This window comes from Nicotiana sylvestris, chromosome 1 (genome assembly GCF_000393655.2).
Source record: "Nicotiana sylvestris chromosome 1, ASM39365v2, whole genome shotgun sequence".
NCBI lineage: Eukaryota > Viridiplantae > Streptophyta > Magnoliopsida > Solanales > Solanaceae > Nicotiana > Nicotiana sylvestris.
Window position 1 is genome coordinate 96,590,633 of NC_091057.1, and position 71,936 is coordinate 96,662,568.

The 71,936-nt window shown below is 38.3% G+C and overlaps 5 protein-coding genes across 5 annotated transcripts; 4 read left to right on the forward strand and 1 right to left on the reverse strand.

Moving 5' to 3' along the window:
- Window positions 1-3,656: 3,656 nt before the first annotated feature.
- LOC138872521 (uncharacterized) lies at window positions 3,657-4,973 on the reverse strand. Its single transcript, XM_070150689.1, has 2 exons — window positions 4,499-4,973; window positions 3,657-4,063 (listed from the first exon to the last, which is right to left on the reverse strand). The coding sequence occupies exons 1-2, from the start codon at window positions 4,971-4,973 to the stop codon at window positions 3,657-3,659; spliced, it is 882 nt and encodes a 293-aa protein (XP_070006790.1).
- A 19,184-nt stretch (window positions 4,974-24,157) lies between these two features.
- Window positions 24,158-29,752, forward strand: LOC104246191 (protoheme IX farnesyltransferase, mitochondrial). The gene is made up of 7 exons (XM_009801956.2): window positions 24,158-24,542; window positions 26,666-26,795; window positions 27,049-27,186; window positions 27,322-27,455; window positions 28,070-28,195; window positions 28,556-28,659; window positions 29,130-29,752. Exons 1-7 carry the CDS (start codon window positions 24,232-24,234, stop codon window positions 29,498-29,500), a joined length of 1,314 nt encoding a protein of 437 aa, XP_009800258.1. The 5' UTR covers window positions 24,158-24,231; the 3' UTR covers window positions 29,501-29,752.
- A 2,530-nt stretch (window positions 29,753-32,282) lies between these two features.
- LOC104246189 (uncharacterized) lies at window positions 32,283-41,338 on the forward strand. The gene is made up of 5 exons (XM_009801954.2): window positions 32,283-32,608; window positions 34,858-34,974; window positions 38,185-38,219; window positions 40,200-40,300; window positions 41,054-41,338. The coding sequence occupies exons 1-5, from the start codon at window positions 32,424-32,426 to the stop codon at window positions 41,138-41,140; spliced, it is 525 nt and encodes a 174-aa protein (XP_009800256.1). The 5' UTR covers window positions 32,283-32,423; the 3' UTR covers window positions 41,141-41,338.
- Window positions 41,339-58,797: 17,459 nt separating this feature from the next.
- Window positions 58,798-60,592, forward strand: LOC138872523 (uncharacterized). Its single transcript, XM_070150691.1, has 2 exons — window positions 58,798-59,947; window positions 60,282-60,592. The coding sequence occupies exons 1-2, from the start codon at window positions 58,798-58,800 to the stop codon at window positions 60,590-60,592; spliced, it is 1,461 nt and encodes a 486-aa protein (XP_070006792.1).
- A 146-nt stretch (window positions 60,593-60,738) lies between these two features.
- On the forward strand, window positions 60,739-61,838 carry LOC138872526 (uncharacterized). The gene is made up of 2 exons (XM_070150694.1): window positions 60,739-61,113; window positions 61,200-61,838. Exons 1-2 carry the CDS (start codon window positions 60,739-60,741, stop codon window positions 61,836-61,838), a joined length of 1,014 nt encoding a protein of 337 aa, XP_070006795.1.
- Window positions 61,839-71,936: the final 10,098 nt, after the last annotated feature.

A 71,936-nucleotide genomic window follows, 5' to 3' on the forward strand; every position in this document is an offset into this window, starting at 1 on the left:
GGTTGGAGACCCTATGTTGGCAAAAGGCGACTAGGGGATGGAGACCCTATATCAAAAATCTAAACTAGGGATTAGAGACCCTATGTTGGCAAAAGGCGACAAGGGGATGAAGACCCTATGTCTAAAAATCTCCACTAGGGGTTGGAGACCCTATGTTGGCAAAAGACGACTAGGGGATGGAGACCTATGTCTAAAATCTCAACTAGGGGTTGGAGACCCTATGTTGGCAAAAGGTGACTAGGGGATGTAGACCCTATGTCTAAAATCTCAACTAGGGGTTGTAGACCCTATGTTGGCAAAAGGCGACTAGGGGATGGATACCCTATGTCTAAAAAATCTCAGCTAGGGGTTGAAGACCCTATGTTGGCAAAAGACGACTAGGGGATGGAGACCCTATGTCTAAAATTCTCAACTAGGGGTTGTAGACCCTATGTTGGCAAAAGGCGACTAGGGGATGGAGACCCTATGCCTAAAAAATCTCAACTAGGGATTGGAGATCCTATGTTGGAAAAAGGCGACTAAGGGATGGAGACCCTATGTCTAAAATCTCAGCTAGGGGTTGGAGACCCTATGTTGGCAAAAGGCGACTATGGGATGGATACCCTATGTCTAAAAAATCTCAGCTAGGGGTTGGAGACACTATGTTGGCAAAAGGCGACTAGGGGATGGAGACCCTATGTCTAAAAAACTCAACTAGGGGTTGGAGACCCTATGTTGGCAAAAGGCAACTAGGGGATGGAAAACCTGTCTAAAAAATCTCAACTAGGGGTTGGAGACCCTATGTTGGCAAAAGGCAACTAGGGGATGGAGACCCTATGTCTAAAAAATCTAAACTAGGGGTTGTAGACCCTATGTTGGCAAAAGGCGACTAGAGGATGGAGACCCTGTGTCTAAAAATCTCAACTAGGGGTTGGAGACCCTATGTTGGCAAAAGGCGATTAGGGGATGGAGACCCTATGTCTAAAAAATCTAAACTAGGGGTTGTAGACCCTATGTCTAAAAAATCTCAACTAGGGGTTGGAGACCCTATGTTGGCAAAAGGCAACTAGGAGATGGAGACCCAATGTCTAAAATTCTGAACTAGGGGTTGGAGACCCTTTGTTGGCAAAAGGGCGACTAGGGGATGGAGACCCTGTGTCAAAAAAATCTCAACTAGGGGTTGGAGACCCTATGTTGGCAAAAGGGCGACAAGGGGGTGGAGACCCTATGTCTAAAAAAATCTCAACTAGGGGTTGGAGACCCTATGTTGGAAAAAGGTGACTAGGGAATGGAGACCCTATGTCTAAAAATCTCAACTAGGGGTGGGAGATCCTATGTTGGCAAAAGGGCGACTAAGGGATGGAGACCCTATGTCTAACAAAATCTCAACTAGGGGTTGGAGACCCTATGTTGGCAAAAGGCGACTAGGGGATGGATACTCTATGTCTAAAAAATTTCAACTAGGGGTTGGAGACCCTATGTTGGCAAAAGGCAACTAGGGGATGGAGACCCTATGTCTACAAATCTCAACTAGGGGTTGGAGACCCTATGTTGGCAAAAGGGAGACTAGGGGATGGAAACCCTATGTCAAAAAAATCTCAACTAGGGGTTGGAGACCCTATGTTCGCTAAAGGACGACTAGGGGATAGAGACCCTATATATCTAAAAGAATCTCAACTAGGGGTGTGAGACCCTATGTTGGCAAAAGGTGACTAAGGGATGGAGGCCCTATGTCTAAAAATCTCAACTAGGGGTTGGAGACCCTATGTTGGCAAAAGGGCGACTAGGGAATGGAGACCCTATGTCTAAACAAATCTCAACTAGGGGTTGGAGACCATATGTTGGCAAAAGGGTAAAATTTGAGATTGGGGATTCTAAGCTACCATTTTTCTTCTTATCTTCTTTTTTTTCTTCATTTTATTTTCCTTTCTCTTTTTTTTTTATTTCAAAGAATGAGTAAATGCAGGAAAGACAAATTGGAGGGGACTTTCCTTTTTATGGATTGTTGCTACAAAGCTGCTTCTAGCACTTGCGCATTTTTTTTGGTTGCACCTGCTTCTTGTACGGTTGCTTTGGATTGCACCTGTTTCAAATTTTCAAACAAAAATAATTGTTAGTTTGAAACGGTGGTTAGTTTTGTGGCCTTGATTGTTTTTGATCACTTGATCTCGGCCCAACTTTTTTGGTGAGAACCTTTTCTGCTTGCTGGCTTTTCTGAGGATTAGTCTCTCTCCTCAAACCGAGGAACTCAACTTTCCAAACTTTCCAGATGACGGTCCACCCGTGTGGGGCTTTGGTCCTTTCACCTTATTCTGCTTCTAGGGGCTTTTGACTTTGGATTTCTTTTCATTTTCAATAACTTTAATTTCAGAGCATCGGCCATCATGGCCAGTCGAGATCGACTTGATGCACCCACTAAGGCTGGGTACTTTTCTTTGGATTTGACTTTTATTAAAGCAGAACCCTTTAAAACCAATCTTGCCACCTTTTTTTGTATTAGTTTTGGAACAGAGTTAGACCGAAAGGGATTCAAAGAAAAGTAAACGAAGAATAAGAAAGTGAATTTAAGGAGAAGCTTTCGGTAAGGAAAGAAGGACTCATCTGGATTGCATGCAAACTTCAATATACATGACATGCTTCTTGGACTAGATACCCGATCTGCACAACTATCCAACTTCTCATAAATCCATTGCGACCCATGTTTTTAAAATCGAGAAACCTTGCTAGGACTCTTTTAGTGCCAATGGTGGTGAGGGGTTTCTTCTTTACGATCAACGGCACCCTTTGCGGGTTTTTGCCAATCGAGCTCTCTTATTTCTCTTCTCATCGTCGCCTTATAGTGCTCTTTACGAGTTTTCACTAACAAGACTCTCTCGTTTTTCAGTTTCTCTGCTCACCATCACCTTACGGTGCCCTTAGGTTTTCACCAATAAGACTCTCTCATTTTATTTCTCTTATCTTGATTGCATCGGATCCAAACAACTGCGTTCTCTGATTTGAAAACCTTTCCCCGATTAATCGGAAGGACTTGAAAAAGGTTTGGGTAAAAAGAATTTGGATCAAATTACAACTTTGAAACCGTTCAGGCAAGATCATCGCCGAACCATTATAACATCTGCCCCAGTTTCACTTTTTGGGGGAAATTGGATTTTTGTTTTGGTGTGACTAAACCCCAGAGAGAGGCTGCCTACGTATCCTTTCGGAATTAAGTCGAACATAGTTCAGGGAAACATTTGTTTTTGTTTTTTTTGTTTTTGTTTTTCTTTTGTTTTGATGCTTTATTTTTACAAACGTCTTCAAGTTCCAAAGAGAGTAATGAAAGAAAGGTAACCGGCTCAAAGGGTTAGCAAAAGATTGGAGTGTTTGGGGAGTGAGAATGAAAGCCTTCATCATCCCAATTGGATAATGTTATTGCTACAGAAGGATTAAACATAGTACCTTTTGACTGCGTTTGCATTTATAACTATTTCGGGGTCATTCCCTTCGATGTCTCCCAGGTATAACGCCCCTTTTGACAACAATTTTCTGATAATGTATGGCCCTTTCCAGTTAGGAGCAAACTTTCCTTTTGCTTCCTAATGATGGGGGAGAATACGCCTTAAAACGAGTTGCCCCACTTCAAAGTTTCTAGGCCACACTTTCTTGTTGTAGGCACAGGTCATTCTTTGTTGATACAACTACCCGTGGCAGACTGCAGCCATTCGCTTTTCATCGATCAGGGTTAACTGTTCCAGACGGATTTTGACCAACTCACTGTCTTCAATTCCAGCTTCAACAATGATCCGAAGAGAAGGGATTTCAACTTTCGTGGGTATTACGGTTTCAGTGCCATAAACTAAAAGATACGGGGTTGCTCCAACTAATGTGCGCACAGTTGTGCAATATCCCAATAATGCAAATGGCAACTTTTCATGCCACTGCCTGGAACTTTGGATCATCTTCCTCAGAATCTTCTTGATGTTTTTGTTTGCTGCTTCGACAGTACCATTGGCTTTGGGCCGATAAGGGGTAAAGTTCCGATGTGTGATCTTAAACTGCTCACATATCTCCCTCATCAAGTTACTATTCAAGTTTGCAGCATTATCTGTAATGATAGTTGCAGGAATACCAAAACGGCAAATGAGATTGGAGTGCACGAAGTCTACCATAGCTTTCTTGGCGACAGATTTGAGAGTAATTGCTTCAACCCACTTTGTGAAGTAGTCGATAGCGACCAATATGAATCTATGCCCATTTGAAGCTTTTGGCTCGATTGGCCCAATGACGTCCATTCCCCAGGCAACAAATGGCCAAGGTGCTAACATGGGATGCAGTTCTGTAGGTGGCGCATGAATCAGATCACCATGCACCTAACACTAATGACATTTCCGGACAAAACTGAAGCAATATTTTTCCATAGTCATCCAATAATAGCCTGATCGAAGAATCTTCTTTTCCAAAACATATCCGTTCATGTGGGGTCCGCACACTCCTGCGTGCATTCCATACATAATTCTTCCGGCCTCTTCGGTGTTTATACATCTTAACAAGTTGATATTTGGAGTCCTTTTGTACAAGACATCACCGCTCAAGAAGAAACCACTTGCGAGCCGTCTAATGGTCCTTTTTTGGTTTCCACTGGCTTGCTTGGGATATTCTTTAGTTTTCAGAAATCTCTTGATATCCTGATACCATGGCTGAATATTTGGTTCTGCCTCAACCGTATTGCAGTAACCGTGCTTTTCCCAGATTTGAATTTCCACTGGGTCAATGTGGGCATTGCTTGGGTATGGCAGCATCGAGGCCAAAGTAGCGAGTGCATCAGCTAACTCATTGTGAAAATGAGGAATGTACCTGAACTCCACTGACTTGAACCGCCTGCTAAGATCTTCCACATGTTGCCTATAAGGAAAAAGTTTGACATCTCGAGTTTCCCATTCTCCTTGGGCTTGTCGGATAATCAAATCTGAATCTCCCATGATCAATAATTCTTCAACATCTTGGTCGATTGCCATGTTCATACCTATAATGCAGGCTTCGTATTCGGCAATGTTATTTGTGCAAAAGAACCCGAAGCCGAGCTGTGGCTGGATAATGCTGACTAGTGGGTGAGATCATGATTGCCCCAATTCCAACACCTTTTGCGTTCACAACCCCATCAAAGAACATTTTCCAAGCATTGGTGTCTTCTGATGTTATCTCAACTGAATTTACCTCTTCAACTGGGAAGTAGGTTCTCAAAGGCTGGTATTTATTGTCAACAGGATTTTCAGCTAGGTGATCTGCTAAAGCCTGGGCTTTCATTGTCATGCGGGTGATGTAGACTATGTCAAATTTAGTGAGCAGGATCTTCCATTTGTTAACCTCCCTGTGGGCATTGGCTTCTGGAATATGTACTTTAAAGGATCCAACCTGGTGATGAGGTAAGTGGTATAGGCCAGTAGGTAATGTCTAAGCTTCTGAGTGACCCAAGTTAGGGCGCAGCAAGTCCTTTCCAGCAGGGTGTATTTGGCTTCATAACTTGTGAACTTTTTACTCAAATAGTAGATCGCCTGCTCTCTTTTATCGGTCATGTCATGTTGTCCGAGGACACATCCAAAAGAATTCTCCAAGACTGTCAAATACAGAAACAATGGCCTCCCAGGTTCAGGTGGGATCAGGACTGGCGGGTTTGATAGATATTCTTTGATTTAGTCAAAGGCTTCTTGGCACTCGTCTATCCATTTAATTGTTGCATCTTTCTTTAAAAGTTTGAAGATGGGTTCACATGTAGAAGTCAACTGAGCAATGAATCGGCTAATGTAGTTCAACCTTCCCAGCAGGCTCATAACCTCTTTCTTGGTTATTGGAGGAGGCAAATCTCGAATCGACTTTATCTTTGTTGGGTCTAACTCGATGCCCCTCTGACTGACTATGAATCCCAAGAGTTTGCCAGACGGAACCCCAAATGCACATTTGGCTGGGTTTAGCTTCAGATCATATTTATGCAGTCGCTTAAAGACTTTCCTTAGGTCTCGAACATGGTCGTCCTAGGTCCTGGATTTTATGATCACGTCGTCCACATACACCTCTATCTCTTGGTGCATCATGTCATGAAAAATGGCAGTCATGGCCCTCATATAGGTTGCCCTAGCGTTCTTCAGACCAAAAGGCATAACCCTGTAACAGTAGGTGCCCCAGGGTGTAGTGAAAGCTGTCTTTTCCGCATCCTCTTCATCCATCAACACCTAGTGATATCCTGCAAAACAATCCACGAAAGACTGAATCTCATGTTTGGTGCAGTTATCAACAAGGATGTGGATGTTTGGCAAAGGGAAATTATCCTTGGGACTTGCTTTGTTTAGATCTCTATAGTCCACACACACTCGAGTTTTCCCGTCTTTCTTTGGCACTGGAACTATATTGGCTAACCATCTGGTGTATCGAACCACCCGGATCACCCCCGCTTTTAACTGTTTTGTGACCTCCTCTTTAATTTTGTCATTGATATCAGTTTTGAACTTTCATTGCTTTTGCTGGACAGGGGGGTAATCGGTGGTAGGTTGGCAACTTGTAAACCACCAAATCGACACTTAGTCCTGGCATGTCATCGTATGACCAAGCAAACACATCTTTGAATTCAAACAAAAGTTGGATCAATACGTCCCAAGTTTTTTCATCTGTGTGAATGCTTATCTTGGTTTCTTTGACTTCTTCAAAACTACCCAAATTAACCGGCTCGGTATCATTTAAGTTTGGCTTAGGTTTATTCTCAAATTGTTCCAATTCTCGATTTATTTCCCTAAAAGCCTCTTCTTCATCATATTCCAGTTCTTGGTTCATTATTTCGCAATTAGACAGCGTGTTTGGATCTGGGCATGAAGTCTGCAAGCATGTCATGTTATTTAAAACTATATTATTAGAACTGAAAAGAAAAAATAAGAGAGAAAAAATAACGAAAATCAGAAAGAATAAAAGGAGATGAACGATGAAATATTGATTTCATTTCAGTGAATTTTGAAGATAACAGGGTTTACATTGGAAATTACAGATAGGAAACAAAAGAAAACATTCGAGTTACACCCTGAATTAACTCATGATGCAGAAAAAGTGGCAGGACTGGACTATCGAGATTCCCGCCTGATTGGGAATGGAGTAGCCTTCCAATTTTGCAATTTGTCATTGGGCCCTATATACAGCACCTCAGCGGTGCTCGAGCCTTCTCCCAGTTGGACCATGGGTTTCATACAACATCTGCCTTATAAGCCCACAGATTTCTTCAATTTCCTCGGTCGTGAAGGCCTCATCTTCCTCTTCCTGATTGTACTTGGGCCTGACAAACGTTCTATAAAGATGCGGAATCGACTAAGGCAAGACCCAACCATTGTTCTTTCGTTTATCTTCCCATTTTTCATCAACTGGCGTGGCTTGGAAACCTACCCCAAAGAACTTTTTGCTAGCAGCCAGAGTGATAGGTTCGGTGATTCCTTGCAATGACGTCCCGAGCCCCTTCCCATGTTTGTAACCATGCCTGATCATTTCCTTGGCTACCATAATTGATGCATTTGAAAGAAAGGGTTGAGGGCAAGGGTTTCCTTCTTCACATTGGTCCGCGACCACAACCTCAAAGGCTTGATAGACTATATGTTCACTTCCTTCCCTTGCCTCGAGACATGGGACTGACGGGTCCCGGTAAATCGACTGCTCATCCTCTCCATGGACTACAATCTCCTGATCTTCATGTTCAAATTTTACCATCTGGTGGAGAGTAGAAGGTACAACCCCTGTTGAATGAATCTAAGGTCTTCCCAAGAGGAAATTATAGGAAGTATCCATGTCTAAGACCTGAAAAGTCACCTCGAAATCCACTGGGCCAATAGTCAGAATCAAATCAATATTGCCTATGGTATCTCTCTTGATGCCATCAAAGGCACGCACACAGTCGTTATTGGGCCTAATTCTCTTAGTACCGATCTCCATTCATTGCATAGTTGAGAGAGGGAAAATATCTACTCCAGAACCACCATCCAGCATGACCCTTTTCACATAATATCCCTCGCATTTAATTGTCAGATGAAGGGCTTTGTTGTCGACGGCCCCTTCCGGAGGCAAATCATTCTTGCTGAAAGAGATTTGATTGACTGCAAAAAACCTTTCTGCCATCCTCTCCAACTGTTCCACAGTGGTTTCAATGGGTACATATGCTTCATTAAGAGTTTTGATCAACACTTTTTGATGTTTAGTTGAATTCATTAGTAGAGACAACAAAGAGACTTGAGCAGGAGACTTCCGGAGTTGGTCAATTATCTCGTAGTCCACCATTTTCATTTTTCGGAAGAACTCTTCTGCTTCTTCAGCACTCATTGGCTTCTTAAGTGGGAAACGCTTCTTCGTGGCATTATTCACTTCCTCTAGATTGAGGTATTTCTCAGCCGGGTTATTTTCCTTAACTTCTCCCAAGATCTTTTCACCCTTGTAGGTTACTACCACCTTGTTGTAATTCCATGGAATGGCAGTGGGATCTATCATAGGCCTCTGCGGTGTGCGGCCAATAACCACGGGCTCATTCAGCCTTGGTGAAATTACTAGTCCCCGCACCACGTAGGTCCCTTTAGGCACATACATTTTAGACCCCTTGTTTATCTCAAACCTTCTTGGAGGGCTCAATAACATTTGTTCTTTCTTGTGGCCCCGGGGAATATAGAGAACGACATCTTTTGAGGGTGCTGCCCCAGTTTCGGTTTCCACTTTCTTTTATGTTTTCTGAGGGGTGGGTTTACTCTTCTTCTCCCCCTTGTCTTGTTTTGCGATAGCCTTTGGCTTCTTTTCCACATAGGCTATGGCAATGATGGCTTTTAGGGCTGGGTCAAACTCTCTATCTTCACAAATCCTTCCAATAACCGGCATGTTAATGTGAGCCGGTAATGGATTGTTGGTTACATTAGGAACATTTTCGTCCTTCAGCACTATCCGCTTTTGTTCTATAAGGTTTTCCATAGCCCTTTTCAGGGTCCAATAGTCATCTGTATCATGCCCTTCTGCCCCCGAGTGGTAAGCACATCGAGTACCAGCTCTTTAAGCGGGCGACGCTGGGTTCTGCCTGGTTTGAGGTACAAGCTGCAGCAAACCCATCTGGACAAGTTTGGGGAAAAGGCTGGAATATGACTCGCCAATGGGTGTGAAGTTTACCATCTTGGGTGGTTCCCGGGCATGGGCATTGTAGGGGAAGTTGTTCTGTTGAGCTCGGGGATTATACTGAGCTTGATGAGGAGGTTGATTTCTTGGAATGGAGCTCGGTTTTGATTGAATTGTTGTTGTGGCCTAACGTAGGGTTGGGTATTCATCACTGCGTATGGCTGAGGAACTATAGCATATGCCACATCCTGATGGGGATAGTAATGTTGTCTGGTTCTTTCAGGGTAATAAGGTCTGGGTGGACGGGTTTTTCTTACACTTGAAGTTTCCATTGCCGCTTTTTCCTTCTTCTTTCGGTTTGCTACACCTCCAGACCCGCCTTGAATTGCTTGAGAGGTAGCCCTTATAGCAGATTGACTCAAGATGCGCCCTGTTTTTAAACCATTCTCGACTATTTCACCAATTTTGATAGCCTCGAAAAACGGCTTCCCCATCACAGACATCATATTCTGATAATAATCATCCTCTTGGGCTTGAAGAAAAATGCTAACCATCTATGTTTCATTCATTGGAGGTTTGACTCTGGTCACTTGTTCGCGCCATTTGACAACATACTCTCGGAAGCTTTCCGAGGACTTCTTTTTTAGGTTCGACAATGAATTCATGTCAGGGGATGTTGTATTGAAACTGCCTGACAAAATCCTGAGCCAGGTCGTCCCAAATATGCCACCGAGATATATCCTGATCCATGTACTATTCAGAAGCAATACTGACCAGGCTCTCTCCAAAATATGCCATGAGAAACTCCTCTTTTCTGCTTGCTCCCCGCAATTGGTTGCAGTACCTTTTGAGGTAGGCTATGGGATTCCCATGCCCGTCATACTTTTCAAACTTTGGGGTTTTGAAACCCAAGGGTAAATTTATGTATGGGAACATACACAGGTCAGTGTAGGATACGCTCTTTTGCCCGCTCAAACCCTATATATTTTTGAGACTTTACTCCATAATCCTTATCTTTCTGATAATCTCCTCTTGTTCAGGGTTTTTTGTGGTTTTCTCCTACCCCATAGTAAACTCGTACCGGGGCGGCTAAGGGTAAGCAATGGTAGTAAACTGGGTTGGTTCCATTGGGAAAGATGGTGCTTGAAAGGTGAAGGAAGACAGATCAAAGCTAGGCCTGAGTAGAGTGGGTTGTGCCGTAGCTGAACAAGGTGGTGCGGTGAATATGTTCGAGGCCGCACCTGAAGTTAACACCTGGAGGTGGGCCTCAGAAGGTGTTCCAGCAAAGTGGGCTGAGATGGTAGGATATCCCAGTGGGGTGTTTGGATAACTTATGGGGATGTTGGAAGTCCCACTTGTCCTGGGAAATAGCTCAGGGAATCCAGGTATCGCACTTGGTGGTTCTCTTCCGTTGGCCCAAGCGTCCCACATTTCCATCATGCGAAGACGCAGAATCCTATTTTCCTCAGCAGTTGCTGACTCAGAAGTAGGGATGGCCAAGATCGGGCTATCCTCCGGGATAGGGATTGTTGGCAGCTGACTTTCTGAAGACATTTCAACACTTCCTTTGACCTTGTGAAGTACGGATGTGAAGCCAGACTATCACAAAACCAACCACCTTAATACAGAACCTGTACTTAATAGTAGACAACAAACCAGTCAGTTTGAAGCAATTAACACATAGGTAATTGCACATTGGGGTGTGATGCACCTATACAGTTAAATGTGTTTTTACATGTTTCTCCACGGTTGCATGTTTCATCTCGGATTTTCTTATTTACCCAATTTTCTTTTCTTTCCACGTTGGCTCTTTGATGCCTCTCCTCTCATTCCCATTTTCCTTTCTTTTCTTTCCTTGCTTTTTTTTTCGTTTTTCTTTTGGTTTTTCCTTGGCTCTCTTTTTCTTTCTTTTTGGTTTTTCTTTCGGTTTTTTCCTTCCACATACCTTTTTTATTTGAATTATTTACAAAAATCATGACTGGATCTGATGAGGATTGCCTACGTATCACGATGCCGCGTGAATTAGATCATCACATAGTTCAAGAAATAAGTACGAAATAAGGAAACAATTTTTGGGAGCTTTCAATTTTCATTAATAAAACTCCTAAACTTTTCTATTACAAAAGACTCCAACATACTCAATTGTTGGAATTTTAAAAACTACAAACAAACTCAAAAGAAAATTTTAAACTAAAAACTAAAATACAGACTTGATAAATGAAAAAAGCAAGAGTACATATGGGCTTCGACTCCTGGGGGCCGTGGGACATCATTCGGTCTTGCCACAGGCCTATGTGCAAGATTCCCTTGAAAACGCTCCGGATCACTCATTTTTGGCAGACAAACGTCATTACTACAGCAAAGAAAGTGGTTCGAGTCATGTCCTCACATTCGTGGCATTTCATGACGATGTAGTCGGTAATTTCTCTAAACCTCTCCCGGATTATACCCTTTTCTTGGAGCAAACACCCGATTTGCTGGTTCCGAGCTTCTAACACTTGGGTGTCATGATGGTTTTGATTCTGCAACTATTGCATACCTTCCTCTATCTGGGCCATCAAAGCATAGCAATGTTCCCTTTCGGCTTTAAAGTTCCTAGCCTATTTGGCCACCTCATTTTCAAGGGTAGTTAGCTTTATCTTCAAGTCTATGACCGTTCCCTCATATTTTCTTTTCATCTGCCGCACAAACTCTGCCCGCCCTTCTGCATTCTTTGCCAGTTGTGCTTGGACTCTTGCTAGACTAGCCTCAGATTTTTCTAAATCATCTTGACACTTGATTACTTTCTTTCTGAGACCACTTATAAGCCTTTCATCTGCTCGGCTTCTTTCCTGGTTCTTAGCCGCTATTCTCATTTTCTGGATCTGAGCTTTGAGGGCTTCGTTTTCCTAAGCCAGCTTCTTCTTTTCCCCTTCATCGGCGGCAGCTTGGACACTATTGTCAAACTTGAGGTTCCTGATTTGCCCTCCAATTTACTTATCTTGGCCCTATAGCTTGCTTCTTTCGTCAACCAGTCCCATTGCTCCCGCGAGTCGTCAGTGAATTGCTGGATGTTAGGTCTTTTAGTAGGCCTTTCGGGCTCTCGAGGGATTTGAAACCTTTTACCGAACCAATTCATGTAATTAGGGTCTAACTCGCCTTTAGCTAAATTCCGCACCAGAGTCTTTGGTTCTATAAATCTACACTCATTCCAAATCTGACAAATTTTCCCTTCTGGGAATACAGCCTTTGGGCCCAACTCTATGACTTGTTGGCTCAGATCTTCATCATGGGAATAGTTTGAAACCTGCCCAGTTGGCGCAATACCCGGTGAGGAGCGTATGGTTGGACACTCCGGAGACCCATTAGGAGAAGATATCACACCTCAGCTGACATGTATATGACTTCGGTGACAGGGAGCCATCCGAAAGTCCACTCAATTTTGTCCGAAGTTAAAGAACTTAAGTGTGCAAACCAAGCCTCTGTACATTTTGGAAATTCAACACCCGCCACTCGATTTTCAAACTCTTTGATGCAATTCAAAACAGTCATGTCATAGTTCATATACCCGACACTGTGACAGAGATGTTCTTGTATCCACTGTTGTAGTAGTAGGTTACAACCCTGGAAGAATCTTCCCCATTCTCGGCATATGGTTAAAGCTCGGTAAATCTCGACTAGGATCATTGGAACCAGGGTGCCATTAGCTTTCTTGATCATGACATCAACCATTCCCACGAGATCCAATTCTATGTTACCGTCTTTTCTTGGACAGATTATGACACCCAAGAATGCTACTATAAAGGCCAAGCCCCGTCGTGCCTCCCATTTATCTTTGTTTCCTACATGGGTCAGACCAGTATTCGGCGCTTCAAAACCTTGGGGATTTCCATAGTGCTGGTACAAGAATTAGAAAGTGCAAAACCCATCGAATAAATTCCCATCCTAGACCTCCCGGCTAATACTCAACATATCTAGAAACTTGTGAGGAACCACTGTTCTTGGTGACACCGGGTACCGACTTCTAAGATTTCCACTAAGGCCATCATAGCCTGCAATTTCCTCTAGCGTGGGGGTGAGCTCAAAATCAGAAAAGTGAAACATATTGTGAGCCGGGTCCCAGAAAGGTATCAAGGCTTCAATCACATCCAATCTCGGCTTGATTTTTAGAAAGTCCCACGAGACTACCCAAAACTTTTACCACAGTCCCTCTGTTGCCTTTTCCTAAATCGTTCCACCACATATGGACTTGTAAGGGGATTTCATCAAGAGCTGTGAAGGGTTCATTTCATTTGTGCTCATCCTGCACATTTATTAGGGTGATTTAGTTAAAGGATCATGATTCGTTTTGACTCAAGAAAAAGTTATCACCATCTTTTCAAAAGTTTTCATTTCAAAAAAAACAAAAAAAAAACTCGACTTTGCAAATACGGCCCTTCAGCACTTCGGGGAAGAAGCTTTTAGGGTTGTGTTTGCTAACCGGCCAAAAATTTGAAAAAAAAGACCATAGGTGGCTGTCCTTGCAAAAATAGCCTTCCGACGCCCTTTTGGGGACATTCGGCTATTTTAGACAAGAATGGCATCACCTTACTTATTTATGACAAAACAATTAAAAAAATTCTATTTTTGCAAAAATGAAGTTGGACCCGATGGGGGTTGCCTACGTATCCCACATCCGGTGAGAATCAAACTGGCGTAGTTCGGACAGATTTTCCATAATAAAAACAACACTAACTTTATTTTTTTTAAAAAAATCTCCCTTTTTTTTCAATAATTTCGGCAGAGTTTCGGTACCTTTTGGTCATTGGTTTTTTCAAAAACAGGTAATTATCTCTCTCAGCCCTCACATTGTTTTTTCTTTTTCCCAACTTTTCTCCTATTATTCATAAGCCGGTCAACATGCAAATCCGAAGCAAATAAATGCACAAGTAGCAAGTAGAATACATCAGGATGGTCTTTTCATTTCAGGTATACCTGTCCTAGACAGACTCAACCCCTGTGTTGAGTCTCCAAAGTCAAATGCAGGTGATGCAAACAAACATTCCTACTAGGGATCCGACATGAGGCTTTGTTATACTAGGTTTAAAATCTGGGTGTATTGTTCTAGACCTGACTTACCCGAGTGGACAGCTCGAGCCGACAGGGAGCAGCGTACCGGGAATACAGAAGCTTCACCGACTTTGCAACTTGTCCGAACAACATTCTAAAATTAGGATAAGACTCTAACAGAAAAGAAGTCACACGAAGTGCACACTTCCTAGATGATTTAGAAGACTCAGAGAGAAGAGGGTTTCGTAACAATTTATATATATAATTCAATCAATATCAAAGCGGTAAAAAGTAGCATTTAGCACATTTGGCTCAGACATGTAAAAATCAGATAATGAATAAAGCCAAATATAACAGCTATTCTAAGCTCGAGTTCTTGAACCCTGAACTGGAAGTTCTGGGTTATGATCCCCAGCAGAGTCGCCAAAGCTGTCACACCTCCTTTTTACACACCCGAGGGGGTATAAGGGAGTTTTTCCAATTTAAGCGACATTATTCGAAATGGGATTATTTATTATTTAATCAGAATTATCACTTGGAATATTTTACGGTGTCGCAAGTCACCGATTTATTTTAAATCCCAAATCGAGGAAAATCAACTTTCTTTTTGAAGTCTGCGAACCAAAAATTCTGAATAAGGAATTTTGTTAACCCGGAAGAAGGTGTTAGGCATTCTCGGGTTCCGTGGTTCTAGCACGGTCGCTTAAACTATTATAATTGGCCTATTATCTGATTTATTACATGTTTTAGCCTATGGTGCATTTTTAACTTATTAACCATTTTTAATTATTTTTTTAGGAAAATTCAACATTATTTAAAGCACGTCTTGAACCACGCCACATGAAATGCACCCGCGATCCACGATATATTTTATTTAACGTTGTTGAGAATTAGAGTTGGGTCACATGAAATGCACACCCGAGTTTAAGAAAATTAATTTAAACTACGTGCCAAAAGCAACTATGCCCTTTCAAGTTAATGACAAGGTTTGCGAGGGCCATGAAAAATTCAACTAATGGCACCCCTCAATTTCTAAAGGGTTAAAATTAATTATTCGACGGCCATGGGTTATCTATTTTTGCAATATGGCACACCTCGATTCTCATTTTAAAGGATGTTCGAACTAAGTTTTTGAGGGCCATAAATTATATCTTACTTAATATGGCACGCCTCAAATCTAATTGTTCAAATAATTTCTTATTTTTAAATTATGAGGGCCATAAACTATTGGAGTTACTTAATATGGCACACCTCAACTTAGGTAAAAGAATTATTTTAAACAAAAAAAACATAATTTAAAACTAATGTTTGCACACATACTAAAATCACATTGGTTTCAGGCACTTGGGTCGCGCCTGCCATAGACGAAACTGACTGTAGCATTCAAATTAACCACTGGGCTCGAAATGCAGGCCCAAGCACCATAAGACAATGTTATTCTCACTCACAAATAAATTCGAAATCCAAGCACAAAATGAATCCAAACTCTCGCGAACCAAAGAAATGAAAACTGTCGTTTATGGCAACACTTAAAACTTTTGAAAGAGAAAAAGGCAACATGTTTGAACTTCTAAAATTTAAACTTTCATGCGTTCTAGGCTAAGCTTGCTGTGGAAAAATCCAGCAGTGGCAAATAATGAGCTACTGGGCTTCGAGAAACAGGCCCAAGCAGCAGTCGGCATACCATTCTCATTTGCAAACGCCTTCAAAGTCCAAAGCCCAAGAGGAAAACAAATCTCTTAAAATGGGGCTGGGGAAACGCAGGACTCAAGATCGAGTCCCTGCAGCGTATAAAAGGCACTTGACAATCGAGCCTAACAACAAGGGCCTGATGGCTTTCAATAGTACACATCTGTATAGTGACCATATTTAAATTAACCCCCAGCTAACTCATAGACAATTGTGAGATTTAAACCCCAATTAAAACCCCTCTTCAACACATACGATAGCAAATCAACCTCATGAGACTGTCATGCAAACAATTCTGAACTTAAACATTAAACCCAACTTAAACAAGCTCACAAACAAACCAAGAGTAATTCAGTGTAGGGCTCGACCCTTAAGGTAATAACCTAGAACATTTCCTTTATCTAAGATGACTGTATACTGACTATTAGCTTGGAAACAAATCAGCTGACAATTTCATGAAATAAAGTACTACATGACTTCAAATAGTAGACTACACTTACTGGTATATATTCCAATTGAAAGTTTTTATCCCCGGCCTATACTTGTCATTTTAGCAAGTTCAATCAGAAATCAACACCAAAACAAACACTGATTTTAGCAAAACTAAAGCAGATCTAAAACACATGTAAATCGACTGAACCTTCTACTGCAGTAATCTTAACAGTCCATCCATACAAACACAAGCTCAACTCATTTAAACTAAGTGACTAGAGCCAATGATTTATCCAATATTACAAATAGAGCTTAAAACTAAAATAGAAAAGAGTAAACATAACGAAGAAAATTAAACTAATTATAGAATCTAATGATTTCAGGAATGTAAAAAACAACAGTTAACAAACTGATATGCCATAGAATTTCAGCTCAATCAAACAGCTTCATGTTCTTCCATTTTACATGTCAAGGAAGTGTAGTGAATACCTGGTTACAACAAAATAACAAGGGAAAATAAGCTGGGAGTTTAAAAAGAAACAACAGTAACATATTCGATTCAGTAAACCAGCAACAAACGGACTTGAAAACCAATTTTAGACTTGGAAAAAAATGACCCAGAAATTCTTGTAACTTTCAGATACTAGAACAAACAGGAAGCTGAACCAATTTTCACCAGAAATTGCAATGGATTTCAATATTTGAAGACTCGGTTGTTTTTCTAAATTTCAGTATTTTTTTAATCTCTCCCAAAATCTTACTTGAGAGTGAAGTAACTAGCCTTTTATAGAGAAGTTTTAGGGCAGTAGAAATGATTTCAGTTTTTGCCCTTTACTCCTTTTTTAATTTTCGTTTTTGCTTTTCAGTCCTTAATTTCAAAATTTATTTTTCAAACAAGTCCCAAACCCACCTTGCAGGCAGCTTCCTAGACTAGTTATACAAACCTTTAAACCTCTGCTATTTACCCTCGACCAAAATATGGGCCAATTTTGACCCAAGACTAAACAGACATGGGCTTGCCAAACCCAGGCTAATCCCTCTCTTTGGGCTTCTGATTTTCAGAACCTCAATTCAATCAAAATCAAAACCCACAAGATATTAACTTACAGAGTCGTAAGGACTCATGAGGTCCTGAGCCCAAAGAAAATAGAAACAAACAAGCATTTGAACAAAATCGAACAAAAACAAAAAACGTGCTAATTAAAAATAGACCTAAAACTAGCATGCATACCAAAATGATTTGAAGAAATAGAAAAATAAGAAAGAAAAGAAAGAAGCAGAAGAAGATGAGATGAGAAATAAAAATGAAAAGTGAAGAAAAGAAAAACAAACAGAACAAAAAGAACAAGTACCTAAGAGACGATTGGACATTAGAAAATGAAAAATTCTTTAACACCTTTGATTTTAGCCGATATTGACATTAATCGTGTGTTCTCGTTGAGAACACACGAATAAAATCAAACTCAACTCCAATCCTTTAACGAAACTTGCTGATTCAGGAGATTTGGGATTTTAGAGTTCGGGATCGGGTCGTCTCAATTGAAGATTCGAAGGATTCTGAAAGGATTTGGGGGAAACTAGTTAGGGATTGGGAGAGGGAAAGTCATGGGGGTGTTGTGGTGTAAATTTGGGGCAGATTAGAGGTGGCGCCGCCGGCTGGATATGGTGGAGAATTTATGGCGGCACTAGGGTTTATGGAGATTAGGGAGATGAAGTGAAGTAGTTCATAGTACTAGGTTAATGAAAGGGGGGTTCAGACACTTTTAAAGGGGATGGGGGAAATGATTTGGGGTCGTTGGATATGACAAAATAGAAGGCTCAGATTGTTTTAACTCAAAGAACTCCAAACGACGTCGTTTGGTTAAGCTGTAAATGTTGGACCGGGTTGAGGCATGACTGGGCTGGTTTGAACGAGTTTCAGGAGAAAAATCGTTTGGGTTTGGGGGGAAATTAATTGAAATGGCCCAAAATTCGGACTTCTTTTATTTCTTCTCTTTTCTTTCTTTTTCTTTTCAATTTAAAATCCTTTTCTTTTCAAATTTAAAATAAAAACCTAAATTAACTCTTAAAAACTAAATTAACCTACCAAATTATATTAAGTACTCAACATAATATTTACAAAAATTAATTAAGTCCTAAATTAAAAGAAAAAGCTATGAAATTCAAAATTAAAGAGTTAAAATGCCAAAATGAGTTATCTTTTTTTTTTGATTTTTCATATTTTATAAAACAAACTAATTTACTAATTAATCTAAAAATGTAAAATTAAATCCTAAATGCAAATGCAATGTATCTTTGTATTTTTCATGAATTAAATAAAATTAAACATGCACATAAAAATGCAGATAATCAGAAAAATTCTACAATAATTCCTAAAATAACAAATAATTAAAAGAAAAATCTAATTCTTTGGAATTCTGTAGGAATAATTCATGTGAGGCAAAAATCACGTGCTCACATCGTTCATCTTTCCTATGAAGACACAACAGTTCTGAAGGGTTTGAAGCAACTCTTGCTTTAACTCAAAATTGTTAGCTGCAATTGGAGGTGATCAAACACTTGATAATCCTTGGTTGTAAACCGGTCTAACATAATTGCTAAGTGATCTCCTAGACCCGGGAGCTATATTTCCAAACTGATCTGCAGCCAAGGGTTGATTCTAAGCAATTCTCCGAGCCCTCTCTTCTTCATAGATAATATGTGCATCTCTAATAGCTGTTTCTTCAGCATCCCGTGCAGCTCTTTCTTGTTGTTGGGCTACCTCTCGTGCAGTCAAATCTACATTATCATCATCTTCTCCAGCTATAGTTTCTTTGGTTGAGGATTGCCTAACATTTTCTAACGTCTCGGTGGGACTTCTTTCCTTCCTCAGCTGTCGTAGTTGTTTTTCAATTTATGTCTCGTATGGTAACACTTCCTTCCTAGAAACTCGAGTCATGCACCACTCTTAACCTGTGGCCAGCGCACAATTAAAGAACTCCAAACGTAAAAAGAGAAAAGTAAAAAAAGTAAAATTCTTGAATTAGCACTACAAGCTATTTCAAACACTATTGATTGTCAATCCCCGGTAACGACGCTAAAATTTGACGAGTCCAGAACACCACTAATAATTATTTTCGCTAATCAAATATAGTATAGTATAATATCGTATTCATAGTGATTGGATTTAAACAGTATTCTTGTAGTTTCTAGCTTGATTGCTATCTAAGATGATCAACAATTGAGATTTATGTGATTAATACTAAAATTAACTAAGAATCTAAGCTATTGACTAATGACAATCAAAGCAAGGAATAATCAAAGAAAGATATCAATGGGAGAAGATAGGGTTTTGATAGGATAGGTGCAAGATAATTGTCTGGGATTTAACACTAGTTAATTCACTTCTAATGTTCAAGTGAGTCTCCCGAATTCACTTAATTATCAGTTCAATTGTTTAGTAGAAACTCCTCTCTCGATTAAGCCCCAACCTCACGAGATGAACCAATTTAATCTCTATGAAGATATGCAAGAATGCGTAGTGGATTGATCTTTAGGAGAACCTCTCTCGATTATCCTCCTAACTATGTTTAATTAATGATTCAACTAGACTTATTTGATTACTAAGAAGAATTAGTGAACTCAACCAACAATATAATGCAGATATATCATAAGTTATGCCTCTCTCGATTATATGCACAAGTGACAACAAAATGCAATGATTAAATCATCCAAAAACACTTCAATACATAAAACTAGAGTTATAATCATCAAACAAATATCAATACACCAAATCCATCAAACCCCAAAGAGTACTACTCTATAGACATGGAGTAATTTGTCACAAATATAATAAAAGTATAGGAAAATATAAATTCAATCCAAACTCGGGTCTTGAGTGAGGAAGGAGTGATGAAATCCTTGAGCTTTGGCTCCTCCAACTCCTCTTTAGCTTTCTTACGTCTAAAGTATGTCAAAAGTCTAGAAAATAACGTGTTTCCATGCATTTATACCAAGTAGGGTCGGTCCCAGATGAAACCACATTCTCCTAGCCGAAATAGGACAATGGCTCTGTAAAATTTGCACAGGCGCGCCGCATGGGATGACGCGCCATGCGAGGCATGAATGGGGAAATACAGAGAGCTCAACTTCTGTCAGGCAACAGAGTTTGTACAACCGCGGCGCCTCACGCACCGCGGCTGTGGGATTTTCTCAGAGTATGGTTCAAACTTTGATTTTTGATGTCCAGGCTTGGTCCTCGACCTCCTAACACGATCCCGGCTTAATCCCTTGGGCTTTTACTTAGACTTCAAAGCTCGAATTAGCTCCATAACATCTACATCACTCGGAATCACTCATACAAGGCATAAAACACATAATAAGTACAAAACACTAGTGATTAAAGCTCAAATACAATTAAAGTGCAGTGAATTAGGGCGTAATAAACGACTAAAATACGAGATTATAGCCTACCATCACAATTTGAATATGGATTTTGGTTTTGCTCTGTGTTATCTATTTTCAACATTTCCTTTTAAAACTTTTTTGACAAAACAATGTATTTACTCAGCTAAAATTTTGTCATCCAATTCTGCTGATTCAACCTTGGAGGCCAATTCACCATGCTGACTTTGGAACTTGTCTCTAGATTCCTCATGTCCTTTAATTCTTGTTATATAGCATTAGTGTGCTTTCTTTTGCATGCAACAAAGTGAACATACATAATGTTTAAAGTCTGCATACCGAGCAAAAGATAGCAATAAGTTGCTTGTTTTATCTAATCGACCTAAGCTCAACTACCAAAAAAAGGGGACGTGAATGTGCTTATGTATGTGTTTCTTCTTCCACTGTTGATACATTCATTAGATAACATTGCCTTGCACAACGCAATATTATCTGCATGAGATCTTAATGTAACTCATTGCATACATAGCTAAGAACCGTTTAAGCTTTGAGTTCTAAAGAATTTCTCTCACCCTGTTGCCATAAGGACATATATCCAAGCATTGAGCAAGAAATTACAGATGAATACTAGTTGAGCCCCTACATAAGGAGCCCTATAGGCTTGCAAGTGAGTATCATAATACATAAAAAATTTATGCAGTAGGAGTTTTAGAACTTTTCATAATTCTTCGATCACCATATTTTATTCTATTTATCATCAGCTAGCAAAATATTCTGGTGGGACTTGAACTTTCTCTTAGTATGTTAAAAATTATGCAGATTGTCTTGTAGTAATAAAAAAAAGTCTTCTGAAACCTAGAGAAATTGACTATGAAATTTATTCAATTAAGCTGAATAATGAAATTTGGGATTATTGTTCCATGATCTATTAAAATCAAAAGGCAAACTCGTACCACAGTACAAAATTTTCTTTTGTGACACCTAAAGACTTAGTATATATATATATATATATATTAGAAAATTTTAACTCTCTTTATATGAATATATAGCTACTTTATATGACCAAAAGCAACTGTAGAGAAATATGGAGCCACTTGATGAAAGAGTTGGTGAAGTGTACAAACATAGTTGGTCTTACCAAAACCAAAAGAAATAAAAACAATAACATTTTCAGCATAATCTTGAAAATAAACGTGTCACTATTTTTTGTTTTTCCCACCTAATATTGGTGACACTATGGCCATAGACAAGACGCAATTTGCTGGATGATTTATGTGCTTTGAGAGTTTACGTTGACTTAATCCAATCAACTATTTCTAATTTACCCCTGCAAATCAACATTTTGGTATATACCTTTGACTGAAAGAAAAAAAATGGGGTGTGAATTTAGCATTATCCACGATGGCAACAAAGTTTCTTTTCCAATTTAGATGGGGAGCTTTGTGAATATCGTAATTTTGTGATCCAAATCTCTAGCACTCATTTGAATCTTGGTTATATCCCAATTATCTTGCGCATATTTGTTTCTAAAGAGAATTTTGTACTCGATGATCGATCTAATTTTATCTTTTTTTAATACAATAATTGTAATGCCGACAACTATAAGTAAATGCCGGAAAATATATATATAGTTTGTATAGTTTTTAGAATTTCAAAATAAAAATAGTGTTGGTGAACTATTTTAAAATATAAGTGTCACTTAACTCCACAAATATACTAAAAAAAATAAGTGGTGTAAATTTATACAAAATACTCCAAACATGACATGGTTTGAACATTTGTGATGCTCAAAGAGAAATCCACACATACAATTGAATGATTGATGCGAGAGAATTTCCAAAAGCTCAGTATAAAATTGACAATATATCCCATCATAAAATTTTGATACAATCCCTTCTTCTTCTTTTTTTTTTTTTTTTTTTTTTTACTTTTCTCATAATTATCATCTGCCGGTTTCATAAACTTTTGGCATATCAATTACACAATATATATATATATCATATTTGTCTATTTTTTCAGATTTTTGAGTTTTTTCCTACTTTTTCTGCTTATATTCCCATTTATTATTATGTGCTATGATTAAGAATTCAAAAGCCACGTCCCCCAATCTCTTAATTACACCTCCAACCAAAAGTCACCTCCCACAATGGACATATTCATCATGAGGTTATAATAGAATTCAATAGAAATAAACTTTTACCCACATGTATAAAAAACACATACCAACATAAAGACAGTAATACTTGTAGCAGTTACCTGATCATTATTTACCCATTAATGAACAAACAATTGAGAGAATAACTATTGCAATCTTTCATATTCCTTATTTATGGTGGAAAAAGAATCCCTAGAGTCTCCGACACCACACTTATAAATATACCAACAATGGAGATATGCTACCATTCATATATTTCCTCCTTGTTATTCAGAACCATAAAGTTGCTCGAATAAAAATACAAAAAATAATTACTTCATCTTGGATCGAGCAAAAAAAAAGGTTGAAAGAGTTTATAAAATCGGGAGGGATTATATATCTCCCATATTTTAAAGGTAAAATTATATATGATGATGATTTTTTCTAATCCATCCATGAGGACACGAGTTCTTTTGTTACTTGGGACCAAATGACACATATATGGGTACGCGGGAAGAAAACTTATGGTGCTATTTGTGTTCTGCCTCCCTATAATGTAATATAATTCTGGTTAGAGGTTTTGCTCATTAATAGATATACTGGTGAGATTCCTGTAATTCTTGGATTATGAGTACATTGGAGTACAATTTTTAAAACTACTTTTATAGGGATACATGACCTTCATAATCTAAAAATATTTTGATTTGAGAATTTGATGGTACATGTTCTTGGATGATCAAGAGGATGATCGATGCATGGACCTGCAGAATGTGCTGCTACACAATGTTGCCTTGAAGCATCAAGTAGGACAAGAGAAATTCTATAAAAGTATATCCCTTAATTAAGGGATGGGGAATTGAGAAGGATATTAAGGAATAGCAAAAGAAAGAAAAAGAATAGTAAAAGGAAGAAAAAAAATTGAATCGTAAAATAGATAGCGGAAATGAATTTAATGGACAGACTTGCCTCGTATTTCTTTTTCTTTTTTCGCTTTGTTTTTAGTTTCTTAATTTTCATTTCATGTTAATTTCTGTAATTAGAATGGAAAAAACTTTCTCAAATACATATATACATGTATGCTGTATCTAATATATAATTAGACTAACAGATTCATGTATTAAACTATACACACATAAGAGAAAATTTTCCTTAAATTTTTTTGTTTTAAAGAAATATGATAATGAAAATGCATTTTATCTAGCTCTAATTCTTATAAAATATCAGAGTTGTGATTTCATTAATAGATTATAGTCATTTTTATACACATATACATGACAATATTTCTATATCTTTTCTAATTCGACTAATTTTATCTAATTTTCTTTTAAATTCATTCGTTTCTTCCACCGCCCAAAGCGCGGTTAAATCTACTAGTTTTCTAAAATTTCAGGGACTAAAATAGAAACACATAACACGGCATTAACAATATCGTCCAAAATCCCACAGATCAAATTTGAAACATTCTCTCAACTCGCCCTAACTCAGACTCGGCCATGTGGAGAAACACGGTGGGTTTCTCTTCGAAGCTCCTAGCCGCCTCCAAATCCTCCTCCTCTCTTCGTCTTCCTTTAGTTCATCATGGCGTTGTTACCCGATCCACTTCTACAGCCGCCGGCTCCGGTCCGGAGTCAACTGAAGCTGCCGGTTCAGTAAAGTTGGGGTTTTCGTCCGGATCTCCGGGTCCTTCAGCTGTGGATCTTTCATCTTTTGCGGCTGCAGCATCAGTTTTGAAATCTAGGGATGTTGTGGATTTTGCTAAGCACTATGGGCGCTGTTATTGGGAGCTTTCTAAAGCTCGCTTAAGGTTTGCCCCTTTTTGCTGTGTGAATCCTTATTCAAAGTACTGTTGGATTTATTTGGACCGGATGATGTAGTTGATTGTTCCTGTAATGATACTGCAACTGCTGTTTAGTATTTGCCTAATAACTTGCTGAATCCAATTATTGGAGTATGTGAATTAACTTATGTATCAACTGGCTTCGTAGAGTTATTGGGACGTTAGGGCCTGTGTAGTTGTGCTTACAGGAATGGACTTTAGGTCATCTTGTAGATATCACGAAGGATATTGATCTGATATTGATCCTGCTACAATGCTCTCAGTGTGAGCCCATTTGCCCCAGTTTTGGTAGGTTGTGGGTTATAGTAGGTCGCCCAGTGGATTGGTCGACATGCACGCGATTAATGAAAATTGGTTTTCCTTTTCATGTTAGATTTTGTGTTGGAAACTCTAGGTGAAATGATAATAAAAAAGTAGGCGAAGAAAAAAAAGTAGGTGATAGTGGGTCAAAGAGTGAGGCTGGACTCTGGAGTGTAGTGGACATACCAATTTACTCTTCGATTGTTGATGCTAGTTTTGATAACACAAAAGAAATCATTTTTTTCATTAAACCAAGTTTGTTACTTCAAGGATTAGTGTTTAGAAGTAGTGCAAATTACAATTTTAAGGCGGATTAAGATCCAATTGAGAAGCAGAAAAAGAAGACTAATTACTATTTTCTGGTGCTTTCGGCTCCATTCCTCATTTTTCAATGTTCTGATATGAAATTCTTTTAGCAGGAGAAAAGTGCGTGCTGTCAACCATTCCAACTTTTATATCTTACTATCCTTGGCTTATTTTTTTTAGAGAGAGGGGTGGAAGGAGGGGGGATATTTGGTTGATGTATTGTGTGTTTTTCTGCCTTTTATTTCTTTCTCTTGTGGTGGTTGTGAGGCAAGGGTACCAATGTGTAGAATAAATTCCCATGATAGCTGGCTGCTGCAGATAATCAAAATTTTGCGGGGTGAAGATCCAAGACTCTGGCAACTTAGCTGAGTAATTAGTGAATGATATACATGAACTATAGCAATATAATAATGAAGGACAAACGGTTTTAGAAGGTAAGGCAGTCTTGTCAAAATGTGACTAAATGGGAGTAGCACGTGTTCGAGGTTGACTGTGTATGTTGTACTGTATCTGACTGATACACTTGGACAGTTGGATGTTGTCCATAAAGTACTCTAAGCCTCTATTGTTTCCCTAAAGGGTTAACTTTCAATAGAACACTTTGGTTTTTATGGCCGTTTTAATGATTTTCCTGGTGATGGTAGGTCCATTTACTCATTTAGAGCAATAAAAGTTAAAACATATTATAGGGGTCCGAAAGTGAGAAGCAAAAGAAGAGGCTAGCAGCTATTATTATACTACAAAAAATCATTAAAGACTCAATTCGTATCCAATTTTAATGGATTTTCCTGTTCATTTTAGATTTACATTGCAAATGTTTTAGGTGAAATGATGTAATTCTGCATCTTATTGATGCCTTTTCTAATGCAATTTACTTCATAAAAAAAATTAGGTGAAATGATAAAAATAGATAGGCTATGAAAAGCACACCAATAAAAAAAAAAGTTCCCTTTCAAGATACAAGCTTCTTATCTTCTGTAAAAAACACACAATAAAAAAAAATAGAAGTAGGAGATTGTGGGCCAAAAAGTTAGCTTGAGATTAGTCTTAGCTTGTCAAGGCTAGTTTTAAAGGACATGAGAATCAACTTTTTCATCAAATGAAGTTAGTTACGTTAGTGTTTTAGTATTATAAATTAGAAGCTTAAGCAAATTAAGATCCAGACCAAGAAGCAGCAAAAAAAGACAAGACACTGGTTTTTCTTGTTCTCCAGCTCCATTCCTCATTTTTCAGTGGTCTAATATGGATTTCCTTTAGTGGGAGAAAAAAGAGTGCTATCAACCATTCCAAATTTCTGATCTTAGTATTCCTTGGCTCTTCACTCAGTTGAAGAGCTTCTATATTCTTTATTGACTACAGCTTGGATCTATTGCTTGTTCTGATTGTTCCAGTCTTTTCTTTCCAGAATGTTGGTAAATGAGCTACTCAATATGTTACCACTATGTATTTTTGCTACTTCATTTTTCTCTAAACACTTATTTCAGTATGCTAGTTGTTGCAACCTCCGGCGCTGGGTATGTCCTTGGGAGTGGTAGTGCCATTGACTACATGGGACTTTGCTGCACATGTGCTGGCACAATGATGGTGGCGGCATCGGCTAACACGTTAAATCAGGTATAATGCTGCAATCTTGCTGACAACTGAATGGCCACCTAAATGAGAATTGAAGCCCTCCCACGATAAAGTGGGTAAATCCCCGGGTGGGCCGTCAAGAAATTTGTGCCTTTTCCCTTAATGTTTTTCTTTGAGAAACAATTGAAGGATATAAGCTTGTATCCATCAGTGTCAGTTGATGCAGCATATGCTTTTCATGCATTTTTTTAAGCAGTGAAACTCAGTGATTAATTGTTGTAGTTTTTGCTCTTAGGTGTTTGAGGTAAAAAATGATGCTAAGATGAACAGAACTAAGAGAAGACCATTGCCATCAGGACGGATTAGTATACCTCATGCAGTAACATGGGCAGCATCTTCTGGGATAGTGGGCACTGCTCTACTGGCTAGCAAGGTGGCCGGATATCCTCTGCAACTAGTCTGACAATATATATATATATTGCAATTAGATAGACTGTCTTTCTTTCCGTTGATATAAATTATTGATTGAGGGATTGATGTTGCAATTTCTATGACAAGGCTTCTACAGGCTAATCTGTTGGCAGCTGGCCTTGGAGCTTCTAATCTTGTGCTGTATGCGTTTGTATACACACCGCTAAAGCAGATACATCCAATAAATACATGGGTCGGTGCAATTGTTGGTGCTATCCCACCGCTGCTTGGGTAATTGTCTTGTTATACACTCTTTAGGCTTTCTGCCTTACCAATATCGGTCCCACCTAAATTTTGTGTCTATGTACCTGCGCATAAAGGAGACATGATCTTTTATCATTCTATTTTGTTTTTTTCTTACAAGTTCACGAATTAATTGTTGGTTTGAGAATGTTCATTGATAGGCATATTTTGGCATGCTGTACTATGCACGTAATTTTACTAGACTGATCGTTTTGGCATGCTTCAGATCTATATTTTCTTTGAGTATGCTTCATTGCGCTCCTCAGAGTTATGCATTACTTAATTTTGTTATGTAGCTATTCTGCATAGTAAAATAGCAATTCCACCTTCAGAGTGCAACTCTCTTCATGGATTATGATTATTTTCAGACCCGTTGCATGGGAAGTTTCTTATTTAGTTGCAGAAAGGATGAAATATTATCCAGCTGAATTGCATATTTACGTTATAAATTGCCGTTTGTTACTACGGAAATGTTAATAGAGTACCACTTACAGCAAGTACCTGGATATAACTATGTTTTAGCTTGTTTTTTGGTATTTTTGCAATTGCTGTGGGTCTACAGCTGATGAGCCCATAATGAAAGGTTTTCTCTCCTTGTATAGGTGGGCCGCAGCTTCTGGTCAAGTGTCTCTGAATGGATTGCTCCTCCCAGCAGCTCTGTACTTTTGGCAAATACCTCATTTCATGGCCCTAGCGTACTTGTGCCGTAAAGATTATGCTGATGGAGGGTAAGTACTGATTATGTAATGATCTTCAATGTCAAGGCTGTTGCATGGTGAAAGTAGCCATATTGTTTCAATTAATGCTCATATGCATCTAGACACCGAGAATTTTCCCGCATGTGCTATCTCTAAAGAGGTCCTCGAGCTTTAGTCTTCATGTAATAAATGACCGATAAAAATCTTGGGCTACTGGAGGCTTATTGTGGGCTGGGGGTGGGGGAGCTTGAATATTTGTTGATGATGCTTGCAATAAAAGCTGCTTGACATCATGTAGCGTCCTTTTTTTTCTCATAATGTTCTATATATTTCTTCTAAGTTGGCCCCTGAGATTCTTCCTGGACTTATCATTTATCATTCTCTGTATAGGTTCAAGATGTTCTCTCTTGCTGATGCTTCTGGTCAGAGGACAGCCGCTGTTGCCTTGAGGAACTGCCTATATCTACTACCATTGGGTTACCTAGCCTATGATTGTGAGTCAATTTTCTATATAGGAATATTTCCATTTTTCCATTACTGTCTGTGTAAAAATTACTTGACATGGCTTGAAGCGCCACCAAGTTTTATAAGGTAAGTGGACTAGTATTTTCCTCTCTGTCCAACGTTAGGTGTCTTAAGTTGACTTTAATTACGTGAATTTGACCCTTTTTGTAGATGACCCTGGTTTAGGAAAGTGTGTACAATGACAACTTTTTAGGTTTCTGTGGAGTACATAAATATGAAATTGCTTAAATATCATTATGGAAATGCTACCTGAGTTGTAGAAAATCTTGGAATGAATATCTGGTCCTAGATTGGTTTGCCTAGCAGCTTCATGGTTTCATGGCAATTGCTCAATGTACCTTTCCTCTGTTTGTGATTACCGTTTGTACTTTGTTAACGTCTAACCTCCCTCTTCCTGCTCGTCTCTGAACTTCCTTCTCTTATGACTGTCTGCATGCAGGGGGGTTGACATCTGGGTGGTTTTGCCTGGAATCGACACTTCTTGCTCTGGCTATTAGCTGTACAGCAGTATCATTCTACCTGAACCGTACAACCAAAGAGGCTAGGAGAATGTTCCATGCCAGCCTTCTCTATCTTCCCGTATTTATGTCTGGGCTTCTAGTTCATCGTGTAACTGAGAGTCAGCAGCAAATGACTATTGAAAACTCCATTAAGATTGTTGAGATGTCATCTTCATTGGAAAGTACAGAGGGGTCGCAAGAAAACAGAAAGAAACAGTCTGTAGGTGGTAGTCAACGTCGGCCACCTGTATCGTATGCCTCAGTTGCTCCATTTCCTTTCTTGCCAGCTCCTTCATATGCCACACCATAAGATATGAATCTTTTCTCGAAATTTGTTTTTGTACTAATGTAATAAAAACAGGAACAGAAGTACCCCTTTATATTGGCTTATTGGCAGCACCTGGATGTCATACTTTTAAAGGTTTGAGACTTTGAGTAACTTTGGGCGTGGGATGTCCAAGGAATAGATTTTGTTCTTTTTATTGTTTGGTCCACAATTATGTTTACCAGAGCAAAGTGGTATCTTACAGATGATGCATATGGAATAATCTTATTTCCTTGATCCGGTGTTGCGGAGAGCTTTTACATGATTGGCATAAATAACGTCGAGGCTAGTGATGTTGCGAGAGCGACTTTGTAAATTCATTGATGCTATGGATGAAGTGCATTTTGTCTCAAATTGAATGTCTTGTTGGTGAACTTCACCATATTTCAAGGTGCATTTAGAATTGCTACGAAAGAAGTTTTAAAAATTAGATACTCGAAAATTACATGAAAGCCATTGTAAGTAGAAAGTAAGTATAAAAGAAGGTAACAAGAATTAGTTTTAAAAAAGAAAAGTTAAAAGAATTTCACTTAATATATATATATTAACAGGTGCTGGTAATAAAGAACATAACCATCGCGATTGCTGGTCAAAGAACATAAACATGACAAGTTCTGGGTTAAAGAACATAACCATAAGGGGTCATTTGGTATGATGGAACTACTTGAAAAAATAATTCATCTATTATTTCATTTTGTCATTCTTTTTCATTTTATCATAGGGAAATGACATTGTACAGTCCCTCTCAAAATAATAACTGAAAAAATGTATGTATATATGTATGTATATATATGCATACACACATTCTATATGTTATATAAAAAAGTCTACTATAATTTTATACACTTTTTCGGATAGCGAATATAAATAATTTCTGGCGCGACTAAAAGTGAGAAAAGCACGGCTATACAGCTTTCCTGCCTCTGTGACCCGAGGATCCAAAATCCATACAATTCGATATAAAACATTGTACATGATGAATTCTCTGGAGCTTCAGCATTGATTAGGTTTCAATAGGGAGTTAAAGTGTATTATCCAACATACATAATGACCTATTGCTTTGACGGACGAAATTGCTATCGATGTTACAACAACCAAAGAACTACACTAACCCCACTGTCCATTTTGTTCCATTTAGACTCGTCACATTCTAATTTATTCAATGTTTGGTTTATGGAGTAGTTTGAATTATACAAATCCTTGTATTACTTAATATACCAATTGATTTATTATTTTATGCCGCCAATAATATGGAATAACTAATCCTGTAATCCATGTATAACTTATACATAGATAAAAGTACCAAAAGGTCAAAAATATTCCTGTCTTTTTCGTAAAGCATATAAATTATAAAAGCCAATCAACCAAGGGTATAAAAGTAAACTCAATGATTCTTAGCTTAATACATAAATAAATATTTTAAATGAAATCTTGTATATCTAATTTAGTGCTCATCTCATTTTTTGGCATTATTCTAAATGTCAAATAGCATCTTACCCTGAAATTAAAATTATTATAATTATGGCGCCTTTTGTCCACCATAGCAAGAGGTACATCAAGCTTTTCAGCATATGTTGTTGTCCCAACAACCGTGCCATCATTGGCGGCGACCACAACAAGGTCAGAACATATGCCCTTACTGATAAATGTAGTCTATCATTACGGGTGGAATGTGCAAGAGAAATAGGACGTGGACAAATAGAGAAGCGTGAGAAATTGGACCACGCATAAGAAAGAGAGAGAGTAAGCAATTCCGCCGGTATTGTTATTTTAAATATAATATTTGTTTTGATTGTTAGTATTTAAATTTTATTATATTATATTGTTACGTAACGACGAAAAATGTCACTTTATGGAATGACTGATTTGGTGTGATAGCATCATTACCTTATTTTTTCCCTCTCATCTTGCACTTCCTTATTATTAAATAATCATATTTTATTCTTTACCCTACTTTTGTATATAATAATTCTACTCCATATCCTATTTTTTATTAGTAATGTTACAAGTTTATTCTTTATATTATTGGTGTGTGATATCATGAAACGACGACAAATAATGCAATCTATCCAAAAATTGCATTTATCAAACAATACAGTATAATACAATACTATACATTATGAAACGACGTATAACATGATACGACCCAAGATAACCAATATGCGCTTTGGATGTCTTTCGCAATTGGAGGTTATGCGTGCAATTTTCCATCAATTGAAGACGGTGTAATTGGAGGTTATACTTGTAATAAGCGATGACACTTAATTTCTTAGAATTAGCTTAGGGATATTTGGTTCATTTTTAGTACCCACTCCAGTATAAATAGCCCTTAAGATTTTTATTTTAGGGGAACTAATTTTGATGAATGATATAATGGTAATTTGCCATTGTTGATGACAACTTTATTCAAGATATGTTTTTCAAGTGGAATCACACTTCAACTTGAAGGTATTCCTATAATTTAGATTTATTTTGTTATGTAATTATTGGATAATTAATTATTTTAATTATTTTGTATTTATAATTTTATTGGGTCTATTCTCAAATTCTATCTTTTAATTTCTTGTCAATCGCATTTAGATTCGTATTATAACAACAATCCAACAAGCTATAAAGTGGCACTCATTTGCGGCACTTGCATGTATATTCATGGCTCGGGGGCCAAACTGAGTAAGAAGGTAAAAATGGGCAAATTTTGATTGTATTATTGTCCCAACTGACAAAAAGAATAAATAAAGGGTTCCTAGAAAAGAAAATTTAAGGGTTAGTACGGTGTTCCACATAATTGAGTTGTGTTATTGCACGATAGGCAAAAGCTTAGGGGGTGAAAGTCAAAATAGAAAGACGATGTCTTAATTTCTTCTGGAACCTCAATGGGAAAGAAGGAAAGTGGGAAGGTAGGGGAGAAATGGCGGTGAGACAGAAAGCAGTGGCGACGCTGCCGGCGTTGATGCGAGCTATGAGGAAGGGAACCCCAAACCCTAACCATATGCCGTTGAATCAACCGTTGCCTTCACTGAGACGAGCATTCTCACTTTACGATCAAATCAATCTTATCGATAATGTTCCTGAAGATCAATTGCGCTTCCAACAGTACTTCCCTATTCTTCCCTCTTTAATCAGTTTCTTACTTATTTTCTGTATGCGGTTATTTTCTTGTCAAATTAGGAGTATTTATGACCTATTTGAGCTAAATTTCATTTGAAGAACAATTTATGCAATTTTGTTTTCTTCTAGTTTAGGTATCTTACGTCGTATCTAGTGTTCAATTTTTTTATGACTCTGGTGACCGAGCCAGCTTGCTCGACTGTTCCATCGGTACCTACTACCTCCACCGGCAGATAGCTTTTTTTCTTTTTTTGCCTCGTATCTGGTGGCTAACTCAACCAATTTTTTTAGCATTATTTGAGCAAAACTCTTCAAAGTTCAGAAACTAAATAAATTGCAATTACTTCAATGAGGCAAGTAATGGCATAATTACTTTGGTTAGAATTCGTCACGCAGCTTAGGCATGCTAGTTGACCACTTATGTATTTGCTGCGGATGTTTATTGTCTCAGTGAGCGTATAGAACTTTTAGTTTCATCTTACATTTGCAGTTTAATAACATACTAGCAGAGATTTATTTTTTACCCTTTGTGCCTTACTTCCTTTCAAATATTTGTTCAATTGTCAATCAAAAATGTCATTATTGCTCTATATTTCTGATAATCAGCCTTATCAAATGATAAATATTTACTTTTTATATCAAACATAAAGAAAGGAGACTTATTTCAAAGTTATTCCCATTTCCTACTAGCTTTCTAAATTTGCTTGGCTGTTGTTTTTGTGGAGGGGCATGAAGGATGGAAAAAGGAGACCCATATATAGAAATGTAGATAGAAAAGACCGTTACTAATAAACACAGTGTTTTCTCTCAGCTTTAAAGAATCCTGGAGGAGGGGAGAAATCAGCGAATTAAAGTTGCTATTCAGTTGTTGTTTAGCTTTACAATAGGTGTTAACCAAAAACTTGCATTGCCTTTGGACCGCAAAAAGCTAAGAAAAGTTAAAAAAACACCCACACCCTTTATCAAAAAATTTAGGAAATCACCCACACCATATGGCAAATACCACACGTACTAATCTTGAAATGTTCGTACTGACTTTGGGTGAGTCAAGATGTGGTCCTTAAGAAAAATGTCTGGTTGTATGATATTTCTGGGGAGTACAAATCAAGCTATAAAATTTAGTGGGCTATCTTGTTAGTATTACTAGGCTTGTGGACTGTTTTGTGCTTTTACGTCTTAAATTTTGCCAAGCTGGTTCAATAGATATACTATATAGCCTCATAACCCTCTGGGTGGATGGCTTCTTTAGCTCTCTTTTGTTAATTTTATTGCTTAATGCCCTGCTTTCATAGTAATGGTAATTTGGTATCATTTCCATTTTAAGCCCCTGTACTACCATGTTGGTGAAAATACTGAGTTTGCTGGGCTGGATGAGGTGGTCTAATTCACACCAGTGATTCCCAGTAAAATCAGATGATTAACATTCAGGAGGGGACTCTGGTCCCTACTATGGGTTCCTAGGTTATTTCAAAATCCTGGTAACAAAGTCTTGGGTATGATTGGCGTGAGTCTAAGATGAAAGCATGTGAAGAGAGGATGTAAATGCTTGGACTAAGAGAGATGTTAAAGCTTGAAGTGTATAGAAATTTGTAACGAATTGAGTTAATAGAAAAGAGTTGATATGTGTTGTATGTGTGATGGATGATATCTATTCTATGTACAAATGGTCTTATTTATAGCTACAGGGTCAGTCATTTAAACCACCTTCTTAACGTGCTCGCTTTTGTTTCGTAAAAGTACGGCACATTTAGTTAATGTTGAGATGGTTCATTGCTTGCTTGATTCTGCCTTTTTCATCTTGACTAAGTCACCAACCGCCTTTAGCTCCATGTTCAGCTGACATGTTCGTTTCCCACTTCAATGAGAGGCAATTACTTGACTGGGTTGTCATAGAGTAAAACCCTATATGACTTTTCCCTTTACTAATCCATTAGGATGGATGTTGGGCTAATCTCATTTAGGCCACATTGCCACGATTTATACTAAGCCTCAAAGGGTCTCTTCTGGGTGCCCATGGCTGCGTATCGTGGTCAATTTTGCTGTGGTCATGATTCAATTCAGATAGCCTAAGAAGATGGCCAGATGGCCTCAGTCCGTGCCGACTCAAAATTTTCGTGTTAACAGATTTTCTTTCTTACAAGAATTTGGTTGTGGCACTTTTTTCTTGGATTGCAAGACATGTTAATATGTATCAGTACCTGATTATTTTAATAGTTTTTTTGGGCTCCTTATAGGTTTACTGATACCGGGTTCAAAGTTAATGGTCTACATTATGAAGGTAGCTTGCTTTGTGTTGGCAACTTGTTAATGTCTTGGCATCCCAAGAAACTTTCGGAGGTTACTTCAGAAAGGTACTTACTTTTGCTCCTCATTGAACCTGGTACCTTCCTTGAATGTACTATAAGCTGGTTAGACATGGGAAACCTTTTATACATTTGGATTGGACTGGCCAATCGAAGTGGTTCAGTCTGGTTTAGCTTGTAGTCAATTGAAGCTAAGGAGCTGATGCCTAGTAGCTCAGTGGGATGACCAAAAAGTGACAGCAGGGTGAAAGAATGTCCCATCCTTCCAAGTTGTATTCCTCTTTTTAGTTGATATTCCCTTCATAATGTCCAATTTCTTTTGAAAGAAAATTCTGTCATATGTCAAACAAAAACAGTAATTACAGGGATCCAAATTTTACACTATTTTATGTAACTTTTTTCCTCTTATGGTCTGCAAAGCTAAAAATTACTAATATCTTCACGTGCCCCTTCCGATGAATAATAAACTATACAATAGTCGACACTCACTTTTTAACTTGTAGCCTGTTTGGCCTAGGGCTGTGCATGGATCGGATCGGATCGGATCGGATTTAGCACATTTCGGATTGAAATTTCGGATTTCGGATTCCACAAAACGCAATCCGAATCCGATCCGAATTATATCGGATTGGATCGGATTGGATCGGATTGCATGATTTCGGATCGGTTTGGTGATCGGATTTTCGGATCGGATTCAACAGTTCATAACAGAACAAAATTAACATAAACAACAGTTCAATTCAACATAGTTCTAATTCTTGTGAACATCAGTCCTAATCCACATAGTTCTTAGTCATCTCTATAGTTCTAATTCTTGTGAACAAAGTTCTCGAACATCAGTCCTAATTGACATACACATAGTTAATAATTATAATTCAACAAGAAAAGGAAAGCTGCAAATCCTAATTCTTGTGATAGAATCCATTACATAAACAAAACACAATCTTCATAACAAAACAAAATATACTGAAATCTCAAATATATGTCTAATGAACTGAAATCCTCGACCAGAATTCCTTAATAGACTACACAAAAGAGTTCCACGTTCCAACTTCTCTGGCCATCGCACTCAATCCTGATTCCTGGCACGCTTTCAAGTTCTGCAACACTGCACTTGTAAAAAATGAGAGGATCAGTAAATCACAGCCCTAAGTAAATGAGAGAAACATGCAACTCGGCATTAGTCAGGGTGGGTAGGTGTGGGTAGGTGGCTGATACCAAATGGTTAAACCTCCTCTTCAGAACAGTTAAACCATCATTTCTGTTTATTTTAGTGACTACTATACCTTTGTCCTTTAACTTTTTCAATTAATAAGCTTCAAACTCACTTTTTTCTTCATATTCTCGAGGAAACGTATTCTCGAGTACCTCTGTAATTGTTCATATACCTGTAAACCTCGGTAGCATCTTTCAATTAACAAATTAATCACTGTTCAATGATTTTACCAGGATCATCCATCAGCTGAGGCCTGCATAAAGTCAAGCTGTAAACATCAACAATTGCTTGTAGATAAACAAATACAATCAAGACGAACCATTCACCTCCGTAAAAATACAAACTAACTACCCAAAGAGGGAATAATGATCCTTCCTTTCCAACCATTGCGCAACTGCTTCACCATTGGGCCTTTTTAGGTAAAGGTAGTGTGGTCATGTAACTGAATTTTTACCTTGGACAAAGGGTAAACTCGAGATTTTGGACAGCTAGAATGGGCATACTAATTACAACTAATATACTTCATGAGAGTTTCAAATTCAACAACAAAAGATAAGATTGAAACTCACCATTGAATACCATAATAGTGAGACACTGATTTAGAATAAATAGCTCTTCACATGCTCTTTGATTTATCTACAATCCCGTTTAGACTACTGTTTTTACATCTAGCGGTCATAAGGAAATTCCATGTTGTTCTCTGTCACTTTGAACGGCTGAGGATGTTGGCCAGAGCAATAGAGATTCCACATCTTAAAATAAGATCGCTCCAGATTCCGTACCTAATGATGCATAGAAAGAAAAACCAGTGTGTAAGTAAATCATAGCACAATCGTAACGCGTGTATAATCTAAGGTACATGACTTCATAAGCATAGAAATATAACAGTCGTGTATAATGGTGTTGGATCACTCACCCAGCGTCCTGTATCAAACAGAGGGCAACTCAGACGAACAGCCTTGAGTCTATTGGTGAGATCTTGGAGCTTGGGGCGATTCAGTGCCAGTGACACTGCCTTCTCTTCATACTCCTTCATACTGTAAAATGTAAAGCAAATAAACATGAACAAGCCCAAAAAGGTAGACACACAGATAAGAAAATAAGTCATCCTTCTCTAAGAAAGGGGGAGAAAGAGAGAGAACGAGAGAGAAGGAGTGAGTCTTAGTGTCTTACCAGTGCGGTCGCCGGTCGCCGGAACACAAAGAAGAGATAGAGGAAGCGACGAGCAGGAGCAGCTTGAGCCTTGAGGCGTGAAGTGAGCAGCAGCCAGCAGTCTCTGCCTCTCTGGGTGTGAGGCGTGAAGTGATGGAGCAGCAGAATGAAATAAGACCTAACCGGCTAACCCTAACAATAAAATTAGTATTTATACTTCCCTTAATAAATTCGGATTTCGGATCGGATCGGGTTCAAACTATACAAATCCGAATCCAATCCGAAAATCCGAAATTTTAATAAATCAAATCCGAATCCGAAATCCGAAATCCGAAATTGAGCGGATCGGATCGGATTTCGGATATCCGATCCAAATGCACAGCCCTAGTTTGGCCTAGCTTCTGCAAAGCCAAAAGTGCTTATTTTAGATAGTTGAGGTGTTTGGCCAAGCTTTTAGGGAAACTTCTCCCCGTAAGCACTTTTGAAATCTTGGCCAACACAAGTTTCTGTTTTAATATTCGCAAAAGTGATATCAAATTTAGCCAAACACAAATTGCTACTCTCCAAAAGTACTTTTTCGAAAAGCATTTTTCTGATAAAAAGCACTTTTCAGAATAAGCAAATTTTGGAAGTTTGGCGAAGCAGGCTATTAGCCTGGTCAAAGCGAGAGATTTAATTTGGGGTAAAGCTAAAGGGAGTAGTACCATGTCCACAGCCCTTGTATTACATAATTTTGGACATTTTACTGTGCCACAAAGTTCAACTCTTTAGTTATATTGCATGTATATCACTTATGAAACGCTTTTTCCCCTCAAAAAATATCAGATGTTTCCTTTTGCAATTTGTTATACAGTCACATCTGACATGCCATTGGTGCGTGCTTCATGCAGCTTATCTATCTTCCAGACTGTGCGGCCAGTTCCAGGTGAGTAGCCAGTCAGTCTATTTTTGAAGAATGCGATGCTCAGCTGATGTTTCTCTGCACCTACCTTCATGTTCATGTACAACATTGTTATGGTGCTCATTCTGTTGGACCTTTCATGTCTAATTTGTTGTTCCTTTTCTAGCAGGGACCAAGCAAATTTATCTTATTTTTTATGTCTTTAAAAATTTATTTACCCTATTTCCTTTCAAGTTAGCAGCATTGATTGAAATGTTCTGAAATCTTTAGTGGTACACAGCTTTATGCTTCTTCTTCCACATAAAAGGGGAAAATACTATGCTAGTGTGTGGCAAGTTCTGATGACATCACACTGTAAGATTGCTGCAAATTTGTCTGGTGCAGTTTCCTGCGTGAGAACGATTTACTACTTTGCTTTGGTTGGGTTCTCTTGGCTGAACTCGATGTGCCATCTAACATAGGCTAATCTTTCTTCTTTGATACATCATTTGTGAAAAGTGTTATACCCTTTATGTCACCTGTATTGTGCTAGTATTGTTTGAAATCAAGGAAAAAGCTTGAATTTGTAATTCAAGGGGGTTAATGATTTAAAATTTTAATCAACCAGTTAAAGGTGCAAAGTTTAATATGTGGGAGGTTGTCTCACAGCCAGTAGTCAAAAACTATAGTTGTTTTATACTGATTTAAGATCTTGGAGAAGTAGCCATGATTATTCATGGTAATTAGATATTCTGAGTATTCATGGCGATTAATATTCTTGGCATGAATAAAAAGAAAAAGTATGTAAAATAGATTGGCAGAAGGTATGATCTAGCTATTCTTAAAATATTTGATTAATAAACCTATTTTTGATCGGAAAAATGATGGTAAATTTTAGTATTAGGAAGAATAGTTGCAGCTGTGCGGTGTTGATATTCTGCTCTGTTTGGTTTGTGTTTGCCAATAACTTGTTAGAGGAAAAAACCTGGTGGTCAAGGTTGATTGATTATTTCAAAGTATCTTGCAATTAAGTTTGTGTGGTTTTTGCACTTTAAAAAAAGAGGGCTGGGTGATGTTTGTCTAAGTACTACTACTTGTTAAAAAATCATTAGTATTTTAAGTTGAACAGGATGCAGTAATTTGTTTGACCTCCGGAGAAAGAGAACTATGGATGTTTAACAAACACCCTTAGCTTTGAAGAGTTTGGGTAGAAGGAAAATTAAGCATAAATTTTTTGAGAAAATCATGCATCGACGGGTGTGGCGTAGTGGTCAATGAAGTAGGTGAAAACCATGAGTAACTCTTGGTGGGTAGAATTAGCCGGTATCTGTGTGGTAGGAGTTAGTAGGTACCCACTAGAATAATCAAGGTGCATGCAAGTTGGCCCGGACACCATAATTAGTTATGAATTTGCTTAATCGAATTGTACAGAAAAACCATGACTAACTCTTTGTGGAAGATGTTGGTCTCCTCTTTTTGCATTGTTTACTAGTCAACTGTGGAGCATGTCCTTGAATCCCTGGCATGTCCTGGACCATGCCAAATCCACTTGGAGCTACTGCAATGTTGGACCAAAGAAGGGTTGGGCAAGAAATCACTAAAGACTCGGAATTAATTACCATTCCTCAAGCCATTTGGTGGTCTGTTTGGCTTGAAAGCAATGACGGAATTTTTGAAGGCCATAGGAGAAATTTACATAGCCTTAAACAAAGATGCATGTTGTTGCTAGCTTTTTGGTGCAACCTGGTTATTGTACAGGATGTTGATGCAATTTTAGATATAATAGGGGATTTTCACAATCTGTAGTTATGTTTTGTCGCACTGGCCAAGTGCAAGCATTTATAAAATCTTTGATGACATAAAAAAATATACAGAAAAATCTAACGTGTGTTTTGATTATCATATAACCTAATGGGTATTGACTCTGTTCCTGATCTCGTCAAGGAATGATTATCTTCTAAATTTTATACTACTCTTGGTATGAGGCTCTTCTTTGTCTTTGTTCCTAATATAACTTCATTGCAGAGATTCTGCTTCTTGGCTGCGGGAGGTACATTCAACCAGTAAATCCTGAGCTTCGTGCCTTTATTCGTTCTACTGGAATGAAATTGGAAGCAGTTGATTCTGTAAGTATATGGTTCTGTCAATCTGTGTTTATTATGAAAACAGAAAGGAAGGGGCTATATTATCGTTTACGCACAACTGTTTCAGTAATTGTCAGATTGTGTCTGATAGATGAGATGGGTAGCCATAGAAGTTCTGAGCAAGATTTATTCTTGGTTACTGCATCATACCCCCACCATTTACTTAACGTCTCTGGAACTTTTTTTTAAAAACTATTATTGGAAGATGGAAACATGTGGAACTCTTTGATATTCCTGGACCTACATAAAGGAGTTTAAATACAACTAGATTAGCCAGCCAGCAAACCAATGCCAGAACAGTGACATTTAACTTAATGCTTTTCTTATTGGTTAATTTCTGAATGAGTATTATGGTAGCATAAACATTTCATGTATCAGCCAATGTTTTGCAAGTGGCTTTTCTCTTCCTCATTCTTTTCTAAATTTTCAATGCAATCATTGAACCATATTATTTCCGATTCATTGTGGTTCTTTACAAAATAAACTTTTAAGATGTTTCTTAATAGACACAATGAACCCATAATTGAATCACACATATTTTGGTGGAGTGATATCAGACTACTCACATGAAAAAACAAATTTCTATTTGAACTCTAAAACCTTGTTTTGCTAGCCTGTCGCTTGTTAGATATCCGTATATATCATGTTTTGTTGCACATATTCGTTGATCAGAGCTTGATCTTCTTCCTCATCCATATTATGTTGCTTACATTCTTTACTTCATCTGTGATGCAGAGAAATGCTGCATCAACTTACAACATTTTAAATGAAGAAGGAAGGATTGTGGCTGCTGCACTTCTCCCATATGGAGTAGAATCATAGGCCTATGATATATATGTTTTTTCTTTAACAAAGTCAAAACCTGATCAATCATGTCTGGAAATCACTTTGCTTTTACCGGAAATCAAAATGAAGGAGAATATCTTGCCAATTACTTTATCCCAAATTTGATGGGACTACTCTGTTTACAATTGACACATCATGCTCTAGTAAAGTACGTTTTATTTTTCATTACTCAAATTCATATTCTTATTTTCCCCGTAGCTCATGTAAATTTGACTTTTTAACTTGGACTTTTTTCGCTTTGAATAATACCACCAGATAGAAGTATTACTTGCAAGAGTTATGTGAACTTGAAGCTTTAGAAACCACAACTGCTCCACCCTCTCAACCTCTTCTCTCCAAAGCAGTTTAGATGCTCTAGAAGTTGAGAAAGAACCTTTGAGATGGTAGTTACCATTGGCAAATGTCCTTCTAAACAAGGATGAGTAAGAGTATCAAAGGATGTAAGATTCAAACCTGAAGGCTGCCCTGATGCAATCTGATCAAGAGTTTCAACTAACAAATTCCCTTAACATTTTAATTGCTATAGTGGATTACAAAGCGGATGACATTGGCGAGCTTCTCCAATAAAATGTTGAAGCAAGCCTCTAATTCTTATTTTTGTTTCTAAATTTATCTTGGCTCTTTAAAGTAACCCATCTTTGGTCAGAATTTTCTCGGCAAAATAAAGTACTAAAACAACGCTGTAAAATACTAACTAAAACAATTTCTTTAAAATTATCTCAAAGGAAAAGCTTTAAATAGGAGATTGTACACCATATGTCTAGTAGCTAGAAGTGATGGAGATAGTAGGAAACAAAGTCTCAGTTCAACAATACCAAAACAGAACATAATACCAAACAACAGGAAACAAAGTTTAGATGCAATCTATTACAACACCAAAACTAAACAGTCTTTCAGATCAACAAAATCAATAAGGGAGCATTCTTGGTCTGATGGACAATCTACCTGACACCTGAAACACAAGTCAGATAGTGAGATGATATTTAAGGAACTTTAACGGGAAAAAGGAGAATGAGAGGTGTTCTTGCCACTTACTCTGAACTCATCGTGTGTGCCCGAAATTGCTTTCCCCACCACATCTGCCATAGATAATGCTGTATTTTGGCCCGGGCCCGGGCCTTAGTGGGCCTAACGGGCCGGGCCTCGCGGTCCCGGGCTTCGTGGTCCTGGGCTCTGGCGGTCCCGGTCTTCGTGGGCTCAATGGGTGGAACCGTCCCGTGACGGGCCTAAGCCCACATGGTCATGTGCTTAACGGGCCGGGCTCGTGGGCTTCGCGGGCCTAGCGGGGTTTTTTTTAAGGCAATTTCTTGTAGTATCATGGCTATATTAAAAATATATATGTAGTATATATGTATATCTAATTATTAAAGTGCTTGACGAAAAAGAAAATAACAAAACAATAGTAAAACACTAAATTGTCATGCATAATATATTTTCTTGTAGTATATTATATTGTATCTTATGTATATATATTCTCTTATATATTTTCTTGTAGTATATATATTGTATCTTATGTATATATATTCGCATAATATATTGTATCTTATGTATATATATTGTATCTTATGTATATATGTTCGCATAATATATTTTCTTGTAGTATATATATTGTATATTATGTATATATTTTCGCATAATATATTTTCTTGTAGTATATTATATTGTATCTTATGTATATATATTCTCTTATATATTTTCTTGTAGTATATATATTGTATATTATGTATATATTGTAGCATAATATATTTTCTTGTAGTATATATATTGTATATTATGTATATATATTCGCATAATATATTTTCTTGTAGTATATTATATTGTATCTTATGTATATATATTCTCTTATATATTTTCTTGTAGTATATATATTGTATATTATGTATATATTGTAGCATAATATATTTTCTTGTAGTATATATATTGTATATTATGTATATATATTCGCATAATATATTGTCTTGTAGTATATATATTGTATATTATGTATATATTTTCGCATAATATATTTTCTTGTAGTATATTATATTGTATCTTATGTATATATATTCTCTTATATATTTTCTTGTAGTATATATATTGTATATTATGTATATATTGTAGCTTATAAATAATTCTAAGTATAGACAAAGAAATATTGCGAAAAGAAGCTCATGGGTAGAAGCAATAAATTTTATTACCAAAAAATGGCATATCTTTCTTAGTCATCCTTCCCCCAATGGAATGAGCACAACAAGGTACTAATACCACCATTAGAAGGAAAAAAACTAAGGAAGATGTGCCAAAATACAAGTTACATATTATTCTATGTATTATCTCTAACAAATCTCATAAATCCTTCAAGGTTCGGAGGAGGTTGCGTTGGTGGTGGTGGAAAAGAAGCTTGTTCATCACCACTTCCGGGCGAAGCCGAATCCTAATTTTCACCTTGAGACCCCCTGAACTCCGTCCAAGATTTAAGAGCTTTTAAGCCCGCAACTCTTTTAGAGGATTGTGAGCTAGACGAAGTAGGGGTTGGAATAGTTGGCCTAGCATGCTCTAAGGCAAGTTGATAAGCATTATAAACTGTTTGAGCGTTAATCTTAATTGAAGCTTTTGCATCTGCAAGTGTCGCAATTTCCTCATTTGAAAGATCTAAAGCCTTATAAATATTTGAATACCAAAAATGAGGACCTCCCAATTTCATTGTAGGATTTAGCATTGCAGCAAGACCATAAATAGGAGGGATAGGAAAAAAATATTTTTTAAACTTTTGTTTCATTTCATTTATAGCAAGTTCATAAATATCCCCACCCTCACTAAATTCAACAAACAAATCAGATAGTGCTGCAATATAAACTAAACAGTTTGAAATAGTAGGATAATATTGCCCAGAAAATGCATTTGTAGCAATTTGAAAATGTTCTAAAAAATCTAAAAGAATTTTAACATTAGTCCAATCTTGAGTGGTAAGCATTTCATCATCATCCTCACCACCTACCCGAGAATTAAACGTTGCATTAATTGGGTTTCTATATTCATATGCTACTACTAAACTTTCGTACATACAATTCCATCTAGTCGGGCAAGGTTTAGGAACCTTTCTTTCTCTAAGGCCATATTCATCACATTTTTTAAAATACTCTCTAAGTCTACTTCTACGGTTTGAATAAAAAAGCCAATTAAGAGCCATTCTAACCTTTTCAATTTCTATGTTTAATATTCGCATACCATCACCGACAATTAAATGATAAATATGACAAATACATCTAACATGGAAAATATTAGTAAATGCAGGATTTAGTGTTGTTGTAAGCATGCCTATAGCACTGGTGTTACTAGAAGCATTATCCATTGAAATTGCCATTATTTTATCGCTAAAGCAAAAATATCTACAAATATCTGCAACAGTGTTAGCTATAAACTTACCTGTGTGACGCGAATTAATTATTCTATATGCAATTATGCGTTTTTGCATTATCCATTCCTCATCTATCCAATGACTTGTAACAGTTAGATAATCACAATCATTACCACTTCTACCAATATCAGTAGTAATAGAAATCCGATTAGGTATATGAGTAAATAAATACCGCAAATATTGTTCATATTCATGTTTGAATTTATAAATATCACTCTTAACTGTTGCGCGAGGCCAACCTTTATAAGTAGGATTAAACACTCTTCTAATATAATGAACCCAATTAGGATTAGAAGCAAAAGTATAAGGTAAGCACATAACAGTAATCATCTTTGCTAATTCTTCACGATCTCTATTTGGATCGTAATATAAAATACCTCCAGTGACAGTGTTAATTCCTGGTTGAACTACATGCATAGACTTCCCGAGCCCCCTCTCGGCATAAAAAAGCAGCTCCTCTAGCAATAATTTCTGAACAATCATTAACTATGTGCCATAATATATTGAAACTGAAAATCATACTAAGACAACCAAAAGGCCACAAAAAGATGTCATTCTTAAACCTGTTGACAATCAAGACTTGGTGGAAGATGTTTAACAAGGACGACTCAATAAAATTAGTGGCCTAAAGCTAATATTTAATAAAAGGCCTTATACTTTACGTTAGAATTCATATATCTATGCACATGCAAAAAAGTTATTGTTACTATTTTTTCGAGCTTGTTGTTATAGTATAATATTCTTAAATGGTATCAAGCCTTTTAACTTTACATAGTAATAATATTATTTATATTAGTAAACAATAATTTGAATAAATAAAATATTAGGCATGTATTTATAATATATTTCCTTTGATATTGTTGTAAAAATTATATTTACCAATATAAAAATATAAGTAGTTTAATTCAAAGTTCTAAAATATTTTACTATTAAAGAATAGACAATATACTTTTCTTTCTTTTTTACAAATTTTTTATACTTTTTATTTCTGCAAACTCAATATTATCTATGCTAAAATACAACAACAACAACAACCCAGTAGAATCCCACTAATAGGGTCTAGGAAAGGTATTGTGTACACAGACCTTACCCCTACCCCGAAGGAGTAGAGAGGCTCTTTCCGAAAGACCCTCGGCTCAAGAAAACAAAAAGACAAAAGTAAACAATATTAGTATCACCACAAAAATCATAGAAAAAATAGGAACAACATGAAATCCAGAAGAAAGATGCAAAGCAAAAGCGATAACTAGTAAATAGGTCCTGCACTGAAAAGAAAAATGATTTTATTGTCTATGCTAAAATGAAATCATAAATTAACTATTAAACTTTTTGGGCCTTAAAATCTCAAGGGCCTAAATCAAGGCTTTACTAGCCTCCTTCTTGAGCTACCCATCCATCCCTGATATTCTCAATTAAATTTTGTAGAGTTTCAATTAAGGTAAGATAATAATGACAAGAAAGCTAAAGACAGTGAATATGCCATTCAGTTAACGAATACGAATGAAGTTGGTTAAACAACATGTTCGTGCGATAATGATCTCAACGAAATTGGTGGCTAAAATTCATAAAATAATAAGACTCTAAAAAGGCCTAATGTGAGAGCGCAACGCATACACATAATGTGTCGGCTAGGCGCACATTATGATATTGAATTCTTCTCTATACAAAAATATGGTATTAAGTGAAAATGAGAAAGATGTGAGCCCATTATTCATCGAGTTTTTTTTAACATTGCGACACTTGCCTCGAAAATTTCTTAGTTAAAAAAAGATACAAAAGAACTTGTTTTTGACGTATGAATGTGCCAAAAGGAATATCTAAATCTGAGTTATAATTAGAAAGTAAAATCGTGAGAAACATGGAAAAAAAGTATACATAGAAGAAAAGTAAAATTGATAAAAACAAATATATTGTTTAACTTAATGAGAGAAAATATTTATCATATTCACTCATTCAATCCTATCTCTACCAAATTTAAAAAGAATATTAAAATCTGATAGTTCTAACGTTTAACAATTATATATATATATATATATATATATATATATATATATATATATATATATATATATATATATATATATTGGGCCTGAAATATTTGGGGGCCTAAGGCAAGGGGTTCGCCTGCCTTACCCTAGAGCCATCCTTGATTTGGAACTAAGAAATTGATGAATCAAAAGAGGGCCGTAGGGATTACCTCTCAAAATAATAATGGAGAGGAGGCTAATCAATGTACTACAGACCCTAAAGATCCACCACAATTTAGAAGCAGATTCACCTGCAAATACTCATGAAGACACATAATCTAGCAGCAATGCAAATGTGCACCATAATCAATTAACTATGACTGCTGAAACAACTAATAGTGCCAATAAAGACCAACATGCCTTTGAACATGAAGCCTCAGCTCAACCGAATGGTTCACAGATGTAACGACCCGGTTGATAGTTTTAAGAATTAGCGTCCCGTTCGGCGGTTTAAGGTTTCGATAAGCTTCGTATTATGTGTTATGACTTGCGTGTATGGCGGAGTTCAGTTTTTGAATGATTCAGGGTCAATTTGGAAGAAAGATTCTTGTTTTGGAAGTGTAAGCGGTAAGAGTTGGCCGGAATTTGTCTTTTATGTAGACGACTCGAAAATGGTGTTTTGATGATTCCAATAGCTTCGTATGGTAATTTTGGACTTTTGTGTCGTTCCATGATTAGTTCTTTTCCCGCTAGTCTTAATGACATGACATGCATGCGGAATTTTTGGCTAGATCTTAGATAATTGATTTAAGTTTGAATTGGACAATTGAGGAAAAGGCATTTTTGAGGATGAATAAAGAATTGAAATACTTTGGAATTAAGGTCGAGTAAAATTCACCTTTAAATCATTGTGAAGATCGGGCTTGAGGATGTTTAATAAATTGAAGTTTGTTAGAAATTTCGACATTAAGGGACGGAAAGTGTCTTGTGACCATGACACACCAAGAGGACAAATATGTTCGTCAATGCTGTGATTGCGAAAGATATTATGTTTGGCATTATCGAGGCTGGGAGGCCCTCTTTCTGCTATCCAAACACTTTATATCTTTCGCTACCCCTTTTGAGCCTGTGTATTTTATTTCACTACCCCCTTTTGGAATCAAGTTTAGAGTCAAGAGTAAAAAAAAAATCAAAAAAGAAAAAAAAAAGTCCATGTCCCAAGAGTACAAACTGGGAAAATTTTCAAGAAAAAAAAATGAAGAAGAAAAGAACTGACAAAGATCCATGCCCCCAGAAAATAGAAGCTGGGGCAACCTGTTTTGAAAAAAAAGAGACAAAAAAAAAACAAAGAAACAGAAAGAAAGATGAAAAATAGTTTAGGTCAGATGTTTGAACTACGTTAGACTTGATTCCTTTAAAATAAGGATACGTAGGCAGCCTCACGGTTCGGTCCAACCAAATAAGAATTTAGAAGAAAAAGAAAAAAATAGAAAAAATAGAAAAATCCAAAAATCCCCAGCATCTGAAACTGGGGCAAAGATTTTATTTCATTTTTGAAGAGTCGATTCCAAGAGTTGTAAGTCTACAACCCCTCATTTTGAGTTTATTTTGAGCCTTCATGCCGACCTTTCTTTCCAACCCTATCCAAAAACCTTCCAAATAAAGACCTCCCAATATGCCTTCAAGAATGCCAAGAGACGCATGCAATGAGCAACAGTTGTCACACGACGTAGAACATCGTCGAATTTCTCACAAAAAAGAGGGAAAGAAAAAGAAAAAGAAAAATGAGAGAGTCTTATTAGTGAAAACCCTCACGGGCACAGTAAGGCGATGGTAAGTAGAGATGAATAAATGAGAGAGGCTTGTTGGTGAAAATTCCTCGGAGCACCATTAGTTGAAAGTGAGTCGTGAAGTTGATGCAAAGGATTGACACGGATAGGCCCGACTTCAAAGATCATAAGAATGGTAAAAGGGAAGATTTGGTCAGTTTGATAGATCGGCTGTTAAGTCCAAAATGCATGTTATTGAAAAAAAAGAAAAAAAAATTCTTCCTTCTGTCCTTCCGACCGGGGCATTTCTTGTTAATACTTGTTTCTTTGCACCATTGTGTCCTCCACTCTGAGTCAGTCTTTGTCAAAACAAGCAAGAAAAGATTTCAGAACTGCTACCAGCTTTTCAGTTGCACAAAGTGAATTTGGCCAGCACACTCAGTTATTACTGTCAACATGCCTTGAGAATTCATGCAAAGGCTCCCCTAAAGACTCTTGTCAGCCTACTTGGCGCAAGTAAAGATAACTGGTGATTCTCTTCGACAGACAAATTGCTCAAAAGTAGGAAGTCATTCATGATATCGGAAAATGTCACCTAAGCAAAGATCTCCAATTGGGATAAGGCTGTTTGAGCTGCAAATACAAATGGTACTGGTGTGAAACAATCAGAGTTGGTGCAGAATAAAACTCTCTTGAGACCGACTCAAGATGATTGAGCACAAAGCCAAGCTGCCAAAGACTCAAGACCACAAACCGACCGCCACCTTTTAAAACTAACAAATTTTCTTTGTGTGAAATAGGAACAAAGCAGTGCAAGGAAAGTGGTTAAAAAACAAAAAAAGAGAAGAAAAAGAAAAGAAGAGAAGAGCCGACAAAAGGAAGTTTCTCAAATCTTTGCCTTTATTTGCCTTGCTATTGTGCATAAAATCTTGCCATTAATCTTCACATTTTTCCTCCTAGGATAAAAAAGTCCTAGTCTGATGGATTTTTCTCCTAATAGAAATCTTAGTCTGATGAATCTTTCTCCTAAGATAACAAAAAAGGGACCTAGTCTGATGAATTTTCTCCTAGGATCAAAATCTTAGTCTGATGAATCTTTCTCCTAAGATAGAAGACCTAGTCTAATGAACTTTCTCCTAGGATCAAAATCTTAGTCTGATGAATTTTTCTCCTAAGATAGAAGACCTAGTCTGATGAACTTTCTCCTAGGATAGAAATCTTAGTCCGATGAATTTTCTCCAAAGGTAAAACCTAGTCTGATGAATTTTCTCCTAGGATCAAAATCCTAGTCGGATGAATCTTTCTCCTAAGATACCCAAAAAAAAAATAAAGAGAAAAAGGACCTAGTCTGATGAATTTTCTCCTAGGATTAATGTCTTAGTCTGATGAATATTTCTCCTAAGATAGAAAACCTAGTCTGACGAATTTTCTCCTAAGATAATAATTTAAAAGAAGAAGAAGGGGGAAGTCTGAATTTGAAAAAAGAGGGCTCAATTTTTAGTTATCAATGTTTAGTTTTCTTGAAATTAGGGGCCCCGCCTGGAGAATAGGGTCAGTCTTTACTTTAGTCAAGCTTAGTTTATAGTTTTCCGCAAGCACAATCACTTTTAGGAGACGTACATCCTAGTCTAGTCTTTAGTTTACTCATCATTGCATCAATAGTATAAGTGGTTTAAAATATTGCTAACAACTCACAAATCTTCCTAGTGCAAACTGGGGCAGAAAATTTCGTTTGTTTTGTTGGTTTTGATTGCAGGCACCCAGATGGAAAACAAGGAAACACAGAAAGTTTCAGCAATCAGGCGCCCACTTGGAGAACAAGGGAAAACGGTTCCAGTTTCGAAGGAAGACAGGTCAAGTTCAGCAATCAGGTGCCCACCTGGAGAACAAGGGAAGATAGTTCCAGTTTCAAGGAAAAGCAGTTTCGAAGAAAGATAGTTCAAGTTTCAAGGGAAAACAGTTCGAGTTTCAAGGGAAAATAGTTCAAGTTTCAAAGGAAGTCAGTTCAAGTTCAGCAATCAGGCGCCCACCTGAAAAAAAAGGAATTCAATTCAGAATGCAATTCAGGTCAGCAACAAAAGAAGCTCGCGTCAAGAATGCGAGTCAGCTGTCCGAGATGATCAACAGAAGTTTGTCACAATCCAGAATAAAAAAGAAAAAAATAAAACAACAAAAAGAAAGATAAGAAGTGAATCCAAATGCAGAAGTTAATGAAAGATGTGAGCTGCTCAAGACAGGGCTGAGGTCACAAACTCTGCATGTTCTGTCTTGGTTTGAAAAGCTGAAGAAGATTGAACCAACACCTGCGACTAACAAGCATCAAGATTCAAATCAGGGTCCGCATGAAGAATCAACCAAGACTCAAGATCAAGCTTCAGAAGACTCATAGATAGGAATCTTGTACCTCGTAGCTGATAGACTTAGTTAGTCTTTTTCATTTTTGGTTTTGATGTAATAACGGAACCGCAGACCGGAACCTCAGCGGAACGACACCTCGACCGGATCTCCACCTCAGTATACTCCATCATTGTTTTTACTTCTGAACTACACGTGACCTGATTCCTTTATAGCCAAGGATATGTAGGCAGCTCAGATACTAGGGCTAGGTCACATTTTCCTTTCTTTTAGCTTTCGGTTTCCCTAAATAAGGGTCGGGTCAAAAAATCTGTCTAGTCGTTCTTTGTCTGAAAACTCTTCTTTCCAGTCAAAGAGGGCAGCTGTAGACATGTGATTTTTGACCCTCCCCGAAATTTCACTCATTTTAGCATGTAAATATTTAGTTTAGGTCTAATATCGCTATTTCAGCTAATTTTGACTCTTTACTTTATTTCGTCACAAAAAAATAAAAATTACAAAAAATATTTTAGTTTACGTATCTTTCGAAAATTTAAATAAAAAATATACAAAAATAGTACCTTATCTTTATTTTTATATAATCTTGAAAACCCAAAAAAATAGTTCTATGTTTTATAGTTTAGTTCAATTAATTAAAATTAGTTTTATAGTTTTATATTATAATTGTACAGAAAGAAGAATTAGTTTTAGGTTGGTTTATCCCGTCGTTATAAATCTTGTAGTCCATTTTTCTAGTCTTGGCCCAATTACCTAGCCCATAATTCCTAGGCCCATACCCCTAACCTAATCCCTACCCCTATATAATAGTACCTAACACCTAAATATAGGGACACCAAAAAAAAATGCCTAAAAACCTAGAGTATCAGCCGTTTTCCATCAAGGCTAGAGTTTTCTTCTTCATTTTGAAAACAAAACCAAGAACCAAAAGAACTTCTTGGACTTCTAAAGAACGACAACCATTAGCTTGAAATCTCAAAAATTTCCTACACCAAAAATAGGAAAAGGCAGCGATCTCCCTTTGTTAGAGAAAAGATCTTTGATCCTAATTTCAAAATCAAAAAACGGCAACTAGCTTTTGGGATTTGAAAAATAACTCAACGATTTTGGATTGTTACACAAGAAAGAGGAGCCGCCGGCTGTCTTCAACAAAAGAAATGCCCTCCATTTCCTGTCGAATGATCTCGTTCTTTGGACAAAGTAGAGAAATTCTCTTCTGATTTTCGGTTTTAATTTTCTTGTATAAAATTATCAAAAATAAAATTCTGTTCATTCTCACCACAAAAAATGGAGTTTGGTACTTTGGTTGAAGTTTTCTGTCGGATTTTTGAGGTCGTAGTTGGGTCCGGCTCGTCGGTCCCCGTGTTTTGACCCGGTTTCCTTCCCAGCAGTAAGTCCGTGTAATTGTCGCAACTCAATTAATCGGAAAGCTCTAACTGAGGTTCAATTCTTCAATCCTCTACTCATTTTATTCTAGCTTAATGTTAATTGTTGGTTTGATGATATCTGAAGATAAAGTATGAAGTTAATTTCCTTTTCTTTCCATATATTGAAGTTTTAAGTTTCAAATTGTCTGATAGGTAGACCATGAAGGCATATCTGAAAAAATTCATTAAAGCATTAGAGAAAAGTTTTTCTTTGTTTAGGCCACATTTTTATCGCTTGAATAATTGGATGTCTTAGGCCCTGTTTTCATACATTATTCGCGATACTTTTCGCTGAGCCTGAGTGTATTGTGTTAAAGGTTATGCACTATCTTGGTAATCTGAAATAGAGCTTGTGGATGCCTTTTATGTTGGTTGTGTGCTTGTGTTTGTAAAGTAATTCTCCTGGTAGTAAATTTTAAAGTTTGGTTTCACTTGTTTGATTATTTAAAAGCTACTCCAAGATCAGCCATACTTCATGATCACTTAGAAGTCGGAGTTTTCTACATTGCTAATTAATTTTGACTATATGTTTAGGACCTTTAGGTCGTAGGAGTACGATTTTGGACGATTTCACTTTCTATAAACTGAGTTATCTTATTTAATGAACATTTTGCACAATTTAGATATACCATTGGCCTTGTCATGTAAATTAAACACTACCCTCTTTCTACAATAATTTCCATAAGCCCATGACCCTCACAAAACTAGTTAGCCCTTAAAATTAGAATCGAGGTGTGCCATGCCAAATAAAACCTTAAATTGCATGGCCCTCGTTTAATTAATCTTGTTTATCTTTAAAAATTGAGGTGCACCATTTAGTGGAATTTTCCATGGCCCTCGCAAAGTTGAAAGTGCGTAGTTGCTTTGGGTGCGTTATTTAAAAATTACCTTCCTAAACTCGGTTGTGCATTTCATGTGACCCAACTCCAATTCTCAACAATGTTAAATAAAATATGTCGTGGACCGCGGGTGCATTTCATGTGGCGTGGTTCAAGGAGTGTTTTAAATAACGTTGAATCTTCCTAAAATTAATTAAAAGCGGTTTAAAGTTAAAATGCACACAGGTTTAAAAGCGTACTAAAATCAGATAATAGGCCAATTGTAACAGTTGAGCGACCATGCTAGAATGGCGGAACCCGGGAATGCCTAACACCTTCTCCTGGGTTAACAGAATTCCTTACCCGGATTTCTGGTTCGCAGGCTGTATAACAAAGTCAATCTTTTCCTCGATTCGGGATTTAAACCGGTGACTTGGGACACTATAAATTATCCCAAGTGGCGACTCTGAATTTAATAAATTAATAATCCCGTTTTGATTGTCACTTTAAGTTAGAAAAAACTCCACTATATACCCCTTCTCGGGGTGTAGTGAAAAAGGAGGTGTGACAGGGAGACTACCCCTTAGAATTTGAGTCTTGGGGTGCTAATTGTGTCATGTGAAGTTCGTGTACGCGAGTTGACAAGTACGTACTGGGGCTTATTTGTGGAAATTTGACTGTTTAGGGCTCTTAGGTTCTTATGTTCATTAGATATGAAGTTGTTTTGTCATGTTGAATCCCTCATTTACTAGTTTCACCTTTACGTATCTTGATTGGAATTAATTGCTTCATGTTCCACTCTTATTGCCTATTTAACTCTTATGTGTCTTAACTGAAGTTGTTGCCTATTCTATTTCCATGCTATCCTTTCCTAATTGCTTATTCTTAATTGAAGTTATTATTTTCTCCTTTATAATTGTCTATCCTTAATTGAGGTTATTATTATCTTTTCCGTAATTTGCTTATCATTAATTGAATTTGTTGTATCTCTTCCGTAATTGCTCAACCCTAAATGAAGTTTTGTTATCCTTTATCATTGTTGACTTATCCTTATTAAGAATTATTGACTCATGTTATCTCCCTTATCGTCGAATTTTATTTTTGTGGAATCATTGCTATAAATTATCTCTTCCTTGTCGAGCTATTGCTATATTGTACTATTTTTTCCCGTTGGGTCTTTCTTGGTGAGCTCGTTCTTCCGTTGTCTTTGTATTCTGAAGTTACTGAGTCAATTTACTTGCCGTCTTCTTGTGTTATTATTGTTGTTTCTGTTGTACTTAGTATTGTTGAGCCGAGGGCTATGCGCGGTCGTGGTATTGAAAGTGTTTTGAGGAAATATTTTGGAATATGGGCACATGTTGTGAAGGTCATTTTATTGTGTTGTTATATTTTTGGCACGTGATATTGTTGGGAGAATTTGTTTGGGTGTTTGCACGAGGTTTCTGTCGTGCTATTGTTACTATTGATGTTGCATATGCGGCGTGATAAGACATGCTATATTTGTGTGTTTGATCATGTGGCAAGATAAGGTGGGAACATTATTATACGCGTGCGGCGAGATAAGGCGGGCATCTACTTTATTATTGCACACGTGACGAGACAAGGTGGGCTATGTCGGGGTATGATTTGTGATGACTTGTGATGATCTGGGGGCATTGTTGTTGTTGATATTTGTGTAATGGAGATTGGAGTGCCTAACTTGTGTGAGTTTTACCCTGTGCAAATTGTGGGGATCATTTCTTATGTGCCATTCAATTTTTCTATTCTTACTCGTTGGCCTGAACTATGATAGAACACTTTACACAAGCACACACGTAATTAATCGCCCTATCGGTTTAAGATATGGATCCTGATATTATTGACCATTTATACGTACTCCCGTTTACTTGCCTTCTAAGTGAGAATTGTTCTATTGGCACGTGAGTCATCCGTGCAGTTATGGGTTGTAATGCGGGCATAGGATACAAAGTGATTAGGATTCAAGAATTGGGACCCGTGAGCTGTGATTATGAGGTTCAGTACCTCGGAAAAATTCTTGAACAAAATCTGGTATAAAAACGATTGTTCTTATTGAGTTGTTGCTGGTTTTCTTTATTTTGATTTCACCAGACTTAGACTGTGTCCAGCTTACTCTACGACATTATTACTTGACTGCTTCCTATTGAATATTTTTGTTATTGGTGTCTTGTTGCAAGTATTGTTTGGTACTCTTTATCATGCTTAGTTGTATATTAATATCATTTCTCTGTTAGTTCATCTTTACACTTGTTCAAGTTGTTTAGTCTGGTAGGTGTCTTGACTGTCCCTCATAATTACTCCACTGAGGTTAGTCTTGATACTTACTGTGTACCATTGTGGTGTACTCATACTATGCTTCTGCACATTTTTGTGCAGATCTAGGTATTTCGGAGTTGGTCGATCACTAGCTAGTTGTACGGATCTTGTTGTGGAGATTCAAGGTAAACCTGCTGCTACGTTCGCAAGCCTCAAAGTCACCTTCTGATATTGTACTTGCACTATTTTATCTCTATATCGAAACAATTGTATTTAGAGGTTTTTCTTGAAAGCTCAGTAGTGCTTACGACTTGTACTACCAGTTTTGGGATTGTAAGTCTTGTATAGAGATTTCTATTAATATTGTCAGTTGTTGGTTAAATATTGCAATTACTTCAGTAAGTATTAGGCTTACTTAATCCCTAAGACTAGGTGCCACCACGACATCCTACGGAGGGAAATTTGGATCGTGACAAATTGGTATCAAAGCTCTAGGTTCATAGGTGCTACGAGTCATAACGAGTTTAGTAGAGTCTTGAGGATCGACACAGAGACGTTTGTACTTATCTTTGAGAGGCTACAAAACTAATATGACAGTTTCACTTCTTTTATTCTTATCGTGCGAGTTTATTGATTTCGGAGTTTGAACTTTTATTATTCTATTCTTTCATAGATGACGAGGACACGAGTTTCAGTTACTGATGATGCTGCCCCCGGAGTAGGTGTCACTAGGGGCCAGGGCAGAGGTAGAGGCCAAAGAGGAGCACACGCCACAACTAGGGCACCTACCAGACCAGCAGTTGAGGAGCCTCCAGTAGCTTCGATTGGGGGACAGGTACTGGAGGAGCCTGCTGTTACACCTAGACTTTAGGAGACTTTAGCACAGTTCCTGAGCATGTTTGGTACATTGACTCAGGCGGGGTTGCACCAGCTACTTCACAGACGGGGGGAGGAACTCAGACTCCGCCCGCCCATACTCTAAAGCAGCGAGTCTACATTGGTCAGATTCTAGGTATCATGGTAATACAGCCTGTGGTCCTGGTTCAGCCTCACGGTTAGGGCAGCAACATCTGAGGAATAACAACTTATACTTGCGAGGTTCAAGAAGTATTGCTCTCCTACTTTCAGTGGTTTGGATTCAAAGGATGCACATGGGTTTTTAGAGGAGTGCCACCGCATTCTCCGCACTATAGGTATTGTAGAGACGAATGATGTTGCTTTTACTACATTCCATCTTAAGGGAGCAGCATATCAGTGGTGGCAAGCATATGTGTTGGCTAGCCTGGTCGATGCAACTTCACTTTCTTGGACTCAATTTTTAGATATATTCCTAAGAGACTTTGTTCCTCAGACCCTTCGGGATGCATGGCGTGTGGAGTTTGAGCAGCTGTGCCAGTGTCAGAGTATGTCATTAGATTCAGTGATTTGTCTAGACATGTACCTTATTTGGTCGCTACAGATAGAGTGCGAGTTCGTAGGTTCATTGACGGGCTCAGTCATAATATCCAGTTCAGCATGGTTCAGAAGTTGGAGTTAGATGTTCCATTTCAGCGGGTGGTAGAGATCGCTTGCCGATTAGAGGGCATGTGGGACCAGGAGAGAGAGGACAGGCGGGGCCAGGAGAGAGAGGACATGCAGGGTCAGGAGAGAGAGGACAGTGAGGCTAAGAGGAATCGCAGATCGGAGAGATCTACTGGTCCCTATTTTGGAGGCAGGGTACGACATGGTAGACGTTTTGTAGGCCAGCCAGTTTAGTTTGCACTTCAACCTTCGCACGGTGTTTCAGGTACCCATGGTCCTCAGAGTACCCGCACCGCACAGCTTCCACAACCACTTCAGCAGAGAGGTTGCTTTTAAGTGTGGAGATACCAGCCACATGGTGAGAGATTATCCCAAACTCTGGACAGATGCGTCACTGTGAGGTATTCAGTCTAGGAGTTCAGTTCCAGCTGCTGATATCCCTGCACTGCCAGCTTGGGGTACCTGTTAGGCTAGTGATAAGTAGGGATTTTGACCATTTATTTGCTCTCTTTTACTTGTGTTTTAGCTCAAAATGCTCAAAGGTATTCCAGGAAACTAACAAAAATGTGCTTACTTGCAGGAATATTGGGAAACGAGCTAAAGAAGTCAAATAATCAACTCATAAAGGAGTCTAAAGTGAACAAGAACCAAAACAGGGCAAATGAGATAGCAGTGTGGACCGCACAATTCTAGTGCGTCCGCAGAAGGAGATTTAGAGACTATGTTTCGGCTAGCTCAGGGAGTGTAGACTGCACTAAAATTGTGTGGCTACAGGAGGTCAAGTGTGGCCGTGTCCATTTTTATGCGGAACACAGAGTTGAGATTCAGAGAACTAGAAAGTTTTGGAGTGCGGACCACATCACTTTTGTGCGGCTGCATAATCCTCAGTGCGGCCACACCCACTTTTATGCGGACTGCAGAAGACCTCAATTTCTAGTCCCAAGTTTACCAAGACTGCGGACCGCACTAGAATTATGCGACCCTAGAAGCCCATTTTGCGGTCTGCATCAGAATTATGCGGCCACACAACCTCTGTAGGAGCATTTTTGTCAGATATTTTCAGCTTAATATAAATACAACTTTTTGTCATTTTTAGGTTAAGTTTAGTTTACGGAGGTGCACCTGAACATTTTTCTTTACTACTTTAAGTAATTTTGTAATAGATTGACTTCTTAACATTAGATTTTCTTTGTTTCATCTATGATTATGCATTCTATCTTAATTTCTTCTTGTATTTCTTCATTTTTCGTGAGTAGCTAAATCTTTAGCTAGGGTTGTGGCTCAACCCTAGTGTGGATATTTAATGGGTATTTAATTTTAAGGCTTGTTTGTAATTGAGTTAGTGATATCTAGCCTTGTTTATGCTTAAATTCTAGAATTAATGGTTGCAAACATTGATTCATGCCTTTTTGACCTAGTCTTTGCTTGAGAAAGAGAGTCTAGGTTTAGGAAAACTTGGCTAGCAAGGAATTGGGTTGAATTCAAGAAATTGATAGCCCCAATTAAAGGGTCAAATATAGAGATAGTAAGACCCGACTTGAGCATATATCACTTGATTTGTGCAAATACCCATTTGGACTTGAGAAAGCCAAATCGGGAAAAATCACTCAAACTACCGAGAGGTATAGAGTAAGCAATTGCATGTGTTTGCTATACCACGACCCCGATAAATCAAACTTGCCCTATATTTTACAACCCATTAGGTAGCCACCTAGGTGAAGGTCACGACCCTAGATTCCTTTATCATTTGAAAAACACTCAAAACCAAAAACACTGTCTCCTAGTTATTATCTGCAATCATTAGCTAAAAGTAGAAATAGAAAACAACCAATGAATATGTGGAAGTCCAATCTAAGGCACAACATAAATTAGCTTTAGTTATATACCTAATCCAAATTCTAACTCTCTGTGGATTCAATCTCGACTCGTGTTGGGTTTATTATTGCTTTGATCGCCTCACTACCTATTTGTGGTGTGAGTTTGGGCGAGATCAATTTTTGGCGCCGTTGCCGGGGAGTTAAACCAATTTAGCTATATATCTAGATTTTTGTGTGATTTGTCTTTCTTTCCTTTCGAGTTATGTGTTTGAATTGATTCTAGGTACAAATATGGCTCTCAACAATGAACCCATCGGAAATGTGCACTTGGGGGAGGACGTGGATGATAATGCCATGGATGAGGTTCCTATTGAACCTCAAGCTAATAGACGAGGTCACCCGCCTCACGATAATGTGCCCATCCCTCCCCCACCTCCACCAAGAGCGGCAACCCACCGACAATTGCCAGACGAGGGTTATGCAAGTGCTATAGTCCCTCCCCGCATTAGGGAGGGCAACTTCCAAATCACCAACGTGATGGTTACACTAATTAAACAATGGGGTTTATTCACTGGGTCTCCGAATCAAAATGTCTACAAGAATCTCAAGGGGTTAGTCGATACTTATTGGGGGAGAAAGCAAACAAATGTTTCTGAGGACGCGCTGAGGTTGAGGCTATTTCCCTTTTCTCTACGGGGAAAAGTCTTGGACTGGTTACAAAGGTTGCTCAACCATTCCACCACCATTTGGGATAAGTTGGCAGAAAAGTTCATTTCCAAATTCTTCTCTACGAGACATATGGCAACGCTTCGGGATGAGATTCTTGCCTTCAAGCAAGAACCCATTGAGCCATTGCATGAGATTTGGGAAAGATATTGTACCATGGTTAAAGAGTGTTCAAACAATGATATGACCGAGGCCATGATCCAACATACCTTCTACAGGGGGATCAACACAACTAATCAATATGTGGTTAACCAACTCGCCGAGGGTAACTTCATGAACACGCCATATGCCGTAGCTTGTAAAATTCTTGATGAGATGGCAGATACCCCTTCAGCGTGGCAAAGTAGAGCCAATGTACCACAAGGTGACCCTAATGTTATTCACCTACACAAGGAGCTACATGACCACGAACAAGCTATAGCCGAGTTGACAACTACTATGAACCAATTGGCCAAGGCTCAGCTTCAACAAGTTCAAGAGCCGAAACAAATGCATGCAGTGGAAGGTGTTAATATGATGGTAAACAAAAGATGGCAACAATGTCAACAAATGCAAAACTGTCAGGAACAATTTATGCAAGATGATAGTGGTTATGATCAAGGTGATTCATTCAATGAGCAAGATGAAGAAGTTCAATATGTCAACAATTATCAAGGTCAAAGAAACAATGCGCTAGGGAAAAATCAACAACAATGGAGGTCACAAGGGAACCAAGGTAATTAGAACAACATAAAACCACCAAGGCAATTGGAATGGTGGTAATTATAATCAAAGCAATTGGAACAATCAAGGAAATCAGGACAATTGGGGTAATCAAGGCAACTGGGGCAACAAAAATCAAGGCAACTATGGAGGCAATAATCAAGGAGGGTGGAACAACAACAACAACCGGGGGCCGGGTTTTCAAAGGCCTCCGATGTTCCAACAACCAAGCAATCTACCTCCCTATCCTTGTCAAGGCCCGGGCTCGTCTTCCAATGATATGGGTAGCATTGAAAACATGTTTAAACAGATGATGTAGAAGAATGCTGACTCCGATGCTCAAATAGCCTCACACAACACTTCTATTCGGAATTTGGAGGTTCAGTTAGGCCAAATCTCACATGCTTTGAACACTCATCCTAAGGGGGCACTACCTAGTGATACAGTGGTGAACCCGAAGGGTGATAATAATACAGGACGTGCTATGGCTGTGACTACTAGAAGTGGAAAAGGTGGAGATGCAACCACCTCAAATAAAAAAAGGATTGTTGATGAATATGTTGTGGTTCAAGAGGATGAAATCCTAAGCAATGTGGTTCAAGCTAATGAAAAAGTGAGAATTGATATAGATGAACGTGTGGAGGAAACGCAAGAATAGGTGAACCTGTCTAGGGAACACGTGATTGACATGCCGGAACCAGTGGTGCCAAAGGCTAAGGCACCAATGCCAAGGCCTCCTCCTCCATACCCTAAAGTCTTGCAAAGCAAAACAGTGAGAACCAATTTAAAAAGTTTATTGATATGATGAAGAGTTTGTCCATAAATGTGCCATTGGTTGAGGCATTGGAGCAAATGCCGGGATATGCAAAATTCATGAAAGATTTGGTAACCAAGAAAAGATCAATGAATTGTGAAACCATCAAGATGACTCATCAAGTGAGTGCTATTGTGCACTCAATGGCTCCTAAGTTAGAAGATCCGGGCGCTTTCACCATCCCTTGCACTATTGGGAGCACCGATTTTGCCAAAGCATTATGTGATCTTAGGCAAAGTATCAACTTGATGCCCTACTCTGTGTTCAAAACTTTGGAAAATGGGCAACCAAGACCCACATCCATGAGGTTGCAAATGGCGGATCGGATAATAAGGAGGCCTTTGGGCATCATTGATAATGTACTGGTTAGAGTTGACAAGTTCATCCTCCCAGCGGACTTCGTTATCCTTGATTGTGAAGTGGACTATGAGGTGCCTATCATTTTGGGTAGACCTTTCTTGCTACGGGGAAGGCTCTTGTTGATGTGGAAACCAGTGAGCTCACTTTCCTGGTGGGTGACGAAAAGGTGGTCTTTCATGTGTGCAAATCAATGAGTCAACCGAATAGTAATGAAGTTTGTTCATTTGTGGATTTGGTGACCGACATGATAGTTGATGATGCTAGTGCAACAATGAATGTTGAGGACAAACTGGAAGCTGTTTTGCTCAACCTAGATGATGATGAGGAGAGTGATGGCTATGTGGAGTGTGTAAATGCATTGCAAGGCATGGGGTCATACACTTATGAGCCCCGAAAACTATCTTTGGATCTTGAAAACCAGAAGACTCCTCCAATAAAGCCCTCAATTGAGGAGCCTCCTACCTTGGAGCTAAAGCCATTGCCCTCGCACCTCAGGTATGAGTTCCTTGGACCTTTCTCTACTTTACCAGTTATCCTTTCTTCGTGCTTAACTAACGTGCAGGTAGAGTCCACTTTGGATGTGCTACAAAGGAGTAAAAGAGCAATCGGTTGGACTTTGGCGGATATCCGGGGCATAAGCCCCGACTTTTGCATGCAAAAGATTATTTTGGAGAAGGGTTCCAAACCCTCTATTGAACATCAAAGAAGATTGAATGAAGCAATGCAATAGGTGGTGAAGAAGGAGATAATCAAGTGGTTAGACACTAAGGTTGTGTACCCCATTTCTGATAGCTCGTGGACCTCTCCGGTGCAATGTGTCCTAAAGAAAGGGGGCATGACTGTGGTGAAAAATGACAAGAATGAATTGATCCCAACAAGAACCATCACCGGGTAGAGAGTGTTCATGGACTATAGGAAGCTCAATAAAGTTACTCGGAAAGATCATTTCCCGCTTCCATTTCTAGACCAAATGCTTGATAGGTTGGCCGGACGTGCTTTTTATTGCTTCCTTGATGGATACTACGACTATAACCAAATTCTTATTGCTCCCAAAGACAAAGAGAAGACCACTTTCACATGTCCTTATGGTACTTTCTCATTTTCAAGAATGCCTTTTGGGTTGTGTAATGCACCGACGACTTTTCAACGGTGTATGATGGCTATTTTCACCGATATGGTGGAAGACATTCTTAAGGTCTTTATGGATGATTTTTTTGTTGTTGGGAACTCGTTTGACGAGTGTTTGAACAATTTGGATAGGGTATTAGCTAGATGTGAGGAGACCAATTTGGTGTTGAACTGGGGAAAATGTCACTTCATGATTGAGGAAGGCATTGTCCTCGGCCACAAAATTTTAAAATATGGTATTAAGGTTAACCAAGCTAAAATTGAGGTGATCTCCAAAATCCCCCCACCCCCATATCCGTGAAGGGAGTGAGGAGCTTCTTGGGTCATGCGGGTTTGTATCGCCGATTAATCAAAGTCTTTTCCAAGGTGGTAAACCCTTTGTGTAAACTTTTGGAGAAGGATGCCAAGTTCCATTTCAATGAAGATTGTTTGAAGGCATTCGAGTTGATTAAGTTCAACTTGACTACTACTCCTATTATCACCGCGCTTGATTGGAGCTTGCCTTTTGAGCTCATGCGTGATGCTAGTGTTGTTGTGGTTGGAGCGGTGTTGGGGCAAAGAATCAACAAAATCTCCCATCCGGTCTACTATGCTAGCAAGACCATGAATGATGCCCAAGTCAACTACACAGTGACCGAAAAGGAGTTACTTGCTATTGTGTTTGCCATGGAGAAGTTCCGGCGGTATTTGATGGGTACTAAGGTGATTGTTCACACCGACCATATGGTGCTTCAGTATTTGATGAGCAAGAAAGATCTAAGGCAAAGTTGATACGGTGGGTGCTTCTTTTGCAAGAGTTTGATCTAGAGATTCAAGACCGCAAGGGTAGTGAGAATCAAGTGGCGGACCACTTGTCCCGTTTGGAAGAGGAAGGGAGGCCACATGACAGCCTTGAGATTAATGATTCATTTCTCGACGAGCAACTCCTATCCGTTTCAATGATCAGGATGCCATGGTTTTCTGATTTAGCCAATTATCTTGTGAGCTTATCGAATGAGTTCTCTTCAAACCAAAGGAAGAAGCTCCAACGAGATTGTTTGGATTGCTATTGGGATGAGCCGTATCTTTTTCGAATATGTACAGATGGTATGATCTGGCGATGTGTGCCGGAAGAAGAACAAATGGTAATTCTTGAAGCTTGCCTCTCTTCACCGTATGGTGGTCATCATGGTGGAGCTCGAACGACTACAAAGGTTTTTACTTGTGGATTCTATTGGCCTACCCTCTACAAGGACGCTAGTGAGCTTGTCAACCGTTGTGATGAATGCCAAAGGGCCGGTGGGATCTCAAAGAAGAATGAAATGCCTCTCACCACCATTTTGGAGATAGACATCTTTGACGTGTGGGGTATTTATTTCATGAGTCCATTTGTTAGTTCTTGTGAGAACACCTACATTCTAGTCGCGATTGATTATGTTTCCAAGTGGGTCGAGACTGTTGCTTTGCCCAACAATGAAGCGGGGAGTGGTGACATTCTTGAAGAAAAGCATCTTTACAAGGTTTGGTACTCCAAGGGCCATTATTAGTGATGGGGGTTCACATTTTTGCAACTGGGCTTTTGATACCTTACTCACCAAGTATGGTGTCACTCATAAAGTATCCACCGCCTACCACCCTCAAGAAAGAGGATAGGTTGAAGTCTCCAACTGGGAGATCAAGAGCATTTTGTCGAAGACTGTGAATGCCAACCGGATTGTCTGGTCAAGAAAATGTGATGATGCTCTTTGGTCTTATAGGACGGCCTACAAGACACCAATTAGGATGTCTCCATATCGATTGGTGTTTGGGAAGGCATGTCATCTTTCGGTAGAACTTGAGCATGAGGCCATGTGGGCTTTGAAGAAGTTGAACCTTGAAAGGGATGTCACTGCTAACCTAAGAGTGGTACATTTGAATGAGCTTGCTGAATTCAGGTATCATGCCTACACAAGTTCGTCCCTTTACAAGAAGAAAATGAAGTACCTCCATGACAAGTATATCCACAACAAGGAGTTTAAAGAAGGTGATTTGGTTCTATTGTTCAATTCCCGGTTGAGGATGTTTCCGGGCAAGTTGAAATCAAAATGGAGTGGGCCCTTTGAAGTAGTGAATGTAACCCCCTTTGATGCTCTATATTTGAAAAATAAGAATGATAAGGTTTTTAGAGTCAATGGGCACCAGGTTAAACATTATCTTGGCAAGGTTGATGATGGACACACTATGGCGGTTCTCCATTTCTCATGATTGGTAACTTGCGTCGTGCCGCAACATTAAATAAGGCGCTTCTTGGGAGGAAACCCATGTCTTTTTCTTTCTTTTGTTTTCCTTCTTTTTAGATAGGTTTGGTTTTGTGCTAACTAATTTTGAAGTGTATGCATGAATGGGTGTGCATTGCAGGGATTGTGCATGAAAAATTTGACTAAGTGTCAAAATTCATAGTCTCTGAATTCTACGCGAATGAGTACCTGGTCAAGGAATTCTACGCGAATGTTGCTCACATTAAAAAGGGTACTAAGGTGACCAAAGTGCGGAATCTGAAGATCCGCTTTGACTCCTGTGCACTGAACAAATATATGGGGTTTGAAGAATTTCAGGCGGTGCAGTATTTGGAAAATCTAGCCATGGGTGATGCAACTCGTTCATGGTTGGCTAAGATTCTGGCAATTCTAGGGTCAACACCTCCGTGGCTCAAAGCTAGAGTTCCAATTCTTCGGGCCACCCTAAACTTTGAAGCAAAATGGTGGCCAACCTTTATGTGTAGCCGCATTGACCCATGCTGTTACAACCCATATCCACATGTGTTAGTTCATGCCATATATTAGTTAATATAAATCCAAGAAGGAATTATCTTTGAGATGATATGAAGTCAATCCTATTGGTGTTAAGTGATACAAGAGTGTATAAGGGTGATTAACCAGTATTAGAAGTTAAACGAATCAAGGATGTTGTAACTTGTATTTTCAGGTAATCTAGCGGTGCTTAATACACTCAAGAGGTCATTTATTAAGGTATTTTAATCATATAATATCCGTATCATAAGTCTTGAAGTCAAACGAGTTATGAAACAAAAGTCGACAAAAGTTGTCGCAACTTAGGTTCATAATTTTACTTAAACATTAGGTCAAATGTTTCTAATCTTTTCTCATAATTTACAAGGAATTACGGGGTGATCTACCAACCAAATTAAAGATCTATGAGGCGGTTTAAGATATTTGGACCTATATAGGATGCCTCCAACCCGTTTTAAGTCATTTCTTCTCACTATTTTCAGACCTTATAACCCTAGGAACATCCTCTCAAGGTTCTCTCAAGATTCAAGACCCAAAAAAAGGGCAAACAACACAAATCAAGTGTCGGGAATTCCGTGGCGCTAGTAAGTCTCTTGTTCTTCTTGTTGTTGCTCATTTTTGTGTCGTTCCAGCTCGTGTGGGAGGTTGTTTTAAAGGGTTTATGTTCTGTAAATACTCCCTCATGTTCTTAATATCAATCCTAGGTGATTTCAAGCCTTCTAAAGTGATTCTAGTGCCGAAAAACACTAATTGATCGCTAGTTTCGCTTTTTTGTTGTTGTGGCAGCATTGGAGGGATATTTCATGGAAATTTAAGGTCAAATTGGAGTTGTTCTTTCTGTATAAAGGTAAGGAACCTCTTACTCTATATGTATTTAAGATTATCCAAGTTGCGGCTAAGCCATTGAAGCTAGAACTTGTGAGATATATATCGAAAGGCTTGGTAGTAATGTTATTGTTTTGTGGACTGTTTTGCGTTGTTGTTGGGCTGCGTATTTTACTACTATCTTGTGGAGTTTTGGAGGAGGAAGGGTGTGTAGAAACACCATATATATGTAGGGTTATGGGCTGATAGTTATTCGTAACATTTCCAGGTTGTTTGACACGACTACGGTGGTCGTCGTATGTATGGAGTGATTAGGCTGTGTGTGGACTATTTTGGGAGGCTCAATATGTTTATTATTGATGTTGTTTGGGCTGTTTGGTGACTGTTTTGAATGGTGTGAGGTCATATATATAGGGGAGGTGCTGTCCGTTTCATCGTAAAATAGGTTGTGGTCGATACATAATAGTTATGACGCTTAAATGATAACGATAGTATCGTTTCTCTTATTGTAGACTAAGGAGTTTTGACAATTGCATAGCTTGAGATTGGGGCAGTATATACAAGGTATGTGAGGCTATCCCTTTCCTTCTTTTGCACGACTCCGATTGTACATAATGTAATGAACGAGCTTCCAAGATACTCTACTCTTAGAAGCTAGCAGTACTTACATTGTTTTCCCTCTTATGGAATGATTGATGTTAATGTTGCTTCTCTTATTCTTATGTTATCAATGTTGTTGGTACTTCCTGATTCTTATAAGGTTCATAGTGAAGAGTTAGTCCTAATAACGTGTACAAAGGATACCGACCTTACGTCACTCCGAAAGGTTTAGAATGTGATTCCATGAGTCGAGCATGCATTATATATATGTATCTATTTTACTCTACCGAGCCACACTATAGTTGGCTGGGTACGACACCTATTGTGCAACCACTGATCAGTTGGGTTTTACCGAGCTCCACGTGGCCGGGTACGATTCTACCGAGCCTTATGATGGTCGGGTACATTTTTTTACCGAGCCTATTATGGCCGGGTACGATATGATGATGATGATGCCCACAAAGGCGAATGCTTTAAAGGTTTATGTATTTATACATATGTATCATGCATTTCATGTAAGTAGCCCTCAGAGGTACTAAGATGTTACAAGTTGTATATTCTCTATCCTTGCTTACATTACTGATCGTATTTATGGTTCCTTGCCTTACATACTCAGTACTTTATTCGTACTGACGTCCTTTTATTTGTGGACGCTGCATGTCATGCTGCAGGTCCTGATAGACAGGCAGGTGCAGCTCCCCCACCACAGTAGACTGTCCAGTTCAGCGGTGATTGGCGAGATCCCTTCTCCGGACTTGCCTTGGTCTTGGTATGCAATTTTTGTTATAGACATTATGGGTATGTCGGGGCCCTGTTCCGGCTATGTTGCAGCACTTATGTTCTTTTAGAGGCTCATAGACAGGTGTCGGCTCATGTATAGTTTGGTATGCCTTGTCGGCTAGTTTTTGTTGTATAGTCTTTCATAGTAGCGTGGTAGCTCATACCTTATATGTAGTTTCTTGATTGTCTGGTCATCCCCTGCTATGTATGTTCATGCCGTCATATTTTATTGCTGGTTGTCCATGATCTAGGTCTACCATTTATATTGATCTCGTCAGCCCTAAAAGATAATAATGAAGGTTAGATGAAATGTACGTTGGTGCTCGGCAAGTGTGGTCGGGTGTTAGTCATGGCCCTTCAGTTTGGGTCGTGACACATGCCTCAATGAAAACATGCTCCTAATTCCCCATGCAGCTTTGGTGGCCTCGATTATGGCTGGGTATCCGATAAATGTTGGTGCCATCATGTACACCAACATCACTCTAGCTGTCCAGAAGGGTGAGAGATCCTATCCGTACGCAAACTTCCTCACCGAGTATTTCAAGGATCAAGGAGTGAAGTTCAAGCATTATGATACAAATGTGAAGGACAAGAAGCCTTTCTCCTGGTACCAACTTTAGGGAGCTGACAACCCTAAGTTCAAGGGTAAAGCTACTACCTCCATTGGCCAGTCTGAGAAACCAGCAGTAGTGGTTACTGATGTAGCTGCTGAGCCTTCCACAACAACCGGTACTTCCACCAGGACAGTAGCCATGCCACCATCTTTATCTACCGGACCTCCTGCTTCTGCCAGACTTTCAGTACTATTGCCAGTGCCTGCTTCATCTACCTATCTTCAGACTGCGCTGCGAGTCTCCCAGACATTGGCGAGTCTCAACAACTGGGTGCAGGAAGCTACTACAAAGCTGACTAATATTTCCAGTGCTGTTGCAGCACAGTCTTCAGCCTCACCAGCCCCAACACAGCCACAAGTACCTCCGTTAGTGGAGGAAACATTGAAGAAGATTCTGAAAAACTAGAAGACTATTACAGATACTTTGGAGGAACATAGGAAGGTCATTGCAGACTTGACCAAGCAGGTCAAAAAGATAAAGAAGTCTCAAGTTTCAAAGAAGTCCGTGGAGAAGTTGACTAAGGAGGTCGAGAAGATTGCATCTGCAGGGGATTTGCCATTGGATATGCTCATGGAGATAGCCCCACCAGAAGCACACACAACACCAGATGCAGTAGCCAACTAGACTGAGGAGTGGGTTGCCACTTCCCACATAGCTGAGGAGATGATCCGGATGCTCAGCAACCCAGCTGACCTTCAGCCTAGTGATGATAAGATATAGCTTGAGGTTGAGGTTGCTTAGGATCCGATGCAGACTGAGACCACATAGGGATTTCTCTTAACTTTTTACCCTTTCCCTGTTCTTATTTTTGTTAAGCATTGGGGACAATGCTTATTTTTCATTTGGGGTGTGGTCTATTCTGAATATTTTGACATTTGAATTGTAATAACTTTGATAATATTTTCTTTTCATATTTATTTTCATTTGGTATGTATATATTTTCTCCATTTGATGTAAATATTCATTCCCTTTATGTATATATTTGTCACACCTCCTTTTTGCGCGCCTGCCCCGAGGGATTAAATGCGCGAGGGAGTTTTTCCAATTTAAGTGACAATATTCGAAATGGGATTATTTATTTAATTCAGAGTCGCCACTTGGGAAAGGTTTGGCTTTTGGTGTCCCAAGTCACCGGTTTATCTTGAATCCCAAATCGAGGAAAATATTCGACTTTCCAAATGAAGTCTTGCGAACCAGAAATTCTAAGTAAGGAATTCTGTTGACCCGAGGGAAGGTGTTAGGCACCCTCGAATCCCGTGGTTCTAGCACGGTCGCTTAAATTGTTATAATGGCTAAATATCTGATTTAAATACATGTTGTGACTTATGTGCTTTTATTAAGTTTAAACCGCTTTTATTATTATCATTTATTTTTTATAGAATTGCAACGTCGTGAAAATGCATCTCGAACCACGTCACAATCAATGCACCCGTAGTTGTTAACACATTTCGACTCCGTTGAGATTTGAATATGGGTCGCATAAATGCGCACCCGAATTTAAGAATGTAATTTAATTAAGTCGCGCCTAAAGAGTCTAACGCGTTATTATCTTTGGGGGAAGACAGTGAAATTCACTAAACAGTCCCTCCCGAATTCTAAGTATTTATTATGATCAATTATTGAGGGCCCCGCAATTTGCATTTTTTATTTGGCGAGGCTCGTCTCATTGTTTGAAAGGATAAACCTACAGTGACTACATTTCTATTATGTTTGTCTCTAAAAATAGAAGAAAAAAGATACATGCTAATTAAATTGCATGCTTTGGCCAACTCCAAATTCTTGTTAATCATCTGATTAATTGTTTACAAGGTGAAGAATGCTGTACCTCATGGAGAATGCTTTTAATTTGATAAAAAAAAGAATTACATACAAGATTGATGAAATGCTACACTTACTCCAAACACTCCTCAAGCTAAATTTAAACTAACCCATTTAAACAGGATTAATAGAATTACTTATTAGAAGATGCTACTAATGGTATTCGGAACTCGTCCTATAAACTGCCTAATGAAGTTGAAAACTCAAAAACTTTAAAAAACTGTATTGTATTTGGCAAGATTTAAAAGCCATCCACCCTACATGCTCAAAACAACTAGAGAAAAGTTCGAATTAACAATTACACTAAGTGATTGCACATTCCATGAATTATATAGTTACATCATGTATACCGTTAAACAAATCATATATTGCAGTTATAGACCAGCATAAGCTTCAATTAAGTACAAGCTCAATAATGTATTCTCTATTGATCTACAAACTAAAATTTACACAGTTTTAACCACATTTACAAAGCCATAGTAAAGCAGCGACTGATTAAACTCCTGTGCATCTTTCATTTCATGCTGTTAACCGTTACATCAATGTGAGGTTCAAACGTGTACCTGAATGTTGAATACAACAGAAGAAACAGAATGCAGGCAAGTCAGCAGCAACAACAACAAGAATGGAAGCAACAAATAACAAATACAGCAGCAATGACAAACCCAGGCAGGATAAACCAAACAGTAACTCAATGATACAGTACCCAATGTCCAAGTAAAAAAATAAAGCCCAGTTGAGACCCAGGAAACTCCAATGTCATTCCAAACGGGTAACAGATGGATCCGATACAATAAAAGAACACAGTTGCTGATTTTCAAATACTTCAAAGCAAAGACCCTTAGTCTGACTGAACCAGTAGCAGATTAGAGCTAGTGTCCAAACAGAAAAAGATGAAGAAACCAGTGTTTTCAGTTTCAATCAAACAAACAGAAATTTCTTTTCTATCTTCCCCTGATTTCTGAACTCTCTCTGATTTTCAGAACTCTCTCTGATTTTCAGAACTCTCTCCCTTCTTAAACTCTCTGCTCTATCTGATCTGAATCCCCCCCTTTAACTAATGGAACCCCTCTTATTTATAACCTGCCTCAAACCATCTACAGCCTGTAAAACCATTCACACTCCCTCCCATTTCCTGTTGTTTTTCCACTCAACCATTTAAAAATAAAACCCCTCCCATGAGATTCCCCTGACAACCAAACTCTTTTCATTATTAAAGTGCTTTATCATTTTATTAAAACTAAAACAAAAATGGGCAGCAGGAATGTATCCTGACAGCACATGCTGTCCCATTTGCTCTAATTTAATAAAGAAACTATAATGCACATGCTGCCTAAGAATACACATGCCATCAATTCAAAACTTAAACCTGAACTGAAACTATAACCCAAACCATAAATGTTTTTGATTCAAATTGAACAACTAACAAAGCTATACTCAGTTCCTAATTGGATTCAAACAAAACTTCAGCAGAAAAACCAATAACATGGATCAAATTATTACCATTCAAAGCTGAACTAATTGACGACATATATCGAATCGACTACGCGAATCACAACACATACAATCGAAGCCATTGATCAGAATCCAACAGTATTAACATGCGGTTCAAATTGTACTGACCAAACGAAATTGCCCTGGAAGCTAATTAATCGACCAAATTCAATTTCAGTTGATTGTATAGTTTACACACATACACATTATCAGTAAATGAAGAAAGACTTGACCAAATACAGAGGCCCGGGCAAGGTGGACAGAACAGTCGACAAAAATTCAAAAATGAATCAACTAAACATTTGGACATATGAACAGACATTTAAATACAACAAACAAAATGAACTGATAAAGAAAAAGGAAAGCAAATACCTTAAAGTCTTGAGAAATTAGAAAGCCCTAGCTCGGATTTGAATCGACCTTTCTTGGGGTTGAACGGACTTTAATCGAAGTGTTCTCAACTGAGAACACTTCGATTAAGGTCCATTAGACCCTAATCTTCTAGTTCAAACGGACACAAATTGAACTCAAGACTTCTAGGGTTCCTAATGGCAGATTTGGGATTCAAGTTTTCCTGGTTGGATTCGGACCAAACCAAACCTGGTTTGGTCATGGGGGAGGTCAGGGAGTGCCTGACATGGATTTGGGGTGGTTTGGTGTAGGTCGAGGTCCGGCTCGAATCTTCAAATGAAGATTCGAGATGGTGGAAGAGGATTCGAGACCCACAGTTAGTGGATCTGTGTTCAGGGGGTGGAGGAGGTCCTAGGGTGTTAAGGTGGTGGTCACCGGCGTCCTTGCCGC

Excerpts from the sequence above, each read along its gene's own strand:
- LOC138872521 (XM_070150689.1), bottom strand. The coding sequence starts at position 4,973 with ATGGCAATCGACCAAGATGTTGAAGAATTATTGATCATGGGAGATTCA. Across the intron at positions 4,064-4,498 it reads AAATATCAACTTGTTAAGAT|ATAATGCTGCAAACTTGAAT; the intron begins GTATAAACACCG and ends CTATCATTACAG.
- LOC104246191 (XM_009801956.2), top strand. The coding sequence starts at position 24,232 with ATGTGGAGAAACACGGTGGGTTTCTCTTCGAAGCTCCTAGCCGCCTCC. Across the intron at positions 27,187-27,321 it reads CTGCTCTACTGGCTAGCAAG|GCTAATCTGTTGGCAGCTGG; the intron begins GTGGCCGGATAT and ends AGGCTTCTACAG. Across the intron at positions 28,196-28,555 it reads AAAGATTATGCTGATGGAGG|GTTCAAGATGTTCTCTCTTG; the intron begins GTAAGTACTGAT and ends TTCTCTGTATAG.
- LOC104246189 (XM_009801954.2), top strand. The coding sequence starts at position 32,424 with ATGGCGGTGAGACAGAAAGCAGTGGCGACGCTGCCGGCGTTGATGCGA. Across the intron at positions 32,609-34,857 it reads GATCAATTGCGCTTCCAACA|GTTTACTGATACCGGGTTCA; the intron begins GTACTTCCCTAT and ends GGCTCCTTATAG. Across the intron at positions 38,220-40,199 it reads GACTGTGCGGCCAGTTCCAG|AGATTCTGCTTCTTGGCTGC; the intron begins GTGAGTAGCCAG and ends ACTTCATTGCAG.
- LOC138872523 (XM_070150691.1), top strand. The coding sequence starts at position 58,798 with ATGGCTCTCAACAATGAACCCATCGGAAATGTGCACTTGGGGGAGGAC. Across the intron at positions 59,948-60,281 it reads GAGGTCACAAGGGAACCAAG|CCTCACACAACACTTCTATT; the intron begins GTAATTAGAACA and ends ATGCTCAAATAG.
- LOC138872526 (XM_070150694.1), top strand. The coding sequence starts at position 60,739 with ATGAAGAGTTTGTCCATAAATGTGCCATTGGTTGAGGCATTGGAGCAA. Across the intron at positions 61,114-61,199 it reads GCATCATTGATAATGTACTG|ACCTTTCTTGCTACGGGGAA; the intron begins GTTAGAGTTGAC and ends CATTTTGGGTAG.